This window comes from the organism of the source record quoted next, unplaced genomic scaffold, assembly GCF_019419815.1.
Source record: "Pyrus x bretschneideri cultivar Hongxiangsu unplaced genomic scaffold, Pyrus_bretschneideri_v1 Contig25, whole genome shotgun sequence".
In the NCBI taxonomy this organism is placed as follows: domain Eukaryota; kingdom Viridiplantae; phylum Streptophyta; class Magnoliopsida; order Rosales; family Rosaceae; genus Pyrus; species Pyrus x bretschneideri.
Genome location: NW_025999557.1, coordinates 5,405,653 through 5,466,600, shown reverse-complemented (window position 1 = coordinate 5,466,600; position 60,948 = coordinate 5,405,653). Strand labels below are relative to the sequence as shown.

The 60,948-nt window shown below is 36.8% G+C and overlaps 10 protein-coding genes across 12 annotated transcripts in view; 7 read left to right on the top strand and 3 right to left on the bottom strand.

Annotated features, from left to right (window-relative positions):
• Positions 1-288: 288 nt before the first annotated feature.
• LOC125478453 (endoglucanase 17-like) lies at positions 289-3,265 on the top strand. Its single transcript, XM_048586632.1, has 7 exons — positions 289-736; positions 865-1,071; positions 1,181-1,381; positions 1,460-1,714; positions 1,836-1,944; positions 2,042-2,205; positions 2,634-3,265. Exons 1-7 carry the CDS (start codon positions 479-481, stop codon positions 2,964-2,966), a joined length of 1,527 nt encoding a protein of 508 aa, XP_048442589.1. The 5' UTR covers positions 289-478; the 3' UTR covers positions 2,967-3,265.
• A 2,083-nt stretch (positions 3,266-5,348) lies between these two features.
• On the bottom strand, positions 5,349-10,844 carry LOC103928399 (sucrose synthase 2). Its single transcript, XM_048586780.1, has 15 exons — positions 10,681-10,844; positions 10,438-10,570; positions 9,749-9,900; positions 9,439-9,631; positions 8,853-8,971; positions 8,513-8,729; positions 8,228-8,323; positions 7,971-8,144; positions 7,536-7,652; positions 7,294-7,460; positions 6,827-7,051; positions 6,415-6,736; positions 6,089-6,333; positions 5,864-6,002; positions 5,349-5,723 (listed from the first exon to the last, which is right to left on the bottom strand). The coding sequence occupies exons 1-15, from the start codon at positions 10,779-10,781 to the stop codon at positions 5,685-5,687; spliced, it is 2,439 nt and encodes an 812-aa protein (XP_048442737.1). The 5' UTR covers positions 10,782-10,844; the 3' UTR covers positions 5,349-5,684.
• Positions 10,845-14,219: 3,375 nt separating this feature from the next.
• LOC103928400 (exopolygalacturonase-like) lies at positions 14,220-16,708 on the top strand. Its single transcript, XM_018642827.2, has 5 exons — positions 14,220-14,922; positions 15,027-15,350; positions 15,453-16,085; positions 16,187-16,216; positions 16,329-16,708. The coding sequence occupies exons 1-5, from the start codon at positions 14,524-14,526 to the stop codon at positions 16,587-16,589; spliced, it is 1,647 nt and encodes a 548-aa protein (XP_018498343.2). The 5' UTR covers positions 14,220-14,523; the 3' UTR covers positions 16,590-16,708.
• A 4,663-nt stretch (positions 16,709-21,371) lies between these two features.
• Positions 21,372-22,347, top strand: LOC125478549 (protein kinase STUNTED-like). Its single transcript, XM_048586807.1, has 3 exons — positions 21,372-21,819; positions 21,993-22,165; positions 22,270-22,347. Exons 1-3 carry the CDS (start codon positions 21,372-21,374, stop codon positions 22,345-22,347), a joined length of 699 nt encoding a protein of 232 aa, XP_048442764.1.
• A 5,034-nt stretch (positions 22,348-27,381) lies between these two features.
• Positions 27,382-34,669, top strand: LOC125478556 (putative GTP diphosphokinase RSH1, chloroplastic). Its single transcript, XM_048586824.1, has 24 exons — positions 27,382-27,747; positions 28,060-28,250; positions 28,746-28,925; positions 29,034-29,099; positions 29,197-29,289; positions 29,374-29,505; positions 29,636-29,737; positions 29,820-29,897; positions 29,979-30,050; positions 30,475-30,582; positions 30,752-30,849; positions 31,190-31,250; positions 31,356-31,418; positions 31,553-31,609; positions 31,702-31,803; positions 31,948-32,106; positions 32,227-32,358; positions 32,464-32,550; positions 32,652-32,723; positions 32,946-33,032; positions 33,119-33,563; positions 33,909-33,970; positions 34,057-34,125; positions 34,228-34,669. Exons 1-24 carry the CDS (start codon positions 27,723-27,725, stop codon positions 34,330-34,332), a joined length of 2,646 nt encoding a protein of 881 aa, XP_048442781.1. The 5' UTR covers positions 27,382-27,722; the 3' UTR covers positions 34,333-34,669.
• A 12,262-nt stretch (positions 34,670-46,931) lies between these two features.
• LOC103967196 (ethylene-responsive transcription factor RAP2-12) lies at positions 46,932-48,257 on the top strand. Its single transcript, XM_009380471.3, has 2 exons — positions 46,932-47,225; positions 47,318-48,257. Exons 1-2 carry the CDS (start codon positions 47,042-47,044, stop codon positions 48,070-48,072), a joined length of 939 nt encoding a protein of 312 aa, XP_009378746.2. The 5' UTR covers positions 46,932-47,041; the 3' UTR covers positions 48,073-48,257.
• A 2,063-nt stretch (positions 48,258-50,320) lies between these two features.
• LOC125478639 (dirigent protein 6) lies at positions 50,321-51,174 on the bottom strand. The gene has a single exon (XM_048587018.1). The coding sequence runs from the start codon at positions 51,001-51,003 to the stop codon at positions 50,413-50,415; it is 591 nt and encodes a 196-aa protein (XP_048442975.1). The 5' UTR covers positions 51,004-51,174; the 3' UTR covers positions 50,321-50,412.
• A 900-nt stretch (positions 51,175-52,074) lies between these two features.
• LOC125478638 (60S ribosomal protein L19-1-like) lies at positions 52,075-53,962 on the top strand. Its single transcript, XM_048587017.1, has 5 exons — positions 52,075-52,237; positions 52,942-53,064; positions 53,187-53,500; positions 53,585-53,640; positions 53,731-53,962. Exons 1-5 carry the CDS (start codon positions 52,126-52,128, stop codon positions 53,753-53,755), a joined length of 630 nt encoding a protein of 209 aa, XP_048442974.1. The 5' UTR covers positions 52,075-52,125; the 3' UTR covers positions 53,756-53,962.
• A 155-nt stretch (positions 53,963-54,117) lies between these two features.
• On the bottom strand, positions 54,118-57,027 carry LOC125478637 (probable ethylene response sensor 1). 2 transcript variants are annotated; one of them, XM_048587015.1, is made up of 6 exons: positions 56,873-57,027; positions 55,724-56,642; positions 55,213-55,581; positions 54,858-55,124; positions 54,622-54,749; positions 54,118-54,515 (listed from the first exon to the last, which is right to left on the bottom strand). In XM_048587015.1, the coding sequence occupies exons 2-6, from the start codon at positions 56,627-56,629 to the stop codon at positions 54,269-54,271; spliced, it is 1,917 nt and encodes a 638-aa protein (XP_048442972.1). In that variant the 5' UTR covers positions 56,630-56,642; positions 56,873-57,027; the 3' UTR covers positions 54,118-54,268. The 2 variants fall into 2 exon arrangements, with proteins under 2 accessions (XP_048442972.1, XP_048442973.1); XM_048587016.1 differs by having other exon boundaries at positions 56,864-57,014.
• A 2,855-nt stretch (positions 57,028-59,882) lies between these two features.
• LOC103934153 (uncharacterized protein OsI_027940-like) overlaps positions 59,883-60,948 on the top strand; it is a 2,290-nt gene continuing 1,224 nt past the window's right edge. The window contains exons 1-3 of one of the 2 annotated variants that reach the window (XM_009343876.3): positions 59,883-60,017; positions 60,536-60,722; positions 60,827-60,948. The exon at positions 60,827-60,948 is cut by the window's right edge and continues 35 nt beyond it. In XM_009343876.3, coding sequence (XP_009342151.2) covers positions 60,013-60,017; positions 60,536-60,722; positions 60,827-60,948 — 314 coding nt within the window. In that variant the 5' untranslated portion in view covers positions 59,883-60,012. The remainder of the gene's footprint in view (positions 60,018-60,535; positions 60,723-60,826) is intronic. The other variant, XM_009343875.3, reaches the window with a different exon arrangement.

The window sequence follows — 60,948 nt, the reverse complement described above, 5'->3', positions numbered from 1 at the left end:
TGACCAATGTCGTTCATAAATATAGAGGGAAACTACAGAAGAGTTAAAAAAAACTTATGTGAATGACAATATCTCAAGTCAATCATATTGTGCCAAACATTTTAACCTTTTTAACATGATAATGTATTATTAGTTTGAATACGGCTACAATGACATTTCGTTGTAAAGGGAAAGGGCATGCACATTGCAGTGATTGCACAATGTACCAATACAAAGGCAAAAGTGCCCTACAAGATAATCCAATTTTAATTGACACAAAGCAAAAGCCGTTATTGGAGGATGTGGAGAGTTAACTAAGATTAAGACCTAGCATGGTTAAACAGAGGAGGCCAGCAGCTTGCAGCCTTTGCAGTTTATAAATACAGAGGGAGGAGAGAAGGAAGAGGTGTCTGCTTCTTCTCACTGCGGCCTTGCAGGTTGGCCGTTGGCTTGTTAGTTGGCCTGCATTGTTTTTTCTTCTACTTTTACTCCCCAAAAAATGGCTTTCTCTTCCACACTTGGATTCCTCCTCCTCTCTTGCTCCACCACTCTCCTCCTCCTCTGCAATGCCAACCCCATTCCTGGCTACCACCGCAACCCAATCTACCACCACCATCGCTCCGCCAGCCACAACTACAGAGATGCCCTCACCAAGTCCATCCTCTTCTTCGAAGGCCAGAGGTCCGGAAAGCTCCCTCCTAACCAGAGGGTTTCTTGGAGGAGAGACTCTGGCCTCTCCGACGGCGCCGCCGCACACGTATGCTAAAACCCACATTTTCTTTCCATTTTCCCGGCCTTTTCTCTTCTTGGTTTCGATATGTACCTCAAAATATGAAGTGGGCTTTTACCATTTTACTGATTTCTGTGAGATTTTTTTAAATGCAGGTTGATTTGGTTGGAGGATACTACGATGCTGGGGACAATGTGAAGTTTGGGTTTCCCATGGCTTTCACCACCACCATGCTCTCATGGAGTGTGATCGAGTTCGGCGGGTTGATGAAGGGAGAGCTTCAGAATGCTAGGCAGGCTATCCGGTGGGCCACCGACTACCTCCTCAAAGCTACCGCGCACCCAGGCACCATCTATGTTCAGGTATTTTATTCCCCCACCCAAGCCATTGTTTCACATTTCTCTGTTTTTTTCCCCCATTTTTTCTCAGAAATTACTAATTTCCTGAGGCGTTTTGTGGTGATTTTTGCAGGTTGGTGATGCGACCAAGGACCATGCTTGTTGGGAGCGACCAGAAGAAATGGACACCCCGAGAACCGTGTTGAAGATTGACCAAAACACCCCTGGTTCTGAAGTTGCAGCTGAAACTGCTGCTGCTCTCGCTTCTGCCTCATTGGTCTTCAGAAGATGTGACCCATCTTACTCCAAGCTTCTGCTCAGGAGGGCCATGAGCGTAAGTTCAAAAAACCCAACTTTAAACTCCAACCAAAGAAAACAAAAAACCGAGATCACGTTTCGCTTCTGGTTCTAGGTGTTTGCGTTTGCCGATAGGCACAGAGGCCCTTACAGCATCGGATTGAAGAAGTTTGTGTGCCCCTACTACTGTGATTTCTCTGGCTATCAGGATGAGCTTTTGTGGGGTGCTGCTTGGCTGCACAAGGCCACCAAAAATCCCATGTATCTCAGCTACATTCAGCTTAACGGTCAGATCCTCGGCGCGGCGGAGTTCGATAACACGTTCGGATGGGATAACAAGCACGTCGGAGCACGAATTCTTCTTTCCAAGGTCCCATTTTTCTCAAAAATTTCGTTTTCGATATCAAATTTTCGTGCTCTCGGGGCTTCGATATTATAGTAAATTAGAAAAAACACTCCGACAACTATGACATTGGGTTTTGCTTTCACAGGCATTCCTCGTTCAAAAGGTGATGTCACTCCATGACTACAAAGGGCATGCAGATAGTTTCATCTGTTCAATCATTCCCGGAGCCTCTTACTCGGCGCAATACACTCCAGGTACTCTCTCTCTCTCTCTCTCTCTCTCTCTCGCTCTAAAAATCAAAGGCAGAGTGGTCCTGTTTATAACGGCTGGTTTTGGTGTTTTTGGATGCAGGTGGTCTTCTGTTCAAGATGAATGACAGCAACATGCAGTATGTGACATCCACCTCGTTTCTGATCTTGAGCTACGCCAAGTACTTAACCCATTCCCGCCAGGTGGTTTACTGCGGCGGCACCGCCATCACCCCAACGCGGCTCCGAGCAATTGCCAAGAGACAGGTATGTCGTGATCGAGTTCGGATTGGACAATGTTACTCGTAAATGTCATGTTAAAGACATTAATTTCTCTTGTTATACAAATTAATGTGAAAGTTAGAACATTGGTCCTAAATTTTGGTCTGATGGGAGCTTTGTTTGTAGTGAGTAGTGGTCCTGAACTTGTCACAACGTGAAACAATGACTATTCTGAGAAATTCGGTTACAAGTTTCGCCTTTTGATAGTTCACATTGTGACGGGTTCGAAGAATACGTACGAGTTTTCAATTTAAAAATTAAAGCTCGTTCAAAGACTAATACTCTAGTTTTCTTTAAATTAATCAACTAGAGAATGATACTTACACAGAGTTTAAAGTTTTAACTTTCTAGCAAGTAGACTTTGTCTTAATCAATCTCTTTTTAATCATGTTTATGTTAATGATTTTTATCAGGTGGATTATTTGCTAGGAGACAACCCAATGAAGATGTCCTACATGGTGGGGTACGGCCCAAGGTACCCACAGAGGATCCACCACAGGGGCTCATCCCTGCCGTCCGTCGCCGCACACCCGGCCAAGATCCAATGCTCGTCTGGCTTCAGCGTGATGAGCTCCCAATCCCCTAACCCCAACATCCTGGTGGGGGCAGTGATCGGTGGGCCCGACCAGAACGACAAGTTCCCAGATCAACGGTCAGATTACCAGCAGTCCGAGCCAGCCACTTACATCAACGCACCCCTCGTAGGAACGCTGGCTTATCTTGCCCACTCATTTGGCCAGCTCTAAGCTAAAAGCTAAAAGCTGAAAGCTGCTTCTGAGATTCTCCTCCAAGTTGTTAGGTGTTCAAGTTCTTAGTTTAAATTAATTAATATTAAGCACTGCTTTTTAGTAGTAATTGGATGGAAAGTGCACGCAGTGATAGGGTCGAGAGGCAAAGAGCCCCAAACTACGAAGCACAAATGGTCAAGGTCTAGCTGGTTCATATGTTAGGGTTGATGATTGTATTATTGATGTTGTAACTTCGTGACAGAAACGGAGTTTATATGTGAAAGTTTTATGGGCTCTAAGATTGGCCATTGGGGTTACCTTTTGTCTCTTAGTACTATTCTAATTTGGTAGCTTTGTTTGAGTGATTTGTCCCCTGGTAAACAACTAGCAATTACTTAGCATGACTTGGAATGAAACTTATTATGGGTTAACCTATTAACGAGTGAGGTCGTTATTTGGTCACTCATTAAGAGCTCGAGAAGATATTGTTTACTAGATCTATACATTTGACATGAAATTTTTTGGCATGACCCATTAACCCGACATGAAATGACATGACTTGTCAACCAATTTGGTCGTTATTGGGTTACCTAATACGAACTCATTAAGATGATGAGTTTAGCATAACACGATCCGTTAAGAAAACAAATATAATACACAAACAACACGAATGTGACAAACATGACCCATTTACTAAGCGCTACTTAGAGATATGATCAGAAACCCAAGTACTTTACTGATGTGGTCGGACATTGAAGTTTTTTTTCTTTGATTCGAATAAACCGAAGTTGAATTCATAACTATCAGTACTATTATTATAGTCTACTGTCATTCCCGTTACTAAGGAAGAGATGTTTAGTCGTGTCATTTTATTAAAAATACATATAGGTATATAGGTCTATCAAATGGTTTTTCTAAAAAAATATAGTTGGATGGGATGTTGTCCCCAAGGAGCTAAATAAAAGTAAGAATCCAAAGACAAACATTTGGAGTTAGATAATTACAAATTATTTATCAACGATGGTCCCAAAAACAACCCGACAAGAAGGCTTGTTTAGATTCAAAGCACATGACTTAATAATTATACTTTATAGTTTAATAAGAAAAAACACAATCAAGAACAATGAGAATTGGTGGCAGTGGATAATGTAATGCCTAACTGATAAGTGATTAAATATTTTACTGTGGGTAACTACTTTAGTGGTAAACGAGTAAATATTTGACCATTAAAAAAAAAAAAAACTTTTTAGTCAACATGGTATTTGAGATTGACCATTAAATATTTGAGATAAAAACATCCTGAATTTAATATAGATTATTCACAGAATGACAAAAATGATTGAAAACGGCCAAACTCAGAAATTATTTCTATTGATTTTCAATATTAGCAACGAAGGTAAAAAGTTATGCATATCCAATGACTATTCTACCTAAAAAAACATTTAAAAAAAAAAAAAAGAAAGACATGGAAGGAAGATCAAGAAACAAGATCGTTTGGTCAAAAAAGCTGTTTGCATAAGTATGCAGCTTGTCAACTATGATCAGGTGTCAGAAATGCGTGAAAGTGGTCATTCTGAGTCCTAACAGAGAGTATATGAGATATCACATGCTCTGCTATGCTGAGCTTCTGCGGCTAGGGTCGAGGTCCAAAACGACTGTCTATTGCGACGTTTTGAATCAATAATATAATATTTTTCATAAATTTCTATTCACATTCGTACAATAACGTTTTATTGGTTTGAAATGTTATGAAAGCGGTGTACTTATTTTATGCAAATTGTCAATTTGTTGTTGTTAAGGTGAGGATACCAGTCAGCAAGTTTGTTGAAACTCAAAAGGAAATCCCAAGGAACCAATAAAATTCCCAAATGAGGCATCGGATTGGGTCAGTTGAACTGCATGGAGAAAGGATATAGGGTAGTCCATGGAAAGCAGACCTGAATTCAAGTGCAAGAAAACAGACATTTTTTTGTTTTAACTAACCGATCTAACATAAATTTGAATATCATAAGATTCTTTAGTTTCATAACAATTTAGTTACACTATACTGTGAAATCGATTTTTCTAGAGTATTAAGTACACAAACATACAAATGATGACTTGTGAGATGGGCTTTTTTTTTAAAAAAAATTTATTTTTTAAAGGATCAGCTGGACCAGTCCACCTTTTCGAGGACCGGAAAGACTTACAGAGGCATTTCAACCTTCCCGTAAACACCGTCATAAGATAGGGTATTGGACCAATTACATGGTGTAATGAACCTTGAAATGCTATTACACCGCTCAATCAATCATACCGGCCCAACGATAGGTATTTACAGAGAATTTGTGCCACATATGCATTTGTTATGTGGCCAAAAAACTGAATGCATGCATTCTTCATCTGACGATTGGAAAAGGATGAAAAGTAACCGAGTGTTTTTATCTTGTTTACCAAATTCAGGTACAGGATGACAGTGTCTTGCATATTATGTTAACAGTTCATAACTATACAATCGTTGAAACAGCCTCTTTGCAAAGCAAGTATAAGGCTACATACGATAAACGTTCCCCCGACCCTTGCAAAGCAAGGAGCCTTGTTCGTTTGGGGGTCACCCTTAGTCCATAACAATACAAGAGCAAGAGCTTTATTACAATCATACATACGCAACCGTAACTTTTATTTCATCTGTACAACCATATTACCTTGCGAGTTGATTGTTGCGGGCTCAAGGCCTCAGCAGCTCAGCATTTGAACTTAATGTGCATCATCAATGGCTTCAGGAACAGATTTTGCCTGAAACAATGCAAGCATAGAGAGGTTTATGAAGGGAATTTATCAGGATCTCAAGCAAAGTGTGACATTAACTCTATCAAGATCGTCGATGGTTGTGGTTTAAAAGGCAAGAATCGGATAGAAAGCTACTAACTACTCACCAAATCACGGAACTTCAGAATGTAGAACATCTCCAGATAACGTCGGGTCTCACGCCTTTCAAGCTTCGACACATACTTCCAGAAACCATAAACGCCCGCCAATGTCATTAGCCTTTCAGAATAGATCTTCCATGTGTACCTGCAATGTTACAAAAACCCGACTGACTTCAATAACGCAGAAGCTAATACGAAGTATTAATTATACTAGTGTAAAAAGATACTAACTTTTCATAAATTCTTTGGAGGCCTGCATCTGAGATTGTATTCCAATAGCTAGGATCCTCCTTGCAACGTTGAAAGAAATCGGCCATAAGTGCAGCAGCCTTCTCAGGATGATAAGGATCGATATGAAATCCTGATACACCATGCTCAATAATCTCCGCAGGGCCACCATGGACTGTGGCAAATGTTGGAAGGCCGCAAGTCATAGCCTCCACAACTGTGAGTCCAAAAGCTTCATAAAATGCAGGCTGCAATTACAAAACTAAACAATGTAAATTAAAGTAACCTGGGAGTTGTATTTGAAACAAAACGCAGAGACCCCTACGTACCTGAGCAAAAGCACCTCTTGTATCTGCTATGTAACGATAAAGCTCACCATTACTAACTCGATTAGTTTGAGATGAAATCCATCGAAACTGACCATCTAATTTGTACTCAATCATAAGATTATGCATCTTCTCAATCTCTGCAATTTCTTCTCTATCTCGTGATTTCTTTGCATCAATGTAACCAGCAACTATGACAAGGTTTGCCAGATCCCTCAGTTTGGAACATTTAGCATAACACTCAACCAACCCAGTCATATTTTTCACCTGGTCGAGCCTTGCCATTGAGAATATTATGGGCTTTGATCGATCGCTTAGTGTGCCACTGAGCCAATAAAGAAGAAATATCACACTGTCAAGTGACTGCCACAAAATAATTGCATGTCATATTTGGTTATACTATGAAGGAACTTACATATGAACATCATTCTGGTCAGGATTATATAGCAACTCTTCTAGGGAACCATGAAGGCTGGTAAGTCTCTTTTGCTTTTCAGAGTAAGGGAAATAAATGGTCATATCTGCTCCGGGAGACACGATATTGAACTTTGGATCAAAGACATTAATTCCATGAACCACTCGGTACTGCCCAGGAAGAGTGTAAGAGCTGTGGCTCTCATACTGACCAACCGTATCCTTCCTGAAAAAACAGAGACAAAAAGTTAAGCAACCAAGGAAACTACATCAGTAGACAAAGAACAAGGTAATGATATATATTGGGACAAGAAGTTTCAACACTCCAATTGGCAAAATCAAAAGCACCATTGACACTTAAGTAATGATGTAATAAGCTTATTTGTATTCCAAATAAACTAAACACAAATGAGCTGATAATCACTGTACTAAAGAAAAAGTAGAGCATCAATATACAGGGAGACTTACGTTCCTGCAATCTCTTGGTATGTGCTGGTGATTATGAAATCTGCATTATTCATGGCAATAAGATCAGCCGTGAACTGAGTTGAGAAATGGTATTCCTCCTCAAATTTCTTCCAATATATATCTGAATTCGGATATTTTGTTTTCTCCAATGCGTGCGCAATAGTACACTGCACAGATAAAAACATCAGATAACATTCTCATTAGATAATATGATGAACTTTACAGCTGCAAACATGTCGAACCTGTGTAACTCCCATTTTATAAGCCAACAAAGATGCGACAAGATTCCCATCACTGTAATTCCCAATAATAAAATCTGGATATCCCTGTAACTCAGCAACAATTTCACCTGCAGCATCCTGAACACATGAAAAACAATGACTATATCAGATGGCAAAGTTTGAAAAGGCATGTAAGGATTAGTTAATTGGAAGAGAATATATTTCTACAGTGTTCTGAATATGCAATTAGTGAACGAAGTCATGTGCTACTTTCAAAGTAAAGGAAGTCACTTGTGGTAATGGCAGCAGTGACATCAGATGGGTTAGCAAGCTACGATAGGAATGCACGTGGACAGAAGAAAAAAAATCCACTTAAGATGGTGAAAGCACATAAAGCACAAGTTGGAGATTTAGTAGTTGTCGATAATTAGAGTTTACATGTTATAAAAAATTTACCTCAGCAAAGGTCTCCAAATAAGGCCATAGGTCAAACCTTGAGATCCACTTACGAAGAATCCCTTTTTCTGATCTAAAAGGAACTCTTAAAATATGGGTGTGCTCGGTTCCAGATATTCTTTCCAGCCTCTGATTGCAAGTAGTTCCTTTCGCCTCAGGTATTAGCCTGGTCACCTTGAACCACCAAAATAATGCATGAACTTTACCTGCCAAAAAGCTACATGAAGGATTCCTACAATAAGGATAAAGACACTTACAATAAGGATTCTTGGCGTGAAATCTAATCCTTGCTTGCGAATTCTTTCGAGCATTTCTTTTTCGAGGGCGCGCACTTGGTCCAGTATATAGACAATCTGCATAAGTTATGCAAACTTTTTGTTATGTTGCATTTACGGCTAACCATCTAAAACCTCAATTATAGAAGATTACAATGCATCCAGAGTGTAGGTAAAAGAGGTAATGAAACAAGACAAGGATAAACGATGAGTACTGTGAAGCCTGCTAGTCATTTAAAACGAAAGAAAAAAATCGACAAGGAATACCTGGCCACCAGTGTCGGGTAAGCCTAAAACATTTGCTTGTCCAAAGTATCCATGTGGAGACAAAATGACAACATTAAACACCATCGGTATTCTCCCAAGGAATGTCTCCAATATAGAAGGATCAGGAGCCTGAAGGATATCTAAGAGAAGATGCATCATCTCCAATACGTGTACTGCAGTATCGCCCCCACCTCGCTCAAAACCCATTCCTTGAAATCTTTACAAAGGGTCGCAGAAAAGAAAAACAGCATAAGATATCAGGAATTACAACTTCAGTTGTTGATTCCATAAGGGAGTTGCAGTCTTGCACAATAACAGTATAGACATTGTCTAGGCTTACAAATATTCAAACTCAGAGTAGGGTGTCTCGGGTTGAAGCTTGGAAAGATGATCCTCAGCCTTAGCTAAAGCTGACTGAAGCTTGGATACGCTCTGTATCCGATCATTCAACATCAATGGCTACAAAAAGTTACAAAAATATAATTAATTTAAATATTTCAAGAAATCCTCATAAGAAAACATCAATTACTTTAAATACTATATATTTTTGCCACTTAGTACTATGGTCTAGTGGCATTCCCCTTCACTTGTAAGTGAGAGTTGATTCTCGCCAAAGGCGAATTTGAACCACATTATTACTAGCCCATTGTGAGGCTAAGGCCACCCCCTACTAATATCGTTTGTTAAAAAATAAAAAAAAATAAAAAACTACATATTTTTAAGCAGTATATATTCCATGCTTTTTATTTCTAGGGAAATATACAAATCCTTTATTAGGATGAAATAAAAAGGCTAACTCATACCATATATCAAAAAGGTCAAACTAAACAAACTGAATAAAAATAAACTGACTGTGAATTGCAAATCGGGTCACAACAAAACATAGATAAATCCTCTTTTAGGAAAGCTTTGCTCAGCAAACTTACATGGCCTTTATATTTGTGTGCTCTAAGGAAATCAAGTAATGGATCCAACGATTCTCTGTTACGGAACATAATTGAAGAAAGGTGGCGGTTGAGAAATTGAACACCATTTCCTATGGATGATGATCGGGTGGGACGAGGAAAAGCAGCATTAAATGGCTCAAAGTCGAGCTCAAGTACATATTTGTCACTAGACCTGATACAAGTAGACAAAGAATCCATGTTAACTATAAAGCTCAAAAGTTTATAAGTCCATATAAACGTTAATTGTCAAAATAACAAGAAAATTATTCACAGAAAGCAGTTTACTTACTCCCCATCTACAAGTTCTTCTTTAAAGTGAAGATATTCAGAAACGGTCAATTCCTCCACACTTAGCTCATATACATTAACACGAACATAATCCCAGACACCAGGTCTTGGACGAACTGCTAAGGCCACATATGGAGGCAGAACAATGGCTTCCTGTGATCAAAATACACAACTATTATCCGTGGAAAGCTAGTTTTACAATGCAAAAATAAAACCGGATTTCAAAGGTGTAGAACAAAAGGCTTCTGAAACCATTTTCATTCAATTCTCAATAATCCATTCTATTTCTTTCTAAATTGGCCAAAAATAGCGAAAGTTGGAAACTTGACAAAATGCGTCTGCTTATCCAATGCAATGTTACACTTTTTTCTTTATTTATGTGAAAGCCCCCTCCTTTTCTGTTTAGGTTTCCACATACATTCAACAATTTACTGGAAGAACTAATTGAATTTCCGGAACTTCAATTCGCAAAAATTCATCTCAAAATTATGTTCTTCCTATGTTCAATTACAGAAAGATCACACGGAAATGATTCAAACAAACAAACACATCACGTATCAACTAATAAATACAGTGCAAAAATAGAATAATGAGCAAAATAATTGGAAATTATATCAGCTTTCAGTGAGAAAATAAAATCAATTAGAAAAAGTATCTGGGAAAAATGGAAAATTGGAAAATTGTACAGACCTGTGCGGATTTGAGGACTTCGCTGAAAGGTCCGGTTTTGAGCTGCTGTTTGGCTTCATCGTCGCCGATGACAATGTCGAGCTGATCGATCAGGTCGTGCGGCTGCAGTATTCTTTTCCCCTGATCCAGGTACCTTCAACCAAACCAAAACTCAGTAAAATCTAACACCACGGTGATATTTCAAAATTTTCTCGGGAAACAAACAGAGCTAAAGAAAATTTAATTCAAAGCCGCGAGGAAAACCTGGAGAGGAGGGCAACGAGTTCGTTACGGTGGTCGGAGAGAGTGTCCTCGACGCGCTCCCTGAGGCTTAAGGCGCGAGTGAACTTACGGCGATTCTCCATGATTCAATTATCTTTCTTCGTCGTCGTCGTCGTCGTCGTCTTCTTCTTCTCCTTCGTCTGTGTTCTGCTAGTGTTAGATGAGAAGGGAGAACTGAAGAGAGAGCGGCAAGTGTGAGACGTGGCAACAGCAGATAAGCCTGTATTTATAAAGTAATGGAGGGAGGTGGGGCCCGAGGAGTCGGGATGCTTCTGATGGTGCAGATCTTCTGCAGAGAGATTTTTCAATGCGACCGAACACAAAATGATATATTATATGTTATACAAATAATGAAATATATGTATTAAAAAATTAATAATTTAAAAATAATAAAATTTCTCGTTATAAAAATACGTAGTGTACTGCCGCGTGCCAAATCAGAATGAAAAATTTCTCGTGGTGGCGGCTGGGTATAAAATACCGTGTGCCGAGACGGTGTGGATGGCAACTGGCAAGCAGAGAGGGATGGGGAGGGAGACGTGTGTCATCCGCCTATAGTCTCGAGACGCAGGCAAAAGCCAAAACTGTCATTTTCCTTTTGCATAACTCAAAAACACGTGTTTGTTTGTGTTTGAAACATGGAAGCGGATCGCTTCTTGAGCTTAGGGGTTGAATCTCTTGATTAAAAGATCCGGATCATTGAAATTTAATTCAATAATTGTAATTATTATAACTTTTAAAAAAATTCATGTTTATAGCCGTTTGATTAAATTTCAACGGTTTGAATTATTTGTTCAGAAAACTCAACCTCTTAATCTCATGAGGGGATCCGGTTCCTTCAGAACACGTAGCTATATGTCATATGTTTTTACATAAATAGAGGAAAGTTTTTTTTTTCTTTTCAAGTGTTCATTCACTTGTATAATAATAAATGACGTATCACCTCATGTTCCGAACATATTGAAAAATCTCTCTTGCTACTGCCTGCCCTTTAGTTTAGGAAAGTGATTTTCATGCTCTTTTAGCCTCCTATACGCTTCTGTTTAATCTTGACTATCGAGTCTAATTGACTTATTCAATCTAACGGTTCTAACAAAAAGAAATGTATGAGAAGTTAAAGTGCGAAAATCGTTACTTTACGAAAATGACGTGTCATTCTTATAGCGTTTGTGGTCAAATAATAAAATATAATAGACACTGTATAATTGGATGGAGATGTTATGATGATGGTTTGCGTATTTAATGCAAATTTTTGTTCTAAATGAGACTTCTCAACATGATTCTATCTTTGAACGGTTACAATAACAGTAAATTCATTTTATTTAAGCTTGGTCTAGAAATAATTATTTTATTCAGGAATCCGTTAAATTTTTGTCTTGATATAAACTTTGATCAACGTCCTGTTTGATTTCTTGTGTTAGGCTAGTGATGTATGACCAACGTTAGGGCAGTAAGTGACCAACTTAAATTTGTCTTGTGTTTTTGTATTCTTTTTAAATTACAATAAAATAAATATTTCAAGCAAATTTAACAAACAAAAATAATAATAATTCCAATGGCAATATAAAAATAAAAGAAATACATTAAAATCAATCTTTTGAGCAAATTTTCCCTTTAGTAATTTTATTAAAACTAATTGATTTACGACTTGGGAATACATGCATGTCTTATTAAAATTCAATACATTGATGTATAAAAATACGTCCACAACGATATAAATGTGTACTAGAAAATACATGCACATCAAGTCGTGCGACTAAAGTATTTGTTCCCGTGATCTACATACCTTCAACCAAAACTAAAACAGAACCATAAAACTCGTAAAAAATCCAACAACGATAGTCAAGGGTTTAATCACTTCAATACACTAACGTATAAGAACGCCTCCACAACGATATTCAAGTTCACATGAAAATACATGCACGTCAGGCCATGCAACTGCAATATTCCTTTCCCCTGCTCTACGTACCTACAAACCAAAACTAAAACAAAACCATAAAACTCATAAGAAATTCAACAACGATAGTGAAACGTTCAATCATTTTAATACATTGACGTATAAGAATGCGTTTACGACAATATATATATATATGTATATATATATATACACTTGAATCATTTGAAATCTCAATTGAGTACACTCAAGTTAGTGGTTTTGATCGAGGCACTTTGTTGTTTATATTCCAATATGATCTCTATGTGCTATGATATACTTAAAAGAGTTAATTTCACAAAAAAGAACGTTAATCCATCTATGGATAAGATCAAGATTATGATATTTAATTATTTTAGACCTTTTTTTCTGCAACTTTTGCTAGTTGGAACGCCCGTCGACACTTTACGGGACCACCAGTCACTGCCATTGTCTAAAAACCATCAAAGCCCGACTGGTTTCTGGTTTTTACCCAATCAGTTTTTTAGTCTTTTTAAAATTTGTCAGAGTCGATGAAACCTTCTTTTTCAAAGATGCTATCTTGGGTTTATTGTCGAATATTCCCCACCTGTTGCCCACGACAAAGAATAAACATTTTAGACCAAAAAAATTGAGAATTTTGTAAATGTGTCAGAAACACGATTTGATATATTAAATATTATAAAAAAAATAGTTGAAATTTTTTTTTTTTTTTTTCAATTATTCAACCACTTGTATTATATCATTTATTATACCCAACCAAGTGATGCGAGTTATTCAGCTATCATGTGGTGCAAGCTATTCGGCCAAGAAATGGAGGGTGGCACCAAGAGAGACGCGAGTGAGGTCGTAATGCAGGGGGATGGCTCTAGGTGAAATTGCGTGTGTGAGTTGTAGGGATGGTATGGTCCGGCAGGTGAGAAATGAACCCGAGTTGAATCACGAATTACATTTGCTTACACTAATTTGGGGATGAAAATTTTGATCTCGACGTCACGTGGTGCGAGCTATTTGGCGAAGCCATGTTGGTTGGAACCAAGAGAGAGATAAGTGAAGTCGTAGTGCAGGAGGATGATTTTGGTGAAATTATTTGTGTGTAGGTCGTATGAATGACATGATCTAAAACGCGACATTTCAAAATTGCTTCAATTAGAGCCTATTTAAAAGTGTTTTTTATTTTATTTTAATTGTTAAAAACATTTACGGACAACAAAAGAAAAAACTTCCATAAAAAATACATATATATATATATATTTTTTTTTTTTAATTTTCAACCTTTTTCTTTTTTTAATTTTCAACCTTTTTCTTTTTTAATAAAAACACTTATATGAACAAAATTATTTAGAAAAATCTTTCCAAACGGGATTTACTTGGCCCAAGTTGTGAGTCTTTGTGATTTTTGTCAAAACCAATACAAATGATCATCTCAAAGCCTCAATGCCGAGTTCTAAATCATGAATCATTTGGGCCTACTTTGGCCCAAGTTTGTAAAAAAGCTGAACTACCATATTTTTTGTATCACATTTCTAATGAACGTAAAGCTCACTAGCACATGGTACAAATGTAGTATAAAAAATATGATAAAAATAACATTTTTGCTGCAAATCGGAAAGTGTAGGATTTTCTTTTGAATAAGTGGTGTAGGGGATCACAAAACAACCAAATAGGTTAATAACCAAAGAAAAAACAACCAAATAGGTCTTCGTTTACTATTTTTTACATGACTAAACATAGATTTACCGTTGCAATTAAACAATAAAATCGCGTTCTGTTTGAGATCTTTTTGCGGTTGGAGCTTCTAAAAATAGATGGAGATTGATATATAGAGGCCCGCATCGTCCATTCTTGTAATAAAGCAAAAACAAAAAAGTTTAAAAAAAAAAAAGTTAAAAAAAAAATCTGTACATAGAAAGATGTCTATGGGATTGAGGTTGCCAAATATGCGGGGCATTGCAAGAAGAGCATCAGCCAAGGCTGTGTTTCTTCTCGGCTTCGCTTTGCTTTCTTGCGTGGCCCAATCTACATCCCGTGGACATCTTTATAGGGGTGGTGCCCGCCGGAGCGTTCTCGACGCCACCAATAGGAAAGTGTTTGATGTCATGGCCTTCGGTGCTAAGACCGAAGAACAGATGAAAGGAGGAGGTAACAAGGCTAATGTTGTTGGCAAGTTGAGTGTACAGGAACTGCCCGGTGGAGGTATACCAGGCCTCCCCGGTGGTTCTGCGGAGGAGAGTTTTGCTGATGAGAAGATTGATGAATCGGGACCGGATGAAACCGGAGCGGGTGAAAGCCCTGAAGAGGAAAATGGATCGGTGAGATTCTAGAAATCGATAACACAATTTCAATTCAATGCTATATCTCGTTATTCAGTAATTTGAATTCACGGATTGATAACACAATATTATGTTGTATGTAGGCATTCATCCGGACATGGGTAGCCGCATGCAGAGGAAACTACAGTGGTCCAACTAAGGTTGTGATCCCCAAAGGAACATTCTTGACAGGACCTGTGGTGTTCCAAGGGCCATGCAACAGCTCAACTGAGCCCATCGTCGTTGAAGTTCAAGGATATGTCAAAGCCAGCACTGATCTCAGTCAATACTCCTCTCCCGAGTGGTTTACATTTGAGTTGGTTGACGGCTTGATCATCACCGGTGACGGAACTTTTGACGGGCAAGGTCAGGATGTATGGAAAACCAGAGACAACAAGGAATCCAACAGCGCTTCTAATCCCCCATCGGTGAGCTATCTAGCGTAACATCTCCGATTATGTTCTCAAATTTCGAGTTATATTTTAAGTGACGGTGACCATTTCTTTGATTCAATTGTTGCATGCATGCAGTCACTTAAATTCAACAAAGTAAACAACACCCTGATCGAAGGGTTCACATCCTTAAACAGCAAATTCTTCCACACACACATGTTCGGCTGCAAAAATGTGACAATGAGCAATCTCCACCTCATTGCTCCTGGAGATAGCCCTAACACAGATGGCCTGCACATCAGCACTTCGAGCCAAATCAAAGTGCTTAACAGCGTTATGGCAACTGGCGATGACTGCGTTTCCATCGGCCAAGGCTCTCATGATATCACCGTTAAGAACGTCACCTGTGGTCCAGGACATGGCATCAGCATCGGGAGCCTCGGAAAGTACGCTGACGAACTGAGCGTCAGTCAGATTCTCGTGAGCAACTGCACATTGAGAAACACCACCAACGGTGCCAGGATCAAGACTTGGGCTGGCGAAAGTGCAGGAGAAGCGACCGGAATCATCTACGAAGACATTATCATGGACCAAGTTCAAAACCCTGTTGTCATAGATCAGAACTACGGTGCCAAGAAGAAGGTAAAGAAAAACATCTTTGGAAATAAAAAGATGGTAGTGTCAGGAAATAAAAAGAGGGTAGGAGCAGGATTAGAAAATAAGGTAGGAGCAGGATTAAAAAAGAAGGTAGGAGCAGGATTAAAAAAGCAGGTACGCATGCATGCACACGTAAATAATAATTAAACTAATGCTAATTAATTTCATTAAAAGGATCAAATTAATTCACTTTTAAACTTGCTTAATTTATTTAGGCACTGCAAGGTGGAAGAAAAAGAGCGTACGTATTCATGTTCATGCATAATTAGTGATTCAATTAATCTTTGCACCAACTTTAAGTTAATTAATCGTTATTTATTGTATGTAACTTATTGTTTTGGTAATGCATGCATGCAGGAAGGAGCTGGACCACCTTCTGGACCAGCATCAAAGTGGAAGATCAGCGACGTTCACTTCAGAAACATTAGGGGAACCTCAGCCAGAAACGTAGCCGTTTCGTTAGCTTGCAGCTCTGCAAACCCATGCGAGGGTGTTGAGTTGACCGACATTAACTTTTCCTACCAGGGCACCAGTATGAAAAGCACGGCGCTTACATCTGAGTGTTTCAACGCCAAGATTACATCAAAGGGCGTACAGAACCCACCACTCTGCCGTTAAATTAGTTATCGATAAATAAACTCGATCATCTCTGTGTACAAGATATAAATACTCAATATTAAGGAAATATGTTAACTAAACATCTGTGTACTTAATGGTACCGATCGATTCTTCTTCTTCTTTCTCTGTCCACTGCGATTTCTCTCGACCTATGTATATATGCACGTACTATATATATTCATGTTATATAGTAAACTTTACGCAGTAACAATATGGATCTGATCACTTATATATAATATCCCATATCTAATAATAGTAGCGGAGCCAATGCAGTGGCATTGACATCCAATGGCGGATCCAAGAAATTTTATTTAGGAGGTCAGTAAGAAAACCTTGCGTAGCATCCAAAATTTTTTGGACGAAATAACATGCAAATTGGCAGGTCATCGAGTCTCGGTAAGCCTGAGGTCATATACTAAGTCATATTGCAAGCTTGTTGGTAGATGCCAACAACTTCTGAGCGATCATGTCAACTGATGTCAATAGTTTAGGAGCAAAAGTTGGTGGAGACAAAGAGGGATAAACATTATATCTTGGTGTACTTGCTAGTGAAATTAACATTGATTTTACCCGTTGTAACTGCTTCCGTTGAAAAAGCTTTTTCGGTGATGAATGTTGTGAAGAATCCACACCGTAATAGGATGTGTGATGAATGGTTGAATGATAGTTTGGTTGTGTGCACTGAAAAAATGTATTTGATTCTATTGATAAGGATTTTGTGATACAACGTTGCCAAAATATGAGAACACCTCGTCGACAATTATAAATGAAAGTATGCTCAATTTTCTAAAGTAATTTTTTGACCCCATCGTTATAAATTCATGACTCCACTACTGTCTGATAATGCCAAGTTTGCTCAAAATATAAGATCCTAATATTGCCGGTTAAGTATTGTCTGTAAATTATTTATGGTCTAGTGTTTTTGTGTTGGGTCTCAGTGTTAATCAAAAGAAGAAAAAGGGAAGCCCCTAACGACACCACTTTCTTAACCTAGTCAAATTTTGTTCATATAAACGTTTAACACTTTAAAACTGTCATTACGCATTTCAAATATATAATCACAAAGTAAAATTCGTATAAAGAGAAATATAAATGCATGATGAATTTTTTTGCGTGCCCAGACAAATTTTTTTTCATAAATACAATGTTCTTCTGCTAATTGTATTACTCAAAGCAATGTTGTTGCACTATGCTATATAGTTAATATGTAATGCTAGAGAGATCATATATTTAAATTATATTTTATAGATTACAAAATGTGGCAATTCATGTTTGGATTATTTATTTAAATTATTAAAGAATGTATCCAATCATCAATTGTCATATCACGTGGTCTAATAACATGGCCTCTTTATCATTTTCCATAGTTAATTAGCACAAAAACCAGAGTGGGTAATATTAGGGAGACCATATTTTGTGAAAAAAACCTAAACTATCCCTCTAATAGAGGTAGAGTCCACAACACAAGTAGGTTCCATAGTTCAAATGTGGTTTCCAAAATGTGATCTCTCAAGCATTTGCAAAAAGTGGAGATAATGTGTGAAAGAAAAAATTAGATAACATATTTTAGCTCGTTGGACCATACCATGTCCATATGTAGTATGTTAATATGTTAATGAAGTGTGATGACATTAGTATGAATGTATGGGGAATATTGACATTAGTACCAAGTGGAATATCTTGCAAATAAAAATTAAACTTTTCACAGTAGACTAATCAGGGGAGCTAGTCAACTAGATACAAGTTTGCCAGCTATGAAAACACAATTCCAAGAAATAAACTTAATTAACTAGAATGTCCAACTAACAACTTTTACCCATAAATATCTCACAACATGAATTCACAAACTTGAACACATTCACATTCAATAAGTTCATTATGCAAATTAATAACTACATACGCAAGCAAGTTAGGGGGAAGTGTACACAATAGGTTTTGACCAGAAAAATCCCTAACTAATTTAAAAGAAACTGGGGACTTCAAGGAGTCCAGTGCACTAGTGTAAAATACGGTTCATATAAAGTTAACCACAATAAGCTAAATTCTCAGACCTATTCTAAAGAGTAACTTGTACCTTTGTGCAACCTTATATTACACTAGCTGGAGTACTTTTCAGACTTTAGGAAAGCAACTTCATCCGTTGAGCTCATCACCTTGTGGCATCGAGACGAAGCATGAACCATGCAAATAATATGAAGATATGAAAGAGACATGCAACTATGAATTCAAATGCTGACCAGTCAGTTTCTTCAATCAAACAGTTGAAAAGAAGAAATTAATTCAGAATCCAAAACTAAGGTCTACATGAAGATTTGAAAATAAGTTTAACTATGAACAGTGCAAAATTTTTCAGAAATGATGTAGAAGAGTTCGCACAAGATTTAATGCATGAAAAAGGTGGTTGGAGCTAGGGTTTGTGAAGAACACAAGGAGGAGGCTTGGGGAGCTTAAAACACTATTGAAAATATAATTTTTCTAACCTAGGAGGAAATGAAATCCTCCAACCCTATTAAAATTAACCAAGATATTTTTGTTTGTAGCAACCAAATACACTGCAAGACATGTGTCAAATGCAAAAACATATGAAAAGATCAATGGTGAAAGACTAATTATCGGGCAAAAGGTGTTAGGTCATCCCATGTGGGTTTTCTAAAAATGTGTGCCAAAAATCATGTGCAAAATACACGTAGAACTTATATCGTACATCGTACAGTCATAAATCATTGTAAATTTTTTTATTTAAAATTGAATCTAAATAGTACTTGATGAAAACTGGCCGCACGATATATGATGAACGACATGATTGGAGGATCCTCGGGATCCTCACAAAGAGGATCTAGAGAGGATCCTCCTTCGCATAAGAAATTTAAACGTGAAATGCATATGGATATACAAACCTCACTTGAGTTGAGGCAACACCATTTACAATTTGATTTTTCATAACTCAGACTTCAATACCAAGTATCCTAGGGTGTGTTTGTTTGGGTTCACTAGCCCTCACTGGATTGGACTACATTAAAAATTAGTGTAGTCCTGTGTTTGGTAATCCCAGGGACTAGTTTTAGTGGGATTAAACGGGATTCGCCTCGACTAGAGACCTCGTTAGAGGTTCTTAGCGAAACCCCCCAAAATGCAGTGGACTGCTAAGCCTTTCCTTCGTCTGCTTCATCTGTTCACTGCTCATCGTAATCAACGACCTCGACGTCAAATCCTCCACTCCTTCCTTGCATGGATCTTCTTTTCTCTCCCTGCTCTATCTCATTACCACCCACCCCTAAATCCCAAAATCGAATTAGCACCCATCGATGGGTCGATTCGATCTGAGGCCCAGATCGATGGCGGCGCCACCCACCTCTATTTCCCAAGGTCATCTCCCGCTCTCTCTATCTAAGTCTCGACGATGGCTACCACCGCCGTAGCACCGCGCCAGCTCACTCAGAAGGAGGTTGAATTCATATGATGTTGGCCGCGAAGTCCATCTGGGCACGAAGAACTGATATTTTCAGATGGAAAGATGTAATGCCATATATCCTTAATCTTCCTCAGATTTGCTTATTTTTTTGGTAATATAATATGAATTTCAGCTTTTTGAATATGTTTCGTTTGGTTTAATGCTATTTGCAATGGTGGTTCTTTCTAATTTAAGATGAGATTATAGAAAGCCCCATTTTCTGGGTTTGTATATATATGTATATATATACACACATATACATACACGCACACATATATGTATGTATATGTTTTTGCTAGATCTGATGTATAGCTTTTGTATTATTTGTTCTTGTTGGTATATTTCCTTATTCGCAAAACCCACATTGATTCTTTTGTGTAAATTTGATATTTTTGGGGAAAAATTGTGATGGGTTGCTTTGTTGTGGATGGGTTTTTGTTTAAATGTGAAACAAATTATCAATTGTTGGTTCTGAAATCTCAAGAATTTGCAATATCTAGTATGGTAGATGACACTGGTGGCAATTGCTAGAAGAAGAAAGGAGGTTGGATTAAATACGGTATTTGAGTGACACCAACATACTTTGAACATGGAGAAGATGAAATGTTTAACAGGAATAACGTTAATATTTGGTTGAAATTGAAGTTGAAGAAAATAAAATATTTTGTAATATATCATGGGTTTTTTTTTTATTTTTTATTATCCTGCTTCTTAGTCCGACACTACACCAAACGCTTCACTAAACTAGTCCAACTTAGTCTAGTCTAAGCCAATCCAACTTAGTTCCTAAAGCTAGTTCAGTCCGAGACAGTCCAGTGTAACAAACGCACCCCTAAAGTCTAATCTAATGAAAATTGATCTAAAGAGCTTATGTGATTAATATGTGATTACAAGTTTTGACAAGGATAACCAAATACTACTCAGTCGACTTCACAATATTGGTGATCAAATTTAAAACTTAAAAGCAAACGGCCGGAACACTCAGTAATCAAAGAAGCTATAAGACAATATTCCTGCAGCCGTCGGTCCTACCAAGGAATAGTTAACCACGTCTTTCTTGGTTTTAGGTGGCAATAACTAAAAATCTAGCTCGATTTATACGAAAAAAGTAAATGATTTAATTTCTGATTATTGAACAGTACCCCAGTGATCATTTCCAACTTATAGAAACTGGTCCACTGCAACGCAATGCGTCTCATGTACCGAGTGTTGATCAGGAATCCATTTTTGTATTTACCTTCTTACATGAACCGACGATAAGCTCTGGAAGGGATCGTGAGCAACATTGCAGGAGGAGTAGGAGAAGAAAATTGAATAGATCAATAGGGAACATGACGCTGGAGGCACATCAAGAAAGTGATCAAAAGGTTCTAGATGAGGCTTCTCTGCATAACTACAATAATTCTTCAAGAAGATTCAGTGATCAGCCTGATTTGGTGCTAGGGCTACCCCTAAAGGTGAGCTGGGAAACAGTTGAAGAGATGACATTTGGGTTTAGGACAAGGATTCTTGCTGATGAGAAGAGTGACTATTCGGTGTATGAGGGATTCTGGGAGCCTGTTTACGGGTCACAAGTAATGGTGATGAGATACAACACGACTGCTTGTACTAATACTTCTCCTGGTAATAGTAGGGGCGTTCTTGAAGCTGAAAAGAAAGCGGCCTTGTCTATGCATCACAAGAATATATTGAGCCTCGCTGGTTACTGCAATTGTGACAATACTATGATTCTCATATTTCCCTCTGCGAAAAGAGGCTCGTTGGAAACAAACCTCTATGGTAAATTAGTAATTAAGTTTCATCATAATCATGTCAACGGTTAGTTGTTATTAGCAGTTCAAAAGCGTGATTGACTATTTTAGAGTGTCAATAAAATTAACCACCCTAATTATATTCGTAATTCACCATGTTTGTTTACTTAATCAATATATGTTGCATTACTGTTACTGCAGGCACAGGTTCTGTAGCAAAACACTTGATATTGACATTTCAAGATAGACTGAAGATAGCAATAGAAATTGCCCGCGGGGTTCGATATATGCATGAAGAATGTCCTCAGGGCCCTATTGTTCACGGCGAATTACTCATCAGCAATATTTTTCTGCAACGTGATTTATGTCCGCTGGTGAAATTTCAAAATTAATTAGCCCAAATTTTCATTTGATTTATTTTCACATTATATATTGAGGATGCTTTGTCTAATTTTAATCAACTGTGTGCTTGTAATAGATCTCTGGCTTCGGGAAAGCTACATGGCTTCATCTTAAGCAATTATCAAAGCCAATCCCCAACCAAAAGTATGCATAAATCTATATTTAATAGCTTAATAGTTTCCTCATGTACGTTGACTCGTTATATATTTTGGTGTTTATAAGGTTTTCCCTCCGCGATTATATAGACCTGGAATCATGTGTTCGATTAAAATCCGACATCTTCTCCTATGGAATCTTGCTTTTGAGGCTGTTTTGCAAAACATCTGTGCCACGGGACGACAAAACTTTAATTGAATGGGTCAGTAAATTAAGCTATTTTCCTTTATAGGCTGCATACTTGCATCAATATCTCAAGTCAATCATTCATGCATTGTTACGAGCTTTAACTTCGCATATAATAATGTGACTGATTTAAAATATCATCACAGCAGCATCTCATTGTATGAAAGTTCTTCTCCATTCGGAGATGACTTTGTTTTTACATGTCAGTACTTAATATTGATCTTTGGCTTATATATATAGGCCCGTCCATTGTTGATGAAAGGAGCATTCCACGAGTTATTAGATGAAAAGTGGGACGTAGACATACATGAAATGTTTCGAGTTATGTATACTGCATCTCAGTGCACAGAGACGAGTCCAGATTTGCGACCATGCATGAGCGAGGTATTTCATTAAATCTCTACATATATATTATATATTCTCTAGGGACGGATCCGTAACAGCATTTTTTTAAACAATTTTTTACACATATTTACGTGGGATCCACTTTGTAATGTATTTCAACGAGTCGAATTGTCTATCTTTTAAAACATCATTCATAAATCATTCTTAAAAAAATTAGATAAATCCAAAAACATTAAGACATTCATTTGTAGTTTAGGAAAATCACTAACACGATTCTATAAAGAAATCCCCCTTAATCCAATGGTCATATAGTTTCGATTTGGGTGATTTTTGGTAAACCTAGAAGATGTGAGAATGTGAAAGTAAAAAGAGTCCCGCATTGGAGAAATTAAGGATAAACATTGCAAGGGCTTATAACATGTTGAGCTACTTCCCATATTGCCGATTGATTTTATGGTGGAACCCCAACTTTCTTCATGGTATAAGAGTAAGTTATCCTATGTGTGAAGCTCAATGCCACACGTACTCCTCGTCACCCCATTTGTGTTATCTATGTGTTAGACTTGAAAATTCGTCATGTTTGTGTTATTTATGTGTTAGACTTGAAAATTCGCCACATGTTAGAAAACGTGTTTGAGAATGAATCCCACATTGATGGTTCATGTGTTAGACTTGAAAATTCACCCTGTTTGTGTTATTCATGTATTAGGCTTGAAAATTCGTCACACATTAGAAAATGTGTTTGAGAATGAATCCCACATTGATGGGATAAGGGACCTTACATGAGCTTATGAGTAAGTTGATCTATTTCTCATATTGCCAATTAGTTTTATAGTGGAACCCCAACTTTCTTTATGATATCGTTGAAATACATTATAAAGTGAGCTCTACAAAGATGTGTAAAAAATTATGTAAAAGAAGAGGTGCCACGAATCCAACCATTCTCTATAAACGTGTTTAATTGCTGATAATTGGTGTGTTTTTTCCCTCTCTATATTTCAGATTCTAGCTTATCTGAAAGGGGAAAAAAAACTTAATGTGATGCAATCATCGTCTTCATCATTATATAACATTCCATAAAAGATGGAGGAATAAGAGTTTTGTTGCAGTGGATACTCAATCAAGTTCAATTGGTATTGGCATATTATATATATTCATGCAATACCCCGAGGATGGATGCTATCAAAACAAGAATTATTAATGTCATTTGTGCCTTATTCATCGACCAAATTTTCAATAAAAATTAATAATTTGTATGTAAGACTGTCTTGTACTGAAAGAGTGGTCAGCAATAAACAGATGAAAAAATGGTGGAACAAATGAAAGTTAGCGAGCTATAATATTTCTTGTAATGTTTTATGGATAAAATTGGAGCAATGTACCTGAATTTTGCTATCTGAATTTTGCCCAATTGGAGCTTTGGTTTTGAACAAAAAATTTATGAGTATTGGTCGCTGAATTTGTTATCATTTGGAACAATCGTCTTTTTGACTAATTCCGTTATAAATCTCATCCAAAGTGAAGAGTTTAAGGAGGCAAAAAATGGATGGAAACAAAGTTATCCAAAATAACTATTACTCCATATTATTACAAGTTCGAGACCAATGATTCGATACTCACAAATTAAAAATTCAGGAACCAAAGATTCAATTGAGCAAAAATTAATGACAATTGCTACCATTATCTCTCTCTCTCTCTCTCTCTCTCTCTCTCTATATATGTATATATATATATATATTTTTTTTTTTCTGGTCATTTTCGAATTGATGTTTGGACTGGCTTCAACACATGTATACAAATTCACGAGGCAACTTGAAAAGCCAGCAATACTTGGTCTATTCATTGTGGCAATTAGTCGAAGTTTCAACCACACAAAGATGATAAACTAATTTCCAATCTTATGAATAAAAACATATCGATTAGACATCAGATATTTCATATTAATTTGTGCTTTCAAGGTGAATTATTATGGCCCGTTGGGGTGGAACTTGCCCTATAATTTTGACATAAATAAAAAATGACGATGAATCTCTTATTTATTTTTTATACAACCGATCACTTTAATGTCTTATTTTAAATCCCATTAACATAAGACAACAGATGCTTAATCTGGACGAAGGTATATTCTTACTCCAAAGCAGCCAAACTAAAGCTGAAAAGAAAAGGCCAGAGAGTCAAGAGACCTTTTTCCATCTTCTTAATTGTAAGATGGAATCATGGAATCTTCTTATTTTATCCTTGAAGACTTGCACTATTCAAATGGTTGGTCTTTTTCTTCCATTTTCTTATTTTAATTAATCTGCTAATAGTTATTTTTTTAAGGAAACGATAGGATTTTGTTAATGAAAGAGAAAGTGTTACAAGTTGGCCAAATTCTAGACCAATTTGGTTATGGGCCCATAGTTGCCGATAAAATTTGAAATGAGTCGCATTCAATATCAAGTCGTTGAAAACCCCTTATTGCCGCCATTGCCACACTTTCTCGGAGAGCTAGGGCCTCTGCCTGCAAATGTGAGAGGACATCTTGAAAGCTCTTGAAAGCTCTTACATGCAAATGATGATCCTCTCCCCCACCAACATTTCACTCAAAGTCCCATGCACTTTGGGCAGCCAGAGGGCACCGCTGTCCATTTCTGGGTGACGGTGTTGCCAAACAAATCATCATAAAACCATCAAACTGGGCTGGGGCATGCTCTGAAATCTCCTTTACCCAATCTCTTATTGACAATAATGATGCAAAGCTTGGGTGGATACCAATAGGAGAGGATAACCAAGCACATTTAGCATAGTGCCATTCTTTCGAGAGATGAGCAGTTGTCTCCTCATTTGAGTTGCATAAGACACACGAAGGATCAACCTCAATACAAGGCTTTCGGAAATTGGATCTTGTGGGGATAATGTTGTGACATAGCATCTACATTCCTACTTTTACTTTCAAAGGGATCGATGCTTTCCAAATCTTAAACCAAAGACCATTAAAAGAGTTGGCATAGGAAGAAGCTCCACCGTTGGTTTGTTGGATCCACTCCCTAGTTACGTAGGAATGTAAAGAAATTGCAAAGTTTATTGCTTTACAGAGAAGTTTAAAGTACAAGCAATGACGTCGATAGAAATCAGATAATAGCATAATTCTCCAGAATAAACTACAAAAATAACAAGCCATGCATATGCGACAACGTTAGTATACTATATATGATAAATTCTCGACGAAAACACAATACAATGGCTTATAACTCACAGTTAAATGTAATAAATGATTCAGTTAAGGAAAGAAACAAACGAAAGAAAGAAAGTAAAACATGACGACATAAGACATAATAGAAGTGAGGTAAAGAAACAAAATGGGAATCACGCTTATAGTAAAATTCAAACAAGGCCAACATAATGTTCCATTCTTATTGTATGAACGGTGCTCTTATGTAACTTTCAGTGTGATCAATGATTTTTACAATATCTTAAAATCCTCATTGTATCCGTCGTGTTTCAAAGCATTATATTCAGAGTGTGAAATCATAAAAAACATAAAAAATTCAAACATAAATACTAACTAATTAATAGATTATATGATACTATTATTTTCAACGAGGAAGATAAGAACCACAAATAAACTCATGAACAACCTAACTGTAGCTGTCAAAGCAAAAAATCAATTGAATAACTGTAGAGATAAGATACAATATCACAACGAAGTTCACAACGAAATTGGCTTCACGGAAAATATGACCAATGAGTCAATGACACAATATCTTGGGAGAAAAAAAATTGGTGCGAAGGGAAGTTTCTCATTACTTGGGGAAGATTAGCAAATCTACAAAAGTCAAAGGGCACATATTAATATATAAAAACGCGGAATGACCTTTGATACAAATATGGACTTTTTCTCCGACGTGTCAATCTGGTGCCACAATGGCTTAAAAGTCCAAATCACTCCAACCGGCACCCTAAAAATCCCCCTCAACATATTACAAAAAACAGGGTTTTAACAAAAACACTAAAGAACGTTCACTTTTAACGAAAAATCACATTTATACTATTTATTATACCTTTAAAAGAGCTTTTCATTAAAAGAAAAGTTTTTTTTTATCTTTTTTGTTAGTTTTTCTTTAAAAAAAATATCATTTTAAACGAAAAGGTATTTAAGATTGTCATAACTCATCTTTTTGATCCATAAAATTTAAAATTGATAAAAACGGTATCTGATTATTAACTATCAATCATTTTGGTCATTTAATGATAAGTCTACGTTAAATGGAAGAAATCATCCGTTTAAGGGAGACGTTGATTTGATAAAAATATCTTGAATTTAACTGAGATTTCTTATATAATGATTAGAATGATTGATGATGGACAATTTCAAAGATCACTTCAATTAATTTTAAATTTTTGAAACTAAAATAAGAAGTTATATTAATTTTAAAAACTATTTAAGTCAAAAAGCCTAAAAAAACAAAAAAAAAAAAAAAAACAAAAATATCTTTTATCAAACGGCATTTGTGTGGCCTCGGCTAAGCAATCTCCTCGCAATCCCCCTCTCTCCCCTTCGCCTCCCTTCTCTCTCTCTCTCTAAATCATCTGTTGGCCAAATTCATAGTTTCAGTCCGTCGCTTATTTGTCCGAGACGGACGTTTCGGGGGCACCGCGTACGGCGCTCCGATTCGACGTAACCTCCCAGATTCTCAGCTGCACAGCCACCGTCTCTCTCTTATTACGCGCGCGCTCGATTTTCTGGTGGCGTCAATCAGCTGCTGCCAATCCACTTTCTTCGTATTCTGCGTTGCGTGCTCCGTCTGGTGTCGTTTAATGCTCAGTTCGATTCAATGAGATTGCTCTCTTCCGTCACAAATGGCTACCGCTCCTTCCATGTCAGGTATGTGTATCTGCTCAGCTTCTTCGTCGCTTGCTCAAAAAATGCAGGAAAATGGTGAATTTTCGATTTTTTTCGTTAATTTGGACTTGTTTAAGCAAACCCTGTTAGCTTAGCTTAACTTTGTGTACGGACACTGCCATGGCGGTCTCACTTTCGTTGAGAGAATTCGATTCACTATTTCTACTGGTTTTGAACTGCAAGAAAGCAAACCTGAGATTCTTGATTTTTTTTTTTTCTACTGGTTTTCTGAGCATCCAAACAGAGAATTGGGTTATCTGATTCACTTTTGATTTTGTGTGTGAATTGTTGTAGTTTCTTTAGAATGCGTGAATGTGTGTAAGCTATCGAAAAGGGAAGCAACTGGGAGAAATGACTGTAACGTGCTCTCCTGTGCTTGGAAAGCTCCAAGAGTCTTAACGGGGTTTCTTGCAAGCACTGCTCATCCTCCTCAGTGTTCGTGGTTGCCGGATGGACGAAGTGGAAGAAGACACCGGATTAATCATGTAAGTTCTTTCTGTAATGTCGATTTGCTCTCTGCCACTGATTGAAACCCAAGTTCCTTGATTAGATCTTGTAATTTTGGGTGCAAGTTTGCTACTTGATGGCGTAGCTGTTAGGCAGCACTCAATTTTATCATGTCTTGAAGTAGATAAATTGGTGCAGTGTATCGACGTACGGATCCTAGTAAGCGTAGTATCGCAAAGTGGTTAACTTTGTTTTTAAAAATCTATTGGGTTTGGGGAATAGGTGGTAAGAGTAGATCTTCTTTGTGAAGGGAATGAAGGAAAGAAAAAATTTAAGCAGGGAGCTGTGGTTTAGGAGCAGAATTCTTACTTGATATAGGTGCTTGCTGGTCTTCTTTTAAAAACCCTTACTTTATGCAATACTCTTTAAAAAAAATTAACTTCCTACACTATGATGTTAGTGGTCGGTTGCTCCAACAATTACCTTGTGTGGTTATCAATCATAGAACCTGTTCTCTGTTGTACTCTCTACAGAGATGTCAGTCCTCTAGCATAGGAGGTTGGAATTCTGCCGAAGCTTCAGATTTTGTTGTTCTTGGAAGACTGCTTAAATCCGGTTTGCTTCACGTTGGTTGTAAGAGATGGCATCTGCGCTGTTCTTCGTCTTTGTCCTCAGATGTCTTGGATGAGGTTGCTCCTGAATCATTGTGGGAGGTAAATTTTGGTTATTTCGCAAATATGCATCAACAAAAATAATAGTTATTATTCTACAGACAGAAATTTATTGTTTGAATTATGTTGTCTGTAATCTGATTGTCTCAGGATCTTAAGCCGTCTATCTCATACCTCTCACCTGAGGAACTGGAACTTGTCCATAATGCTTTTAAGGTTAGATATAAGCCTAACAACAAAGTTTAGTTTTTATCTTCAAAATCCACTGTATCAGATTGGTGATTATATATAACACTAGTTTTTGGTTATATAGCTGGCTTTTGAAGCCCATGATGGTCAGAAAAGGCGCAGTGGAGAGCCTTTCATCATTCATCCTGTTGAAGTTGCACGAGTTTTAGGAGAACTTGTGAGTCTTGCAACATTAAAAATAGGCCTTATTTTGATTTTAATCACAGTATTCAATTGATGTTGACTATATCTGTCGTTGTAGGAGTTGGATTGGGAATGTATTGCATCTGGATTACTACATGATACAGTCGAGGATACCAATGTTGTTACTTTCGAAAGGATAGAGGATGAGTTTGGTGCTACTGTTCGCCATATTGTAGAAGGAGAAACTAAGGTTCCGCCCCTTTATGTGTCTAGTACTAATAACATTTGTGCTTTTTATGTTTTATATAGCTCCTGTGATGTTTCACAAACCTCCTAATTAATTTGGGCCTGCACACACTTCAATGTCTCCTTCTGTTTAGGTGTCGAAGCTGGGAAAATTGAAATGCAAGAGTGAAGAGGATTCTGTACAAGATGTAAAGGCAGATGACCTTCGCCAGATGCTTCTAGCCATGACAGAGGAGGTAGATCTATTTGTTATCGTTCTTTCAAATGTTATGTGTTATAGCTGAAACCAGTTGGAAACTAAAATAGTTGTTGCCCCAGGTCCGAGTTATCATCGTCAAATTAGCTGACAGACTCCATAACATGCGTACTCTTTCACACATGCCTCCGCATAAGCAGGTGTTGTGTTGTCTTTTTGAAGTATATTGGTATTTGTATTTAGCTGATGCCTGATATGGTTTGATATTTTGTTGTGTCCAGTCAAGCATTGCACGAGAGACATTGCAGGTCTTTGCTCCTCTAGCAAAGTTGCTTGGGATGTACCAAATCAAGGTATACCATATTTTTTTTATCTTTCCATTAAAATATTTTTCCACATTTATGCTTTTCAATTCTCAATATTCCAGTTTTGCAACTGTTGATTTCACCTTTGAAACCTAAAGTTATCATTGTGTGTAGCTTAATTCGGTGGACCTGGGTTATGATCACTTGTTGCTTAAATAAGTAGTTATTGATAACTAGTCATCAAACTCTAGAGTTTCAATTTATTAGAGTTGTGAGTCTTGTGACTTAAGGAATATAATTTAGGCGATACAAGAGTTTTCTTTCTTGTCTTGGGGCGAGGGTTTCACAACTGAATTTCAAGTTTATGATGGTTGATATAATTATAACGTTAAAATTTTCCATCTTATCTCATTTTCATATGTTATGCTTCGGTTAATTCGTATTCTGAATGCACGCATATTCCATATTGCAGTTGGAACTTGAAAACCTTTCCTTCATGTACACAAATGCTGAAGATTATGCTAAGATCAAACGAAGAGTTGCAGGCCTCTACAAAGAGCATGAGAAGGAACTTGTGGAGGTAATGCGTTAATTTGTTAAACAACAGGGTCTACATAATGCTCAGGGGACGTTGTCAATTGTATGGTTATTGTTTTGGCATGCAAATAAAGTAGAGGCTCTCAGTTTTAATTTCTCATCACTGTGTTATCAGTGATGTTTGCTTATCAAACCTTAGTTCTTTGTGCTAGGCAAACAAAATTTTGATGAAGAGGATTGAGGATGATGAGTTCTTAGAACTTATGACTGTGAAAACTGAAGTTCGTGCTGTGTGTAAGGAACCATACAGGTCAGATCATAAGTCCTACTACCATTTTCTCATTCGTTTTTGTGGCCTGCTTTGTATTTTCTAAACTCATTACAAGCATTATTTTCTCTGACTTTATTATTTGATTTAAGTACTGCTGTGTTAGCTGGTACATGAAATACAAGGACATTGTCCAAAGAGATCTTAAAGTGGCATGGAACATGACCTATTACTCTTGTAATCCTTGTAATGAGATGTTACATTGAATCTCAGTGTGTCATTCTGTCTGAGAAATCATAATTTCTGCTTCATATTTCAGCAGTCAGTTTCTTGAGGGTTATTTTTCGGGCTAAAATAGACTGTTCTTGATGTTTGTTTGCAGTATCTATAAGGCTGCTCTCAAATGTAAAAGTTCAGTTAACGAGATCAATCAAATTGCACAGGTTTGTTCTCATATTTCCTTCAACTAACTTGGAACTTTTGTTGAGGACATTTCATGATGATTCATATTTCTTCATTGAATTATAGCTTATGTTTGTTTTTACCAGCTTCGAATTGTAATCAAACCAAAGCCATCCCTTGGAGCTGGACCTTTGTGCACCCCACAACAGGTATATCCTTGCTCATGCCAAGATAGGGAATTCTTTACCGACTCTGTAGTCTGTACTTAGTATGTCGTTGAGCTTTCCCTCTGTTGTTTCCCTTAGTATGTCGTTGAGCTTTCCCTCTGTTGTTTTCCCTTCAGATCTGCTACCATGTCCTTGGGTTGGTTCATGGAATCTGGACCCCTATTCCTCGAACGGTGAGTATTTCTTAGATTACTCTTACATGATTCAGCTTAAGCAGTATAAGTTATTTGTAAATTTAAATATACGTGTTTATCTGTTCTGACAGATGAAAGACTATATTGCCACTCCAAAACCTAATGGCTATCAAAGTCTCCATACAACTGTAATTCCTTTCTTGTATGAGAGCATTTTGCGTCTAGAAGTGCAGGTACAATCACGTCTTCATTTTTTAGCATGCTCATATTTTCCCAAAGTTGATAATAAGGTTTATGCAGAGTTGAAGTCTCTCCTGTATCGATTGGTAATCTTTTAGGGGGTATTAATTTACATCACTGGCTTTCTGTTTTGGCAGATAAGAACGGAAGAGATGGATCTGATAGCTCAGAGAGGAATTGCTTCTCATTATAGTGGGAGAGGATCTGTTACCGGTTTAGTTGGGCGTAGTCTCCCTAATGGTAGAAGTTCAAGAGGGAAGACTGTTTGCCTTAACAATGCAAACATTGCACTCAGGGTATTGTACCTTTATTCATTGCTAATTTATGTTTTGTTCTTAGTCGTCCTTGTGGGGATTTCTTCGTAAACTCCTTTCGTGTCTGCGAATTTCATGGATGAAGTCTCTTGTTTCTTCCAGATTGGCTGGCTCAATGCAATTAGAGAATGGCAAGAAGAATTTGTTGGCAACATGAGCTCTAGAGAATTTGTTGAAACTATCACTAGAGATCTATTAGGCAGTCGTGTGTTTGTCTTTACTCCCAGGGGAGAGGTAAGAATTTGGATTGCTTCATGACTGAGATTGTTATTATATCTAATTGGGTAAGAAAAAACATAAATTTTCACACGCTAAATAAGTCTGCTTCGTTATATGCAGATAAAAAATCTTCCTAAAGGAGCAACTGTTATTGACTATGCATACATGATACACACTGAAGTTGGCAACAAAATGGTAGCAGCAAAGGTAATTTGCTTACATTGGACTGATCTTCTATTCTTTTTCAATTCTAAATTTATGCATTCATTATATGGAATTAAAACTACGATGACTTCATTTTGGTGCAGGTCAATGGAAATCTTGTTTCTCCAATGCATGTACTTGTAAATGCAGAAGTTGTGGAGATAATCACTTATAATGTCAGTATTTGCCATCCATCTTGTATTTCCTTTCTTTAAACGTGTCCAATAAAATGTACAGAACCTTAACTTACACACACACACTCGCATTATATGGTAAAATTGTAAGATGGATTGCTCATTTATACGGACATCTAGAGGAGTTAATATGACATGTTCAGCATTCTGTTATCATATGCTTGTACATTTAGGGATCATAATTTTCTTTTCTTTTTTCTCCAGTCACTTACCGGAAAATCAGCTTTTCAGAGGCATAAACAGTGGTTGCAACATGCAAAAACACGTAGTGCCAGACACAAAATTATGAAAGTATGCTTTGTTGGTTGGAAGATGATTTATTTTTGTTTGTCCTATTTTGCCTTGCTCTAATAATAAACATTTTATTGGGACTGTAGTTCTTAAGGGAGCAAGCAGCCCTGTCGGTTGCTGAAATAACAGCAGATAAAGTAAATGACTTCATTGCTGATTCTGAAGAACAGATCGAAGCACAAGAGCTCCCAAGTACCTCCAAAGGATACAAACCTTTATGGGAAAAAATGAAGGGGATTTCAGTGCCAGAACGAAGTTCTATAGATCCCTTTCAAATTACAAATGGAAGCGCCTTGGCTCCCAAGGTGAATGGGAAGCACAACAAGAATGTTCAGCATGTAAGTTTAAAGGCTGCAGGGGAATCCTTGTCACAAGGGAATGGCATTGCCAGAATGTTACAAGCTAACATTCCAATGTGCAAGGAAGCCCTGCCCAGTTTAGAAAGCTGGCAGGCCAGCAAGGTTGCCTCTTGGCATAGTATTGAAGGGCACTCCATACAATGGTTCTGCGTGGTTTCTGTAGATCGAAAAGGTTAGCTTTTTTAATGAATCATTGATAGATTTCCCTTTGTTCTATCATGAGATTAAAAACATTAGTGATGCATTTGCTGCCAGTTGAGATCGGGCACTTCTGAATTATTTTGGTTCTTGAGAATCTCAGTGGAGATATCTTTTTTACTACCCTATACTCTTGTCATTCTACTTGATTTACTTTAGTAATGATTTACAAGGATTCCTGGGACAAATTGTATTCTTCTACTTTACCTTCATAGGTTGAGTCAAGCAGTAGCATGTAGTCTTATTAGTTTCAGTTGATGGATTAAGACGTTGTCTGAATCACTCTAGACCTGTTTTAACTTTAAAACAATATTTTCAGGTATGATGGCTGAGGTTACAACAGCATTGGCAGCTGCAGGCATCACCATTTGTTCTTGTGTGGTGAGTGGTTGGAGCTGGCAGCTATTTGTTTTTTAAATTGATGCGCTCTCTTGTATTTCTTTAACACCCTTACCATCAATGACCAGGCTGAGATTGACGGGGAAAGGGGAATGGCGGTCATGTTATTTCACATTGAAGGAAATGCGGAAAGTTTGGTAGTGTCTCTGACATCCATCTCTGAACCCTGTATTTTATCACTTAGTGATTCTTTTTGTGCTTACGTGAGATTTTCTCCCCTCTCCCCTCTCCCCTCTCAGGTTATTGCATGCTCAAGCATCGATATAATTCTAGGTGTCTTGGGGTGGTCTACGGGTTGCAGCGTGCCTAGCTCAAAGGATAATCTGCAATATCTTGAATGCTGAGCCATTCATGGAGCCATTAACGCTCAATCCACTCAGCCGTTGCAGGCGTGGGTATCAAGTTTTGCCTAAAGAAATCTGAGATTCCGTTGTGTTTAATAAGAGATTTTCATGTAATCAGCTCCGTAGTTTCGATCTGTTTGTTGGACACTCTTGGCCAAATAAGCTGGCAAGAATAAGAACGATCGAGGTCAAAATTCAGGGTGGTGTATATAGGAAAAGGAGTGATACGTAGGCTTAGCGTAATACACTTTGTAAAGAAAATTGTGAGGAGGGTACTGTGAAGAAAGCTACACACAGGGTTGTACGAAAGTTGCTATACATATTCTTTTCTGTGATCCTTTAATTGTTTCGTTACGTATTCCTATGTTGGGAAGTGCTGGATTTTCCTTTTTTTGGTATAACTCGTAGTTGAAAGGGAACTGCTCCGCGCGGCTCTCTTATGAACTAGCGAGAGAAATATCGAGTACAATATTTTGGAGTGTTAATAACAGTTTCGACTAGCGAGAGACATCTAGCTAGTTCAAATTTTTGAGTTTTTGTAAAGTGGGCTAGTTGGATGGACTAAAGGGGATTGTAGGATTGAAATTGAGCGGACCGTTGTCTTGATCTACGGGTTCCCGACACAAAGATCCGAAGTGGATCTCAAATCTATTTTCTCACGCCCTTTTTCTCTCGTTGCACCCTTTTGTTTATTTTTTTTTTCTTTAGATTGAATATATCGAAGAATTATCAAAGGACAAAAATAAGCAAGGTGTACGGAAATCATTTCCTACTCAACTCAACCGTTGAAAGTAGTCTTATTTAGTAGCCACCATTACTGGGGACTGGACTCTGGGTTTGTGGTGATGATGCGAAAGTAAAAGGCCCTAAAGTATATAGCTTGATGTTCTTGTCATGGAGGAGGCGATATGAAGCAAGCACAGCACCACTGATTCCATTGTTTGAGTCCGTCGGTACGTTGCAAGACACCGATGAAGAGAGTTCAAGAAAGGCTTTGCACTTGGTGAGCTGCTTCTTGTTTTCAATCTCAGAAGGGTACATTGTTGCAAAGAAATAGCCCTTTATGTCAGTTGCATTACTTACGATGATGACCGGTGCAGTTGCGAACCCATATTGGTCTACAGCCTCGCACGTTATCCTAGCCGCCGCTCCCGAAATATTAATTAGATGATATTCGAGTCAGCAATTAGGATTGATTGATATTTTAAACTATTCTAATTTATGGAGAGAACAACTGAACTCACTCTTGAGTGAAAGGACTTTATGGCCAGATTTGCGACTTTCAATTTTTTTTATCGAATAAAGACCGGAAAATAGAGGTGCAACTCGAATGGGTGGGTTTTGGGATAGGGTTGGGGTTGAGGCATTGCCCGGAGGAAGCAACTAGAATTTCAAGTAGACTATTTAACATTCATTCTTTGTGAAATGACAAATTTTGTATAAAGAATGTTAATATTCGTATCAAGAAAGTCGATACGTATTAATAACATGTCGTTAAATGTTACTAGCGACATGTTATCTACTTATATTATTCATACCATATTGATAGTCCGTTCTTAAAATGAAGATTATGTCCAAAGAAGAATTATCACGAGTTTAAAAAACAACTCTATATAGACCAAAGCATCTTATTACAAATAATCCCAAATGGTAAATCACAAAACCTCTTGCCAGTAACAATGAAATCAAGCAAAGCCAACAACAATAAAGAATCAATAATTCAGCTCCAAATAAGTAAATGGAGAAAATAATTAAAATCAGGCGTCGTTATAACGTCGACTGGTCAGGATCCGAGTATTATGCTTTAATTAATACCCGTCAGGGACTGATTTAGTTTCCGAGGTGCAAAAGAAAGGCCCAACCGAGTACAACTTGATGTTCTTGGCACTGAGGGTACGATAAGAAGAAAGAAGATGACCAGTAATTCCATGGTTAACGTTAGTAGGGACTTTGCAGGTTTCCGATGGAGAATAATCGAGGAACGCCTTGCACTCTGTGAGCTTCCACTTGTCTTCAAGCTGCGATGGCGATAACGTTGCGAAGAAGTATCCCTTTGCCTCAGTTGCACCACCCAGTTTGGAGAAAGGAGCGGTCTCGTAACCTCGTTTATCCTCAGCCAGACATGCAATCCTTACCACAGCTCCTATGTTCCAACCCAATAAAACATACTTAATTTAATTAAAAATAATTTAAAACTATCTGTAAATATATTCAAAATCATGATATAACGCGACGCCCTGGACATATATATCAATCATGTGGTTCAACTATATTACACGTTAGAGTGCAAACATAGTAACATACTACAAAGTTTTAAACCCTAAATTTTGAAAGTTACGTGAAGAGATGTTCTTCATGATACATAATGTGCACTTGATAGTCTAAGAACGTAAGATGCTTTAGAAGGCCTGATTTGCACAAAACCAGCCCCTGAATGCCACTGGTCTGAGGTTTTAGCTTTGCATATACTTCTCTTAAATTTCAAGTAGATGGGCCGAGGATCCACTCCAACAACATCAATACTGTCCCCAATGGGCCACCTACACAATTCCGTCAGGTGTGGAGTTTTATTGCAAAAGACCTCAGTGTTAGTTAGAGTGGGGTAATTCTATTTAAATAGTTTCTCAAGTTTTTTGGCCAATGTGGGACAGAGGAATTCTAACAACTTCTGGTTTCGGTTTTCCGACGTTCAGTAAGTTCGGAATATCAACCTTTGGAAGTTCTGGATACTCATCAACCTTTGGGCTAGGGGCACCGGAGGAGGAGGAGGTGGCAAAGAGGAAACGGGACGTGAGAGCCATTGTTTGTTACTCTTGCCGTAAACAATATATGCAGAAGGTGAATTTACAATGGATGATTTGGGAGTTGAAGAGTCACTACCATATCCTTATATAGCAACATGGCCTCAAGTCTATTATTTTTCTTTACTATTTTTAGAACTGTACGTGGGCAGAGAGTGGTTCAAGTTTTAGTTATCCAGAATCTGATTAAGTGATAAATATTGCGCGGGAGAGAGCTTACATGGATGCACGTTGGCAAAGTTAAATACAGTTAGCGCTATTCACATAGTTATTTTTACTTCTCACACATTCATATTAAATTTTGTCTAATATCTTCTTACATTCATTTAATCAATAGCCGAAAATTAAGAGAGATGTACGAGAGGTAAAAATGAGTGTGTGAATAACAACGTCCTAAACATAATATGTTTAAACATTGTAGGCCTGTCATTGCTCTTTTTGTAAACACACATCTCCTATTAGAGTAAATATAAAAATATATAGAATAATTACAAATGATGAATTTAAGATGCGACTTGAATCGTTTCCTTAAAGTGTTATTTGCCCCCACTCGAATGAGTTTGCTAAAGGATTCTTGGCAAGTCACTTCCAGGATACAACAAAGTATGGAATGTTCGATTAGCAAAACCGAATTGTATTCTCTTAGAAATAATTCGAAAGAAATTGTATGAATGTGATGGAGAGAAAACAGAGCAAGGAATGTAGAAACAAATTTCTGAAAATTGTGTGTGAAACATTATGCCACAATAGGTATTTATAGGCATTAAAACACACGTTCATCGAGTCCTTTCATTTTAGTTGAAGATATACATTCCTTCTTAATAGTGTTGACCTAAAAGACATGCCTTCTATTTAGAATTTTTAGAAAATAAATATTGATTATTTATATATTTTAATTCTGCTCATACAATTTGAGTAAGCATCATGTCTTTTAACCAAAAGTTGTAGTTCAACCAAAAGACACAAGATTGAATTAAATCCAACCTTTTGGTACCATCATTTTCGTATACACATTTTGCACAATGCAACACCAATATATATTATATATATTATATTCATATATATATATATATATATATACATACATATCTAACATATATATATATATATATTATAGTATGTCATATGCTGCAATGCTTCACTCGAAAAGAGGCAAAGATTGGGCAGATACCCAACTTTTCAACTAACAAATATATGAATATATTCTTGAAATATTCAACAATCCTTCCCTATCTTAAGAATATATAAAATAGTATTACAATAATTCTCTTTTTATAATTAATCACAAGCATACCGATATAATCATGCAGACAATGAATGTGTCTTTCGAATTAAACCTTTAATTAGTGCAAGTAATTCAAAGTTATAACAAATGCGATGCTAACCTAAGTTTAAACCACATATTCTTATGTTAAAACCAGAACAACTACACACATGACTATGTCTTATTTCCTTAAAGAAATTTCTGAACTAATTAAGCACTATTATGGCATTCTGCTTCATCCTGATTTCATGAACATTTAAAGAGAAAACCCAACTCTTGGTAGAAGCGGCACCACTTTTTATGTTCGTATAGGTGAGGTTCCTTCCCATGTCCCTACTACTATTGACATAACTACAAATAACCTCATTAAGAGATAAAACTCATCCTCCTAAACGTAGCAGTCTTGCACTGATCATCCTGGAATGAACTATATATTAATTTTCAGTGTTTTCACAATCACTTAACAATAACTTTTTATTACCCATTAAACTTTTAAACTAGTGATGTTCTAGACAAAGTCAGGTTACCATTATTAGTGGCTAATTTTCAGTAAAGGGTTTTAGCCTCATTCCACTAGATGTACTAACTACCAAAGCTCTTGAAAGTGCTTTCGTTAACGGATCCGCCAAGTTATTACTTGATTTAACATAAATAATATTAATAACTCCATCAATTATTAATTGTTTGACATATTCTTGTCTCAAACTAATATGTCTAGACTTTCCATTGTATAACTTGTTGTATGATCTAGACAAAGTAGCATCACTATCACAATATAAAGAAATGGATGGCATTGGTTGTGGCCACAACTCTATTTCCAATAATAAATTTCTAATCCATTCCGCTTCTTTACCTGATGCTGCTAATGCTATAAATTCAGATTCCATAGTTGAATGTGCTATACATGTTTGCTTCTTCAAATCCCAAGATATTGCTCCTCCGGCAATTGTAAAAATCCACCCTGATGTAGACTTATTATCATTAGCATTTGTTATCCAACTTGCATCTGAATATCCTTCAAGTACTGCTGGAAACTCAGAGTAAATTAAACTCAGGTTAATAGTTCTTGTAAGATAACAAAAAATTCTATTTATTGCTTTCCAATGAGCAGTACCTGAATGACTAGTGTATCTAGAAAGTTTGCTTACTGCAAATGCAATATCTAGCCTAGTACAATGTATGACATACATTAAACTTCTTATTACACTAGCATACTCAAGCTATGCAACGGACTTACCAGAATTATTATGCAAAGTTTCACTAGGTTCATAAGGGGTATTTACTTCTTTTATTTGTAGATGCTTAAACTTAAGAAGCAATTTTTCTATATAACGTGACTGACACAAAGTGTAACCCCTACTATGTTTCTTTACTTTAATTCCTAATATAGTATCTACTTCATTCAAGTCCTTCATCTTAAATTTTGAATTTAGATACTCTTTAGTTTCAGATACACCTTTCATGCTTGTACCAAAAATTAGCAAGTCGTCGACATATAAACATATAACAACACCATAATCATTTGTGAATTTAGAGTATATGCATTTATCAACACTGTTATATCTAAATTCATATGATAAAATGACAAAATCAAACTTTTCATACCATTGTTTTGGTGCTTGCTTCAATCCATATAATGACTTTACTAATTTACAAACCTTCTTTTCATTCACAGGGAGAACAAACTCTTCTGGTTGTTCCATATAGACTTCTTCATCTAAATCACCATTTAAAAAAGTCGTTTTCACATCCATTTGATGCACATGCAAATTATATAAGGATGACAATGCAAACAATATTTGAATTGATATGAGCCTAGCTACTGGTGCATATGTATCGAAATAGTCTATTCCCTTTTTTTGCTTAAAACCTTTGGCAACCAGCCTGACTTTATATGTCTGAATAGACCCGTCTGTATTGTATTTTCTTCTAAATACCCACTTACAACCTATTGCTTTTGATCCTTGAGGCAAGTCTACTAAAAGTCATGTCTGCTTAGATATCAATGATTCAAATTCATCATCTATAGCCTCTTTCTAAAAGGTTGTATCTCTTGAAGTCATTGCTTCGCTTAAACTTTTAGGATCATCCTCAACATTCAACAATATGGGTATTTTTTAAAGAACCTTTGTTTTATTTCCTTTGACTAAAAATACAATAGATTGAGATGAAATAAAATCAGAGTCTAGAGTCTTTTCTTTTCTTACTATTTGGCTTTTCCTTGGTTTATTAACAGTTTCAGATTGTTTTCTTTTCTCACCTTGAGAATGACTACTAGCCGGATTAGAGAAAAGTGTTAGATCATTCTCTTTTCCAGACATTGAGTAGTTGTTATAGAATTTATTTTCTATAAATTTGACATCTTTAGACTCAACTATTGTATTTGAGTCTAAATTAAGCAACCTATATGCCTTTGAATTTTTTGCATATCCTACAATATGCTTTTAATTCCTCTTGGACCTAACTTGGATCTCTTAGGGTTCAGTGCCTTGTAAAATGCTACACAACCCCATACTTTCAAATATGACAAATTTGGTTTTCTTCCTTTCCAAATTTCATATGGTGACACATGTGTCTTCGTAGATGTAATTCTATTGTGTATATAACATGCAGTAAACAATGCTTCACCCCATAAATATTTTGGAGTATTAGCATTAATCATCATAGAATTAATCATTTCAGTGAGTGTCCTATTTTTTCTCTCTGCCAAAACCATTTTGTTGTGGTGTATAAGGTGCAGTTCTTTGATGTATAACACCATGTTCTTCACAAAAAATATCAAATTCATGTAAAAAATATTCACCACCTTTATCACTACAAAGGCATTTAATTTTCCTTCCTTTTTGGTTTTCAACTTCAGTTTTATAGCGCTTAAAACATTAAGAGGCTTCATCCTTATTAGACAATAAATAAACATAAGTGAACTTAGAACAATCATCTATAAATATAATAAAATATTTTTTTCCTCCTCTTGTTAAAACAACATTAAATTCACATATGTCAGAAAGTATTAAGTCTAATAAATTTATATTTCTTTCAGCAGTTGGAAAATGTTTCTTAGTCATTTTCGATTAAATACATGTTTCACATTTATCATTATAATCATCATTGCAAGCAATTAAACCAAGTATATGCATGTATTTTAAAGATCTAAAATTTGTATGTGCTAAACGTAAATGCTATAAATGAGAGGAAGATTCAACAATATACGCAGAAGAATTCACTTTATTATTAATACTTAGTTTGAACATCCCATTACAAGAATACCCCTTCCTAACAAACTTTCCATTTTTCGACATTATTAACTTGTCGGACTCTAGAACAGTCTTTATACTGTTTTTACATAATAAATTTATAGACACAAGACTCTTTCTAATTTTTGGAACATGCAGTACATTAAGCAACGTCAATTTCTTCCCAGAAGTAAACTGAAGTTCAACGGTTCCTTTTCATAGAACTTTGGTGGAATTATGATTCCCTACTAAAACCTCTTGATTGTCCGTTGATGCTTCATATGTCATGAATTGTGCCTTATCATTGCACACATGTATAGTAGCTCCTGAGTCGAGCCACCAATCAGAGGATTTTATTGCCGCTACCATATTCAGTTCGGTAATCATGCCAATATGCATCATTGATACCATTACAACAATGTTATCAATTCTAAAGTTGTCCACCATATTTCCGCTATTGGTCTTATTGGCATATTCATCACTTGCTTTTCTGTGTCTACAATTACGAATGTAATAGCCTTTCTTTCCACAATGGTAGCAGACACCATTTGCATTCTTTTGATTCTTGTTGGAATTGGTCTTTTTAAATTTCCCTTTGTCAATTTTGAGTTTGAAGTTCTTTTTGTATTTGTTTCCTTCGACAATGTGAACTTTGGAGAAACCTTGATTTGCAAAATTCTTATCACAATTTCGAGTTTCTTCTTCAATTTGAATACCCTTTTTGCAAATCCTCCAAACTAATATCTTCCACCATGTGTAGAAGTTTCTTTGTATAATTATTCCATGTTTGGGGTAATAATAGCCCCAACTATCATAGGATCCGAAATAACTATTTTAAGCTCACGAAGCTTTGAGACCAAGACCTATAATTCATGAACTTGGTCTAGGATGAGTTTGTTATCAAACATAGTGAACTCATAATATTTGAACATTAAAAATTTATCGGTACCTCTTTTCTCTGTTGTGTACTTGTGTTCGAGTGCTTCCCATATTTCCTTTGGAGATTGAATGTGTGCGTACAGATCATATAAGCAGTCAGATAATGTGCCCAAGATATGTCCTCGACATACCAATTCATCTTCTTCACGCTTCTTTCAATCGGCAACTCTTTTGTCCGAGTCTTCGTCACTTGGTTCACGAATAGGCTCCAATTTTAGGTCCAACACATAAATGACATTTAGAAAAGTAAGCATGAAACGCATCTTATCCTTCCATCGAGTGAAGTTTGATCCATCAAATTTGTCTAGCTTGTAAACATCTTGATTGATAATCTTCAAAGCCATGTTATCAAACTTGTTCTCCATGATGAAAATAACACTTTAAGATTGTTAGAGTAAATATAGAAACATAGAGAATAATCCGAATGATGACTTTAAGGTACGACTTAAATCGTTTCCTTAAAGTGTTATTTGGCCCCACTCGAATGAGTTTGCTAAAGGGTTCTTGGCAAGTCACTTCCAAGATACAACAAAGTATGGAATGTTCGATTAGCAAAACCGAATTGTATTCCCTTAGAAATAACTAGAAAGAAATTGAATGAATGTGATGGAGAGAAAAGAGAGTAAGGAATGTAGAAACAAATTTTTGAAAATTGTGTATGAAACATTATGCTATAATAGGTATTTATAGGCATTAAAACACCTGTTCATTGAGTCCTTTCATTTTAGTTGAAGATATACAAACCTTCTTAATAGTGTTGACCCAAAAGACATGTCTTTTATTTGGAATTTTCAGAAAATAAATATTGATTATTTATATCTTTTAATTCTACTCATACAATTTGAGTAAGCATCATGTCTTTTAACCAAAAGTTGTAGTTCAACCAAAAGAGACAAGGTTGAATTAAATCCAACCTTTTGGTACCATCATTTTCGTACACACATTCTGCACAATGTAGCACCAATATATTATGTATATATATTATATAAATATATATATATACATATATAACATATATATATATATATATATTGTAGTATGCCACATGCTGCAATGCGCTGCAATGCTTCACTCGAAGAGAGGCAACGGTTAGGCATATACCCAACTTTTCAACCAACAAATATATGAATATATTCTTGAAATATTCAACATCTCCCAAATGTTATACATGAATTCAAAGCACTTAAATTGTTGCATGAAAATAATAGGTTTTGTGTTGGTTTTTGTAGAAATTCACAAATCCTATTAAAAAAATATCGTGAATATTATTACTATTATCTCGCAATTTTAATGAAAAATGATTATGTTGAGTTTCTAAAAAATATTATCAGTACGACATTAAGAAAAATGTTATAATGCTTAAAAGCGGTCTTACGGTCTTACCATTTATTAAGGCTTTTTATGTTAGCACTCCACAAAATGTTGAATGCACCTCATATTTAAATTTAATATTAAATGACTTATTTACCCTACTATGCAATGTCAATTTTTGACACTTCCCGACCGAAATCAAGGCATGCTGGATCACCTTTGGATGTTGTGTAATTAGTATTCTTCTTCTGGACTGCACTTAGGTTTTCTATACTCTGATACCAAACTGACACATCCCGACTGAAATCAAGGCGTGACGGCCAGCACGCCTTGATTTCGGTCGGGGTGTGTCAATTTTGACCTTATTAGATTAAAAAAAAAAATCTAAATACACCCAAAATCACTTTTAACGTATTATTTATCTTCTTCAACTACCAAAATCCCTCTGACCCTCCATTGTTGAACAAAACCCTAACCAATGAAACTACAAACATATTGATTGAGAAAAATTATTTTTGACGAATGAAACAAGAAATTGATGTTTCGGAAGCTTCACATGAGGTAAGACTTCATATTTTTTATTGTTTTAGTGATTTTGACGACATCGATAATTATTTAATCTTGTTTTTGCTGCGTTATTCAAGCTTCTATGTTCGTATTTATCTTTTAGGGATCACATTACATGAAGAATTAAACACCTAAAATTACCACCAAATATTAAAAACAAACGACATGAGTTTTAATAGTGGAATTGAAAACAACCCACCTATGCTTTAAATCCAAGGCGACATCTTTTGTCAAAATTTCAATCGGCATTTTTTGTCCAAATTAAAAGCTTTATAAGATTTGAGAAATGTGGGGTGTATAGAAAATATGGGACGTATGTAGAAAATGTAAAGTGTATATTGAGAATGTGAGGTGTGAGAGTATTATGGGGAAATATGTGGGGTGTATTAAGATAATTTTTCATTGAAAAAGCATATGTGGGGTGTATTAAGTATGTGGAGTTTATTCAATAATTTGTAGGGTGTTAATATAACAAGCCTTTATTAACTCACATAAGTATACTTTTTTTTTACTAACTATGTAAGTCAAAGGAATAAAAATTAATAAGACATAATAGTGGGTGCCAAAACCTAGCTAGAACATCTTCAAAATGTCCTACATGAATTTAAGAAGCTTAAGGTTACGCTAAAAAGAAAAAGAATATATTTTATATTGAAATTTCCAAAATCAATTAAAACCGTGAGAACATATTAGCTCAAAATTTAAGTGAATAATGTGATCATTGAGTTTTAGCGCAATAATTTTTGGGAATTGTTATTAACACTCCAAAAATCTCATTCTACACTCCAAACTTTTTATATTAGGAAAGAAAAATACACTTGTGAGGAGTGTAGAATGAAATTTTTGTAGTACCAATAACACATTCCTAATTTTTATGGGCATTAACAAAATATTATAAGTCATCTAAAAGCGGTCTTATCATTATGAATCATATAAATATTTTTTATTGAGTACTTAAGCCAAAAATAGAAAAACTAATAAAACATGTTGGCAAGACCCATATCCAACATGAATTTTAAAAAGTCGAAAAACAACCTAAAAGTAAATTTTATGATAACTTTTGTGGATTTTTCCTCAATCTTTCACTTCCCATCAATTACTACACAATTGGGATTATAGTTTTTAGCATATCACTTATATTTGTGCCAACTGGATGCTCGATGCATTATCGACAGTAAACAAACATAAAAAGGCACCCCAAACTAACACGGTTCTCTATTTTGCAAAAGTCAGGACGACATCAAGCAAACATGAAACATAAAATACAATCTACTTGTAGCAAAGTGACAAAAAGATTACATTAAATTAATGTAAATTTGTAATGTCAAATAAGACTCGACGAACACGAAGTGGTGTGGACTAATTCAGATATTGCAATATTGGCAGTCCAAAAGGCAATTTTTACCGTTGAATTCAAACACAAACAACAAACAAACAAAACAGCTTTGAAGTTTTCCCTTATTAGTTGTTAATTGTCACTTAAACAAGCCAAAATGGATGAGATGGATGATGGATGTGGGAGGTCCGGGGTTCAATACACCAAGTTTGTGAGTTTACCTGACTGTAGTTATGGATAGTGTAGAATTTCCCTTAGCCTTTCTGGGCCAGAAAGAGGTGGAAAACAGTGACTTATTACCAGCTGTCCACCTCCAAAACAAATGATGGATTATGCCCACCACTTAGACGTTAGAATATTCATACGATGTGCTTAGCGGTTTCTAAACTGGCTTTACTTGCATCACTCACTCTTTCCTCTAATGTTTAATTATATTATATGCATATAACCACCAACTTATCAACAACTTGAGTTAAAGATACTCCACTTGTTTCAAAGTAGAACATACCCATTCAAACATTTGCTCAACATTTATTATTTTAAAAAAGGTTTCATTAGCCAAAATGATTCATGAGGTTGTCATAACTTCTCACTTTAGTTTCTGAGATTTAAAATCGATATAAACGGTTTTTCAGATTGTCCACCATCAATCATTTGATCTTTCTGATATTGTCTCCCAACTTCACCACGTATTACAAGATGTAGAGTTTAATCATAAAAAGACCTTGAGAATACTAAATGAACTTTCCAAAAAAATGAGACTTTCTACGAACTATCTGTCACCTCATATTTTTAACACAATTGTTATAATATTAACACTAAAATTAATGTTAAATTGTAAGATGATAAAAAATTAATAGAAAATTCCTATTTTAAGTCTCCTTCCGCCGCCAAATAATTAGTCACATTTCAACTTACGAAGGCAGATTTTCACATAAGTAGGCACCATTGCTCTCTCATTAGGGCCAGCTGGACTCAAAAGACAAGGTCCGAGAAGCTTGCCAGCCACGCAAGGCCCAATAAGATTTATGGCAACGAATTTAATAAAGGGTTAGGTGAAATCCAACGAAAGTTCCACAAAAGGTCATGTAATTAATACAAAATAGCAAACAGTGTCCATTTCTCTTCGTACAAAACCCCCCCTCCCCTCCTCCTTTCTCACTCATCCGTTAAACCCTTCTCTTTCTCTCTCTCCTTCCCCCCTCAATTTTCAGTTCATCTCTCAGAGTTAATTCACACAAGTTTTTCGATTTCGAGAATGTGCGGTGGTGCTATAATCGCTAAGTTCATCCCTCGCGACCGTCGCGGTCGTGTCACCGCCTCTGACATATGGCCGGACTCTCCCTTCGCCAAGTTCGATCCCGACACTTTCTTCGACTGCAATCCCACCCCAGTTAATCGCACCGACTCAATTCCGCGTAAATTACCCCAACCCATTTCAGGTACGCTCTTTTTTCATCCGTATGTTGTTTTTCTGCGAGTTAAAAGATGAGAATTTTCGTTCGGTTTGTGACTGGGGATTTTTCACAAACAGGTGATGTGCAAGAAGAGAAGCCAGCTAAGAGGCAGAGGAAGAACCTGTACCGAGGCATCAGGCAGCGCCCGTGGGGCAAATGGGCGGCCGAGATTCGTGATCCCAGAAAAGGGGTTCGAGTTTGGCTTGGTACCTTCAACACCGCTGAGGAGGCGGCCCGAGCTTACGACAGGGAGGCTCGCAAAATCCGCGGCAAAAAAGCCAAGGTCAATTTCCCCAACGAAGACGACCACCTCCCCGCCAAGACGTATCTGAGAAACCCAAATCCTAATCCGTATCAACCCAAAAGCTTTGATTTGGGATTTGGGTATGATCTGAACCAGATTGCGACATTTCCCTCCAATTCCATGTCGATTGAGTTTAACTCCATGGCTAATGTGAACACCGACCCAATTGTTGTTTCCGGGGAAGAAAACTCTGTGTCTGGTTCAGATGGCGCTTTCTCCTCAACGGGCTTTCTGGGTTGCAATCAGATCGGGAGCGGCGGTTGTCACGGCGGAGCTGAGCTGACAGAAGTGGAGGAAACTCAAGAAGGGAAACGCAGCTTGGAGTCGATTGCAAGAATGGAAAAGGACGAAGTGCAGAAGCTTTCCGAGGAGCTAATGGCGTATGAGAGCATGATGAAGTTCTATCAGATTCCGTATCTGGATGGGCAGTCCACGGCGGCTCCTCAGAATCCTCCGCCTCAGGAAAGCGCCCTTGGTGATGATCTCTGGAGCTTCGATGACGACGATGACGTTCCTGCTTCCCTGTGATTAATGTTATCTGCTTTTGTTAGTTTTGTTTTAATTTTGGTGGTTGTAAATTGAGTTGGTCAGGGGAAATTGATGACTTTGATCATTGGTTTCTTCCTGATTAATCTGAATTGTAGGTGTTTTATGTTTAATTAGTTTGTTCTTAATTACCCAAAGACAATTGCAACTCTCTTTAAATTATTCAATTTTGTTTCTAATCATCCTCTTTGATTATGTATAGTCCTAAAACCATCTCCAAAGAGATATCAAATTTTGACAGTTTATGTGGCATTTTGACATCTTTTAAAGTTTTGTTTTCTAACTTACATATCAAATTAAATTATTATTTTATAAAATAAATTATTAAACTAATTAAAATTTAATAAAGAACATTTAAAGTTTAATCAGTAATATGTTCACATTTCTTGATTGAAAATAAGAAATAAGTAGGATAATTGCATCGGTTAACTCAACATTAATTATAATAAATGATTAAACTAATTAATAATTAATAAAAAAACATTTATAACTGCTGTCAAATTTGATATCAACCTTTTTTGCTACCAATACATGTCATCGCCACATAGAATTTGGCACTTCGGTTGAAAAATATTAGTATGGTTTTTTTTTTTATTGTTATAACTGATGTGTATGTTTTAGCATTTCATTTAGGGATGCTCTAAACAATTCTTCCTTCTAATTAAAAAGAAAAAGAACAGAAAAAAAAAGGTCATATAAATTCCAATTTCACCTGAATTTCAAATCAATCGCGACATTCCAACACCATTATTTAAAAAACTTAAAAAACGTCCTGCACGTTGTGTTAAACCGCAAAAATGCTTAGTCATATGAGGAACTTAAAATACATAATACCGCACAATTTGTCGGTGAATCCCATTCCATTCCTCCCCGTTGCGGCGGCGCCGTTGTTTTCAAATTTCCTGTTTCGCTCTCTCAAAAGAATTATTATTATTATTATTAATTAAAACACGATTTATTTCCACTTTAGGAGGCGCGTGGTTTTCCAGTTCCCAGTGCGCGCCCACAGTTGCCGCCTTTTTGCAAACTTGTACGTTCCTTTGTACTACTTGTCTGTTTCTTCTATTGTACTACACTACCAAACACGCGATTGCTGGATGGGCCTGATATTGGATTGGACTCGGTTGGGCTGCCTTCCAGCCCACTACACACCCAAACACCACCCCCGGGCAACTCGACCTCACCCACTCGAGACTGGTCCGACTCGATGTGTCCTTTGATTGGACGATTATGTGGCGCGCTCGTCGGTAAAGTTTTTTTGGTAGCGAACTTCAAACGATTCTTAATCGTTGAAGAGATTGTTCATATCTTTAGTTACTATTTTTGCATAACTATTTTGTCACTAAAAGTTAATCTTATTTGGCAAAAAACATGGATGAAAGAGAGGTGAGAGGAAAAAATAGAGACAACTGATAGGGTTACTAGGCTGTGAAGGGGGAAAAAAAAAAAGAGTCATTTTGGTTCCAGTCTCTAATCAACCTAGTTGTTAGAATGAAGTGTTATTTGTTTAAATAGTTTGATCAAGGTCCCTAGCATCATTTAAGGGATTTAACTCATGCATTTATGTTTGACAAAAAAATAAAATAAAAAAAATTCATGCATTTATGCATTCAATATCCCACAAATTATGAAATTTAAACAAATCCAAATAATACTGTTACAAATATAACAAAAAAAAAAAAAGTACCTGCGTAATTATTAATATAGTGCAAGAAATAAGTATTGTATATTTTAAAACATAAAATGAACACATATAATTAGCATGGGTACGTTCATAAAAAAAAAAAAAAAAAAAATTGGTACAAATTAAATTAAAAATATGGGTACATATTAAAAATCAAAACTATGGGTACAAATTAAACTGCAAATATGGGTACATATTAAAATTTAAATTTATGGGTACAAATTAAAACTAAAAAGAATATTCGCATAAATTAAAAAAAAGGATACAAATTATAAATAGAAATATATGAAGAAAAAAAATACTAAAAAGATTATATTTGAAAATGATTAATAATTTTTCACTTTTAAATTGACATATAATGACTTGTAAATAGTTAAGTTAATATTCAAATCATGACATGAAAAAAAGCCAAGGAACCTGGATCAAAAACGAAAAAGAAATAAGATTTCAATGGATGAGAATGAGAAATAAGAGATGTGAACCTAATTTATCAAAAAACAATATATATTGTTTACTAAATTGCCATAACATTGTTAGATATTTGTCTCTCCCGTCAAGAAATAATTATTATTGTTAATCAATACGTATTACAGAGAAAATATTACAAAAACAAAACCTGTGCTGTGCACATGAGAGTTTCATCCTAAAACTGTCCGAGACTGGTTGGGAAATCTAAGCTGCAACTTTACATGATAAGTGGCATAATCCACCCCATTCCCCGATGGCGGTTGCTGATCATCTTGATCAGTTGTCTGAGCAAAAACGGCAACTCCTCTCGCAAAAGCAAACGACCCCGTTCCCCCCATCACCGTAAGCTCCTCCGTGCCTTGGCGCGAAACATGCTTGGCCTCCACGCTGAGGCTGCCAGAATACTGAGGCGTGTGGAAGGTCAGATAGATTATGTTGAATCCCGAGTTGGCAAAGTGCTCCACGGGGATTATGAATCCCTGCGCTTTCCCCACCACACGGGAAGTGTTCTCGGGTCCCTCGGTGAGCATCCGGTGGAAGATGAACGCTCCTCCGCTGCTGTCCGGTTGCGGTTGTTTTCCAGCGTTATTTGAGCCTGCAATGTTGTTGTTGTTGTTGTGTGGTTGTTGAATGTATAAGGAAAGGTCGAGCCACGGCGGCGACGGCTTCCTTTTGGGTAGTGGCGAGAACAAAGCCAAAAGGATTACTGCCAGTGTCGCCAACAGAACCGCCGTGCAGAAAATGATCCGGGACAGCATCATTCCTCATGCATTTGAAATTTTTGTTGGCTACTTGGGCAGATGAGGTCGGATATGTTGGGTTACGAGGCCGGGTTTAATACTATTGTAGGTATTGTTGTTTAGGCCAACTAATCCACATTGCGAGCTCCTTAACCAACCATAGCAATATCAACACGCAAGGGTTTTATTTTATACAGTCCATGGACATGGATGTCACTTTTATGACTCATAAAAGGATAAGGCAACTCAAAAAAGGAAACGACTTTGTGCACACTTTTTTTCTTCTTCTACACGTAATTATGGGTGTTCGGTGGAGTGTGGTGTAAAAAAATGATAGGGCTCAACCAAACTTAAACAACAATAAGTTTAGGGTTGAACATCTCAAGTTGTCACAAGACTCACAACGAAAAGAGAGATCAAAACCAAATTTGTGTCTCATTGAGGTTTTTTTTTAATTTTTTTAATTTTGGAGATCTTGGTAATTTTATATATGTGTATAAGAGGAGTTTTATTTTAAATGGAATTAATGGGTGTTCAGACACAAAATGTAGTTGTACAAAGAACCTCTCAAATTTTTTTTTTTTTTTTTGAACAAACGATATTATCTAAGGGGGAGAGGGTGGGTTTAACCTTATAATGGGCTTATAATAACGTGGTTCAAATTCGCCTTTGACAAAAATCAAACCTAAGACCTCTCATTCTATTAGATCGTAGTACTAACTACTAAGTGACAGAACCACTCAAATTAAACTAGTAAAAAAAAGGGAGTTTTAACGAAACACTTTCGATATTGTTCAATTTTAACGAAAAATCACATATTTACCTTTCTTGGTACTATTCACTACACATTTATTTGTCATTTTTCATTAAAACTATTTTTTTTGAACTTTTCGTTAGTTTTCCTTAAAAAAAAATTCCGAATTTATTGTTGGGCTGGATCACCCATCTAAAGAGCCCACATAATACAGCGTAGAAGAAAGAGGCCCATGAAATTATAAGGCCCAGTCATATGACGAAACCCTAGGTCGAAACTCTAAAACCGCAAAAGTTGAGCGATATATAAAAACTTGTGTTCCACAAAAGCTCAGCCTCTCTGCCCACAGCAGTTGCCAAAAAAACAAGGAAGGAGGTAAGACGCCGGCGATGGTTTCGCTCAAGCTCCAGAAGAGGCTCGCCTCCAGCGTCCTCAAATGCGGTCGCGGCAAGGTCTGGCTCGACCCCAATGAAGTCAGCGAGATCTCCATGGCCAACTCTCGTACGTTCATCTTCTCCTTTCCCTTAATTTTCTTCCTCTTATTCCTTCCTGTTGATCTGCTTATCCTGCACTGCTTAATCCGTTTGATTATTTTTTAATCCATTTCTTTAATCCCGCGTTAATCCACTGTTTGGCTATCGTGAAAACTTAAACATGTAATTACTGTACGATTTGTGCACGGTTGTTGAAGTTTTGAGATGCCTATTAACTGTTTGGAACTAGGTTTATGTGAAAGATTATATATTTGGTTTAGATTTAATCTACTGTTAGTTTTAAGTACATGAGCTGTGGATAATTGATATCGGGATTTATCCTGAGTGGTACCCTTTATTATCTGCAGATTAGTATTCAGTAATTAACATTGGTTTAATTGTTGTAATCTGGATGTTGTTTTAATTGGTCATTTTGTTGAGATGTTTCCGTGTTGCAACAATGTTGTAGAGCGTAAAGTATTGTTGTGGCGCGTAAAGCATTTTGTAGTCGTAGAGTGTAGAATATGAATGTGATGTTTTTGTGTTGAGATGGTGTATGTTTTACTTGTGTTGTATGTGACTTTTCCCCGTATTTTCTACTTGTGAAGTTTCACCGATGATTTGCAACTGTTTAAGTGGATGTTTGGGTTGACAGTATTGGGAGGCCAATGTTTATTGGCCTTTCTGCCTTTTCGTGGATTGTTTGTTACTGGGTTTGATTCTGAATTGCAGGCCAAAACATAAGGAAGTTGGTCAAGGATGGTTTCATCATCAGGAAGCCGACCAAGATTCACTCTCGCTCTCGTGCACGTCGTATGAAGGAGGCTAAGAGAAAGGGACGTCACTCTGGATATGGTAAGTCGATTTTCTATGTGATTTTGGCTTAGCTGTTTTGGTGATCATACATACAATATGGTTTGAATTTATCCAAATGAGCTAAAAGGCACATTTTAATGAGCGGTTGCTTAAATTTTTAGGTAAGCGCAAGGGTACCAGGGAAGCAAGGCTTCCGACCAAGATCCTTTGGATGAGGAGGATGCGTGTGCTCAGGAGGTTGCTTCGCAAGTACCGTGAGTCGAAGAAGATTGACAAGCACATGTACCATGACATGTACATGAAAGTTAAGGGTAATGTTTTCAAGAATAAGAGAGTGCTGATGGAGAGCATTCACAAGTCAAAGGCTGAGAAGGCCAGAGAGAAGACTCTGTCTGATCAATTTGAGGCTAAGCGGGCAAAGAACAAGGCTAGCAGGGAGAGGAAGCACGCTAGGAGAGAGGAACGCTTGGCTCAGGTATTGTCACCTTAATCTGTTTACTGATTATTCTGTAATTCATTTGAAATTCTCACGTTGCTGATTATCCTAATATGTGTTCAGGGACCTCAAGAGAAAGCACCAGCACCCGCTGCCCCAGCTGCAGCTCAACCGACACAGTTAGTACCCTTACTTGAAACCCTAATATGCTATCTGCTGATCTTGTCTGTGTTGCTTTTTGCTGATTAGGTTCTCTCTTTTACTTGCAGGGTATCCAAGAAATCAAAGAAGTGAGTGCTCTATGAGGAGAACTGATGGATTGATGACTTGTTATGGTCCATTTGCCTTGATTCACTTGGTTAGATTAGTTTTGACGAGCAAGTTTGTTTGTTTGTTTTGTTCTTCAGTACTTTATTTTCTAGCCGAAAGAGATTTCAAAATCGTTGTACTTTGTATGAAGATTAGTTTCTTTTATCTATTGATCGGTTTTTGGTCCCGGAACTACTTATTTTGGCAATCGGATTTTATATGAAATGCTCGTTTAAAAAATTTTACAGTGTTGTCCGATTCATCTTAGTTATGTTTATTATCTGAAGTTGTCCAGGATATCGGTTTCTTTCAACCTAATTACCTGGTTTGCCTCATTCGGATGAGGATTTAACACTAATTAAGCAACAATTGCCATTAACAACGTTCACAATTTTAAACACACAAATTTCTTCCAACCTCAACATCCTAAAACAAAATTCCCAGGTGAGCTAATATCTCTGCCAAGCATCAAACATTGATTAGTGTGTCCACTGTCATTCAAAGACTTCTTTGATAACGTGCATTCGATGAAGTTACTCCGACACAATCCCTAAAGGCGGGTTTGTGTCCGATTACATCTCCGCTTCCATAACTTGCTTGTCCTTTAGGTGGCATCTGGACCTGGTGTGTTGTTGTATCACTATGATTGTCGCATATCCCTAGTTGGACGATGAATGCAACGATACTCCCTCTGTCGATACCCTCGCTTTCAATCCAAATATGACCTCCCATGGTGTTTACAAACCTAATCCAAGTCATTTCAGAACATAAGGTGACCAAGTTGGATGAATAGGCAAGAAAACAAAAGCAGGATGCAAAATGGTGAAAGATCGGAAAGTTTTCAACTATACCGTTTGCAAATGGCAAGTCCAAGTCCTGCACCATTGTTTATTCGATTGGATCCATTTCGAGGCTGAGAAAACTTGGTGAAAAGATGACGAATATCTTCTGGGAGAACACCACAGCCAGAATCCTTAACCTGCAACAACAGGAATGCCATTAGATCACGTTGCTTCACTGTCGAAGTTACTAAGAGATGTCTCGATCTCAGCATACAAAGACAACGATAAAATGCACAATAATTGACCTGAACTCGTAGGTAGAAGTAACCATCAGTTGACACTGGATAAAACTCCGGTGGTTGCCAGTCTCTTGAAGATTCTGATTTCGCAACAGACGCTGTAATTGAAATATAGCCCTGCTTTGTGAACTTCACAGCATTACCAGCAACGTTGAGAATAGTTTGCAACAGCCGATTCTCATCTCCAACGGCATACACAGGTAAGTCTGGGGATAGAATCAAAGTCATAGACAACTTCTTCACAGATGCGACGGGCTGTACCAAATTCATTACCTACAGTTTGGAAACGGTTTGTATGTAAGTTCACGAAAACCAAATTATTCGAAAGTAAACATTCAAGCCCCGAGTCTGGAAAGTTTACCTCTCTGAAAACTCCATGGAGGTTAAATTTTTCAATGTCTAATTCTAGGCTATCATCTTCAAGTCTAGAAAGATCTAAAACGTCGTTAACAAGTGTTTCCAAAAGGTTGCTACTCTTTAGCGCTGTCTCTATCATAAGCCTTTCTTCCGGAGTCAGTTCCGTCTCTAACAGAAGAGAAGACAATGCAACGAATGCATGCATTGGTGTCCTCATTTCATGGTTCATGACAGCAAGGAAATCATTGCGGGCATGGATCGCCATCTCTGCTTCTCTCCAAGCTAAATCTAAAGCATCGTTCTGCTCCGTGAGCTGTTTACGGGCTCGCATAGACTCTTCCAGAATAGCAGCATGTGAAAGAGCAACAGCTACCTGCGCCCAACTACACTTGTTATAACCTTTAAGTACGTGTATAGGAATCATAAGGAACACAAGCGACATATCCGTCGTTAATACATTAGCCCTTCAAATAAGCGTTGTGAAATAGAAAGAAAAAGAGTCAAATAAAACACACCTGATCTGCCACAACATCAACCAGCTCCAGTTCATGTTCTCGCCACGTTCTGGTGCCATCCGTGGGTAGAATCAAAACCATAATTGCGTAGCTTTTGGCAGAGACATCCGGCCAGTCATTGATTTGAAAATTTGAAAGATTTAAAAGGGGCACCCGCAGAGCAACGACCTCAGGTGGCACATATCTTCCCACATGTGGTCTGATTCTTGCCAGTGGGCAGGTATATGGTATACGAATCGCTTGAGAACTATTGAAGACTTCGTTCACTTCAGGAAGGTCTATTGACACAGAGGACCCAGCTTGTATATGGTAGTTCAGAGTGTGAGAAAGCTCTAGGTTCATACCAGTTCTGGACGGCATCCATAACGCGCATTCCTGGAGGCCTAAAGTTCTACCCAACTCAACAAGGGTAGTTTTCAAGATAGTGTGCCGATCCAACGTGCTTCGAATTTCATGAGTCAGCATCCTAACATGCCTTCCTGTTTCTTCCTGAGTGAGCATAAGCCCCATCTCCTTGTCAAGCTCTTCAGCTCTGCTCTTCAGCGACAGCTCCCGTTTCTTGACGCTTAGTAAATCCGGGATAATGTGAACGAGCATTAGAGCGGTAGCACACGATACAACGGCACACGAAACCTTGGCAACAGTCATGACTATGGCAACAGTTTTGGTGTGCATAGAGAAAGTCCATACATTTATGAAATGGGTTGCTCCACAAAGAACAATGAAAGTACCGAACTGCACAAGCACCCATCTGTAAGGAAAGAAAGCGGATTTCTGCACAAAATATACGAGCTCCAAGGGAATGGAGAAATAGGCAAGGGCAATGAACACATCAGAGATGTACTGATATTTCACCAGCAGCTCATCTGGGGGCCATTGCGCCTCTATGCAATCACAGGACTCCATTTTTTCAACGAATCTGTGAAAAAATCATAAGGAAACGATCAAAAAACAGAAAGAAAAAAAGATCGAAGCTTTGGAACCAATGATCCAACTATTTTTCTAAAAAAATGATCCGGAAAAAACCTTCTGGTATTGGATTAATGAGATTTTTCAGAGGCTAATCATAAAAATTATCTCTAATCAAATGCTAAACAAAAGATTAAGGATAATTATAAATGAGTTAATTGTTAATATTACTTAGCAGGCTTGAGGCTTGAGGGGAGAGACGAAGTGAGGGTGGGAGATCAAATGGGGAGCTCTGAAGGAGTGATCTGAGTCGTCCATTTTCGCAGGAACTGAGCTTCTGAAGGTGAGAAGCATTTTTTCATGGTGGATGAAGAAGGAGTGCAAAATGGAGTGAAGTGCAGGGGGAAAGAAAAAGACTCGGACGGGGAAGAGAGCCAAGGAGAAGACCCATGTAGAATTTGGGCCCGGATCCCATTTCCCTTCCATCCCCTCTTATTTATGTAGTTATGGTTAAGTCACGTTAATATTTTATATATATATTTTTTTTATAGAAATAATAAGATAAAAAGCAATAAAAACATAAAATGTTGACGTGACTTAACCGTGACAACATAAATAGGAAGGGTTGTGAAGGATATGGGATGGGGAGAGCAGACAATCCAGGTCTGTAGAATTTGTATGTTCTTTGTTTCCTTTTTCTAAATAAAATTCGAGTAATGAGAACAAATATTATAAATATATTTGTGCGTTGTCCCACCAAGCTTTGAGTTCTGTTGGCAATAATCTTCATTAGTGCTGATATGTAAATTCTTACGTAAATTCATAACGTATATAGTAACAATTGATAATTAGGTGTCACCCGTAAATCCTTCCGGCTCAAGATTATGGGGGTATATGCTTTGACCCTAGTAGTGAGAGTAACATATCTCTTCCTAAACTTCTCAAAACCAAACCCCCCAAATATTTAGTGTACCGAGAACACGATTGGGTACAACAAATTTCATTTTGCAAGTCGTTGAATACTTAAAAAAAAAAAAATTATAACTACTTGTATAATGAAACTTAGTGTTATAGGTTATGTTCTTGGTACATTTATTGAGGACGGATGTGGTATAAGACAACTCTTTCATAAGATATGACCAAAGTAGAGTCAAGATGGACATTCCATTTTAAAAAGCCACCTTTTGAATGGATAAATTAAAAAACATAAAGTAAATGTTTATTTGTTCCTCAAAGACAAGTAGATGATAGATTTGGTAAATGGGGTAGGTCAATGTCGGGACCGGATTTCTTCCATCAAAGGTCCAGGATCAAATGATCCGGACCGTTAAAATTTGATCCAACGACTACAAACCGAAGGTCTCTTTAAAAATTATAATAATTGTAACCGTTGGATCAAATTTCATGGTAAAGGAAGAAGACTCGGAGGACGAAGTGAGGGTGAGAGATCAATTGGGGAGCTCTGAAGGAGTGATCTGAGTCGTCCATTTTCGCAAGAGCTGAGCTTTTGAAAGAGAAGAATTTTTTCATGGTGGAGGAAGAAGTGCAAAATGGAGTAAAGAGATTAGTAAAGTGAAGGGAGAAAGAAAAAGATTTGGAGGGGGAAGAGAGCCAAAAAGCGTCACGGACAAACCAAACAAACAACGCCCACGCACGAATGAATTTTCTAAATGAAATTCGAGTAATGAGAACAAATATTATAAATATATTTGTGCATCGTCCCACTAAGCTTCGAGTTCTGTTGGTAGTAGTCTTCGTTAATGTTGATCTGTAAATTCTTACGTAAATTCATAACGTAACGGTAACAACTGATAATTAGGTGTCATGCATAAATCCTTCTGGCTAAAGTATGCTTTGGCGTTAGTAGTGAGAGTAATAAATCTCTTCCTAAACTTCTCAAAACCAAACCAAACCCCACCCCCCCCCCCCCAAAAAAAAAAAAAAAAATTAGTGTACTGAGAACACAACTGAGCACAACAAATTTCATTTTGCAAGTGGTTTAATACTTAAAAAAAAAAAAAAAAAAAAAATTCTAACTACTTGTATAATAAAACTTAGTGTTATAGGTTGTGTTATTGGTACACTCATTGAGTACGAGCATAATATAAGACAACTCTTTTATAAGATAAGATCAACTTAGAGTAAAGTGAGAAAAAGATGGACATTCCATTTTAAAAAGCCACCTTTTGAATGGATAAATTAAAAATTATAAAGATAAATGCTTATTAGTTCCTCAAAGACAAGAAGATGATAGATTTGGTAAATGGGGCAGGTCAATGTCAATGTCCATGTCCATGTCCATGTCCATGTCCATGTCCTCTTTTTTTTCTTTAATATAAAATTGGGAGAATTGAAGGTGCATTGTATTTCTCTTTTTTTTTCTTTAATATAAAATTGGGAGAATTGAAGGTGCATTGTATTTGACTGACCTATAGTCCTCTTATTTTGGGAGAGTTGAACATTAGAGTGTGGAACAAATAAGATTACAAAATAATAAGAATATTATTAAACAAACGAGAATGTCGAAACCGCTACAAAACCTTAAGAGGTTAAATCGTGACTAATTTATTGTTTAATGAATCTAACAAAACCTAATTCTAACGGGCTGAGCCCAAATCCTAAATCTATTATTTTCCAACAGAGAGAAGGTGCGTTGTATTTGGAAGACAGTTGAGAAGTGAGTCCATCTCCTTCAACAAGAGGACTTACATGCAAGGTTTTAAACTGTGCTAGGCGTTAGTTGGACAACGATCAGGGGCTTAGCATCTTGGTATCTAGGTGGGAACTTAGGTGATTTTTTTAAATTTTAATTAAATTTATTATATAACATATGAATAAGTGTCTACTTATATTGAAAATACGGGAACAATCATATAATGAGTGTTCATCCAAGTATTAAACAAGTCTCGCTTACAACTTATTAAAAAACTAAAATGCAAAATAAAAGTTATCTATTTTCTGTCTAAATAAGAGGCGCAACCTAGGCGGACTAGGTTAGATGTATTTTCTTAATTTTTAAATACCTAAAGATTAATTGAGATAGTGATTAGCCGTCTAACGACTAACACCACATGAAGATAGAGGGTGGCCGAGTATCTCTGACATTTCTCTAACATAAGCTTGTATGAAAATATTAAGAACCACATAGTGGGCCTCTGCAAATGAGTTAATGGGCCACTTCATTCAACTGGACTGATTTTACAGAGTTTGGGCCTCGTTCGAGAAGCCCAGAAAGCGTACAAGTCTAGAAGCATCGCGTAATCTCTCTTACTCTTTAAACTCTCTTGTAACTCACGTTCTTCTCTGCTCTCTGCTCTGTTCCCAGCTTCTAGGGTTTTACTCTCTCTCTCTCTCTCTGTCTCCCCCTTTTCTACAAAAACATGAGGTAAAATTCTCTTCCTTCTCTTCAAATTTATTCAATTCTTCTGCTTTCGGCCTCTGATTTCATCGTCTTTGCATTCCTGCCATTGTGTTCGTCGATATGCAATTTTTGTATATTTTTTTTATTCCGATTGCTCTCTGTAGACATGTAAACTCAGTAATTTATACTTTTAATTTAATTTAATCCATGTTTTGCTGTTTAATATGGTTCAAGAAATGGAAAATATTATATTGGAATCTTTTGCTTTATTGGGTATTTTTTTTAATTTTATTTTTTGGATTGAAGCCTTTGATTAAATATTAATCCCTGTTTTGGTAATGTATTATTCACCAATTTAAGGATATTTATTTGTCCTTTTGATTTTTTTTCCTTACCGCTCTGTTGATATTTGGTTCTGGAATTTATACAAAACAGTAAGAATTCACTGAGAATTTTACTTTAGTTTTTGTTTGGGTGATATTCGATCGAATGATGCATATTTGAGGCAAGTTTTTTCGCTAATTGATGGTTGGTTTTCGCAGTCGTCATCCGGAGGTGAAGTGGGCGCAAAGGGTGGATAAGGTTTTCCTTACCGTGCTTTTGCCTGATGCAAAGGACGCCAAGGTTAAGCTTGAACCCGATGGAACGTTCAGCTTCTCGGCTAGTGCTGGTGCGGAGAATCACCAGTATGAACTCAAACTGGATCTCTTTGATAAGGTTAATGTGGAGGTGAGAATTTGGTTGTGCAATCACAGATGCTCTTGTATTATTCAGAGATGATAGTGCTTATGCGGGTTCTTATTTCGTTGTGTGATTATTCCGCTTTGTTATAGGAAAGCAAAATAAATGTTGGCGTGAGGAGTATCTTCTGTATTGTGGAGAAGGCGGAGCCAGAATGGTGGCCTAAGCTGTTGCGTGGAGATGGAAAGACACCGCATTATGTCAAAGTAGATTG

What these genes read in the sequence shown, in the direction of transcription:
- LOC125478453 (XM_048586632.1), top strand. Translation starts at nt 479, where the DNA reads ATGGCTTTCTCTTCCACACTTGGATTCCTCCTCCTCTCTTGCTCCACC. An exon ending in CACGAATTCTTCTTTCCAAG is followed by an intron (nt 1,715 to 1,835) that starts GTCCCATTTTTC and finishes TTGCTTTCACAG; the next exon opens with GCATTCCTCGTTCAAAAGGT. An exon ending in GAGCAATTGCCAAGAGACAG is followed by an intron (nt 2,206 to 2,633) that starts GTATGTCGTGAT and finishes GATTTTTATCAG; the next exon opens with GTGGATTATTTGCTAGGAGA.
- LOC103928399 (XM_048586780.1), bottom strand. Translation starts at nt 10,781, where the DNA reads ATGGAGAATCGCCGTAAGTTCACTCGCGCCTTAAGCCTCAGGGAGCGC. An exon ending in CACACAAATATAAAGGCCAT is followed by an intron (nt 8,972 to 9,438) that starts GTAAGTTTGCTG and finishes AACTTTTTGTAG; the next exon opens with CCATTGATGTTGAATGATCG. An exon ending in TACTCTGAGTTTGAATATTT is followed by an intron (nt 8,730 to 8,852) that starts GTAAGCCTAGAC and finishes CCCTTTGTAAAG; the next exon opens with ATTTCAAGGAATGGGTTTTG.
- LOC103928400 (XM_018642827.2), top strand. Translation starts at nt 14,524, where the DNA reads ATGTCTATGGGATTGAGGTTGCCAAATATGCGGGGCATTGCAAGAAGA. An exon ending in CTGAAGAGGAAAATGGATCG is followed by an intron (nt 14,923 to 15,026) that starts GTGAGATTCTAG and finishes TGTTGTATGTAG; the next exon opens with GCATTCATCCGGACATGGGT. An exon ending in GTGGAAGAAAAAGAGCGTAC is followed by an intron (nt 16,217 to 16,328) that starts GTATTCATGTTC and finishes GCATGCATGCAG; the next exon opens with GAAGGAGCTGGACCACCTTC.
- LOC125478549 (XM_048586807.1), top strand. Translation starts at nt 21,372, where the DNA reads ATGACGCTGGAGGCACATCAAGAAAGTGATCAAAAGGTTCTAGATGAG. An exon ending in GTTGGAAACAAACCTCTATG is followed by an intron (nt 21,820 to 21,992) that starts GTAAATTAGTAA and finishes CTGTTACTGCAG; the next exon opens with GCACAGGTTCTGTAGCAAAA. An exon ending in AACGTGATTTATGTCCGCTG is followed by an intron (nt 22,166 to 22,269) that starts GTGAAATTTCAA and finishes TGCTTGTAATAG; the next exon opens with ATCTCTGGCTTCGGGAAAGC.
- LOC125478556 (XM_048586824.1), top strand. Translation starts at nt 27,723, where the DNA reads ATGGCTACCGCTCCTTCCATGTCAG. An exon ending in GTGTGTAAGGAACCATACAG is followed by an intron (nt 30,850 to 31,189) that starts GTCAGATCATAA and finishes GTTTGTTTGCAG; the next exon opens with TATCTATAAGGCTGCTCTCA. An exon ending in TCTTTACTCCCAGGGGAGAG is followed by an intron (nt 32,359 to 32,463) that starts GTAAGAATTTGG and finishes CGTTATATGCAG; the next exon opens with ATAAAAAATCTTCCTAAAGG.
- LOC103967196 (XM_009380471.3), top strand. Translation starts at nt 47,042, where the DNA reads ATGTGCGGTGGTGCTATAATCGCTAAGTTCATCCCTCGCGACCGTCGC. An exon ending in ATTACCCCAACCCATTTCAG is followed by an intron (nt 47,226 to 47,317) that starts GTACGCTCTTTT and finishes TTTCACAAACAG; the next exon opens with GTGATGTGCAAGAAGAGAAG.
- LOC125478639 (XM_048587018.1), bottom strand. Translation starts at nt 51,003, where the DNA reads ATGATGCTGTCCCGGATCATTTTCTGCACGGCGGTTCTGTTGGCGACA.
- LOC125478638 (XM_048587017.1), top strand. Translation starts at nt 52,126, where the DNA reads ATGGTTTCGCTCAAGCTCCAGAAGAGGCTCGCCTCCAGCGTCCTCAAA. An exon ending in GAGAGGAACGCTTGGCTCAG is followed by an intron (nt 53,501 to 53,584) that starts GTATTGTCACCT and finishes ATATGTGTTCAG; the next exon opens with GGACCTCAAGAGAAAGCACC. An exon ending in GCTGCAGCTCAACCGACACA is followed by an intron (nt 53,641 to 53,730) that starts GTTAGTACCCTT and finishes TTTTACTTGCAG; the next exon opens with GGTATCCAAGAAATCAAAGA.
- LOC125478637 (XM_048587015.1), bottom strand. Translation starts at nt 56,629, where the DNA reads ATGGAGTCCTGTGATTGCATAGAGGCGCAATGGCCCCCAGATGAGCTG. An exon ending in TTGATGTTGTGGCAGATCAG is followed by an intron (nt 55,582 to 55,723) that starts GTGTGTTTTATT and finishes AGTTGGGCGCAG; the next exon opens with GTAGCTGTTGCTCTTTCACA. An exon ending in ACTTCTACCTACGAGTTCAG is followed by an intron (nt 54,750 to 54,857) that starts GTCAATTATTGT and finishes CTGTTGTTGCAG; the next exon opens with GTTAAGGATTCTGGCTGTGG.